We start from the raw sequence: 55216 nt of genomic DNA on the forward strand, positions 1-55216 counted from the left end.
TTATTGTAATTCATTAAAAAAAATAAAAGTGCATTTTGAAAATTTAAACTACATTTTGACAGTGTGCCATTTTTTAAGGGTGGTTTTTTGTTATTATTAGGATGAGGCTATGAATACAATTATATTAGAAGTGATAAATTAAAAGATTGTGTTGCGTTTTTTTATGAGTTATAGTTCGGTTGGCATAAGCATCATTGTTAGAGTAGGAGGACATAAATTCAAACCCGTTGAAGCATGTTTATCCTTGTATTTAAGGGTAGGGAGTGTTATAGGTAGTTCTAAGCTCATTGTATAAAAAATTACTTCTTGTTTTTTTTTCCCGGAAGTTTTTGGAATCAGATAGGCGATCAAATTGATCAAGTCAATGGTTCTCGATTCGTCCTGTTTAAATCAAATAAATTATTAAAAGTTTTATATTTTTCAAAAAATTATAAAATAGCTTGGTTCTATTAGTCTGTACTGGTTTGTAGATTAATTGATTTTTTGCCATGTTTCAAATCTATGTATCAACTAATTTCTGATTAAATCGATCCAACTGGCAGATTCAATTTTGAAAACAGATTATGTTTGGTTTGTGTTTATTTTGAATTTAGATCATCTTGAATTAAGATATTTTTGAACTAACTTCGAATTTAAACTCAGAATAAGCTTGGATATAGGCAAAAAGCTATTATAGAATTCATTTATTCACATTTGATAAAAATAAATAAATATATTTATGTTAAATACGTACTTAAATCTATCAACCCGAGATAAATAATTACAAAAATTTTAAGGATGATTGAAAATGAGGATAAATATTAAAATTGTACATATCTTTAATTCAATGTATGATTTTATACACGAAATTTTAATTTGATTCAATTTTCAGAAATCACTAATAACATTATCAAATTAGCACCATTTTTATGTAGATATATTGTATACACAAACTATTATATTAATCCAATATGCAAATAAATATATGTATTCATTTATTTAACTGTGTATAATCAAATCAAAATCAAACTACAATTCAAATTCTATATATATAATTGCATCCAATCAAAATTCATATATCAAATTGCACATTAAACCAAAATTTATGGATAAATATATCCCCATGAAAATGGCAAATGGAAATTTCTAAGTTCATTTTGCAAATTCTAAAATATTTAAAGGCTATGTATGTAATTCACTAAACTTTCAAGAAAAAAAAATTATCCCTCAAAAAGTAAAATAAAGATTTTAATTAGATATTATATAATGAGATCTCACCAACAAGAATGCCAATTCAACATTATTTACCATAAAACTTCCTATCTTCACAGTTGATTTTAAGAGTTAATACATGAAATTACCGTTTGTTAAAACAGTTCCATGGCACAACAGATGATGGGAACATCGAAAATATCGGGCTTACCATACATCTGCGTCGCTGAATCTCCTTCTCCGTGTTCATCAGCTTTAACCTCTTCTAGAATCCGTTTGTGGTTTCACCAATTTCCACTATCTGTGTCACGAGATTGGTAGAAATCATTCGGTTTTACTATGTTGACATCCTCGAACTCGTTGTCATCTGCATGCAGGAAAAAACCGAAGCTTATAAAAATGCTGATTGAACTAAGGTGAGATGCATGAACTATATGGTAAGACCGGATGTTGCAATAGACGATATACTTCTTATTCCTCAATTCTCATTGCATGATGTACGATGCCAGAAAGATGCAACTTCATACTTTCTGGCTAAACAATAAGTAAGGCATGAGTTAACAACTACCAATACGCTCATTTCAAGACTACAATAATAGAATCCATCTCCAAACTGAGAGATCAAGTTTGCCAAGACTTGACAGTTGATAATATGAAATGCATTGCAATATAGAGCTAGTTAGACTGATGAAGAGAGAAACATATATTCAACTGCAGCAGCAATGATCGTCGGAGTTGGCATTTTTCCACTTCGAATATAGGCTTAGGTATATAAGATATCGTAATGGACAACCTAAATCTTAGTTTCGGCACAGACATGAAGATGCAGCCTAAAAGATATAAAAACACATTAAGACGGAGAAGTTGAAGAGATAGAGAAAGAGAACAAAATGCAAGAAAGTTGCCCGAGCCATTTCATGCATGCAGAAGCAAGCATGCCAAAACAATGCATCTAAAGGAATAAAAGGCGGTACTCAACCGACTTTTTAAAAACTTAACACAACTTTTCAGGAAGGCTAGATACGACTTCTGGAAGATTCCAGAAAAATTAAGTTCCACTTCGTTCATGATTTTGACAATTTAAATGGAGAAGAGACATCCCAACTTAACCATTGTTATGTACTAAGAGAGGCAATAGTTTAAAGGGGACCTCGAGAGAGTTAAAGGGGAAAGTCACGTCATCACCACTGAATGGCTTTTCCATAAAGCGCCAAAGAGGAACTTGAGAGAGTCAAAGGAGGTGTTGTCAATGCCATGCCAGTCACAGTTGAGCCACTTCCAAAGAGGAATCATACACAAGGTTCAAAGATCTTGTGCAGTGGAGCAGACAGGTAAACAAAGTAGGGAAGCGAGTTCAATATCTTGAAGGGAGGCGTGTTGAAAGCCGGCTGTGATTAACAAAAAAACTTGACATGAAAAGTATTCAACATTGGAGGCACATGAAGAACCTGGGCTGTTTAAGATGAACAAAGGGAGGGCATGGGCGTGCTGCTTGTGAAGGGAACACGGCACCAAACAAAAGAAAGTGAGGAAGGGAGGGAGAAAGAAAGCCTACCAGGCTCTAGATAGTTCTACTCATGGAGAGCACAGAGAAGACCATCACCAAGGGAGGAGAAAAGGGACAAAGGCAGCGGTGGCCACCATTCACAAATCAATGACTCTATCTCTAGCAGCTGAAGTTTTAGAGAGGGAAAAGAGGAAAAAAAAACCCTAGTCATAGGCGCTAAGCCATTACTTTGTATCCAAATGAGCCCTTCATCTTTAACTTGTACTTAAAGAAACCAACAACCTTTACTTTATACCTAAATAAACTCTTAAATCAATATTTCATTTGAAATAAAGGCTTATTTAGGTACCACTCAAAAGAAAAGGGTTTATTTGGGTATAATAAGAGTATAAGGGCTTATTCAAGAGAAGTGAAATAATTTAGAGGCCGTTTTACACATTCATCTAAGACACAAAACGTGCATGGCTTATAGCAAATAAGAGCACTATCCTATGCAATTTATTGAATGTTTGCAAGTATTCCAGTGATAATAAAAGCTTCTTCACTTGTTTTATAACACAGTAAATGAAACAAAGTCATCTCTAACCTACCAAATGAAACACAGAAAATAGTATTTCCTCATAAACGTGAGGCAACCCATCTTCAAAGACTCAAGTTAGAAAGTATATATATTATAGCTTCCCTTGTGGCAGGAAAAAATTCTTCTACTTTTGATCCAAATCACTTAAGCTAACAAATAAGAATAACAGGAAATGGATGATATGCAATAAGAAACATTTCAAGGAAATGAAAGCTGCAAAAGAAGAAAACTAATAAAAAGAAACAACCTTTTCTCAAGGTCAGTGCAACAACAGCATCATTTTCAACCTGAAATTAGAGTGTCATACGGAAAAAAAATCAGTGGTAAGATATCAAAATGCAGCCAGAAAGATTTTTCAGCATAGGACGAGGGAAAAGAGAATGTAACTTATACCTTCTGATCTGCCAAAGTTTTTGAATCCTCTAATATATCCCCAGTATTCATAAGGATCAAACGCTGATCATTAACAGGTTGATCAATGAGGGTATGCAACTTTTGCTTAATGTCTAGGGTAGTTTCAGTTGGATCACACTGGATAAAGTATGTTGTCTTGCTACGCTTCACACGGATGTACATAGCCTATAAAAGTTGTAGCAATCAATCCAAAGTTCAAAGGCTATACTTGAATATAACAGAAAAATGCTTCAAGTTGCTTATTAAATAGAAAAATATGCTCAATAGGAATAACTATTGACAACATATTCAATGTCTTCCACACATAAAACATTGGCCTGAGAAAAAAAACTATACTTGACTATTTTGCTTTTATGACTCATTTGATTGTATTACACTTACTGCTACAGTCCTTGCATAGAAGAACTGTTAGAGTTCCTCAGCGCTGATTCTTTTAACTAGAAATGATGGAATTGGTTATTCAATGCATAAAAGAGCAGTTGTGGAAGTTTTCAAACAAATCTATTTTGATTCAAAGGTTTTCAACAACACAAATAAATCCTTTATCTAATGATCTGATCATTATGTTCACAAGACAGTCCAGCTCACGACACTTTTCAGTAGTCACTACCAACCACAAGAAAGCTGCTGTTGGATATATTCACTGTTTGACAAGATGATAAATGTTAATTGCTATTTGAACAAGCCAAAATCAACCACAAGGATTCAAGCAAACAATCCTGAATTTTAGTAAATCCCACACTCCAACTAGACAGAGAATTTTCAGATAAAAAACCAGCCAGATTGGAACTACATCTTTCTTTGTAAGTAACACCTGAACAAGTGAATAAACATTGGGACTAGCCTGTGTAGTCTAGGAACATTTGGTCTCTGCCTAATGAGGTGTAACAAAACCAGTTTTTAACTATGTTTATCCAACTCTTCATTTTTCTTTTAAGTACCTATGTCCAAAACATCTACAAATATTGATATGAGATATAGAATCCTCCAATTACACGGAAAAACATAAGAAAAAAGTTAACCTACTCGTGTCGAACACATTCCAATATCCAACACTCGCATCTGAATTCGAGTGACATAAGTTTTTAACTTTTTAAAATTTAAGCACAAAGTTATGTTCTCAGTTCCATTCACCACTACGAAGTCCCCCACAGGTCGAGCCTTTCGCCTATTTCACTCTCCTTCAACTAGACCTTGAAGTCATCAATCATCAAATACTGCAACTAAAACTAATTTAGATCTACAAATTGTTTTCATTTTCTCATAGCACTTTCATCCTTTTAATAATAATTTACGGTAACTATAAGCTATCAAGTCCATCACAATTCATCCAATTCCACCAACTGCAGCTATATCTCAAATCCTTTATGCTCAACCAGGCTAAATCACTAAGAAATTAGGAAAAAAATTGCCACTAAATTTACATTAAAATGCACCAGCACATGAACTAAAACGAGAGAAAGAGAGAGAGAGATCATCGGCGTACCATTTTTCTCCCTTCAAATTTTGAAGTTAACTCCCAGCTTCCGGTTATTTAAAAGAAATCTGCAAAAAAAAAGGAGGTTAATTTCAACTGTAAACTAACAAAAAATAAATAGTAACAAAATCCAGAAACTTCATATATTGCCTTTTATAAAAGAAGATGATAAGAAAAAAAAAATGAAAAAAAAACATTTGCAGATCGGAGCAATCGAAATAAAATCCAAGTGATGAATAGCGTTTTAAATAAATTTAAAGAATAAACTTAAGGGGGAACGAATCAAATTAGGGCAAATAATTAAATATAAAAGAGATAAAAAGGAAATCAAACCTTCAAAAATTACAAGCCCCTCTGTTAAAGAAATTTGATGCTCTATTTACATATTTATTCTATTTTCTTTTTCAGTTTTTCTTTTTCGTTTTTTTCTTTTTTTATCGATCTGAATCGAGGGTGTAATGTTACTACACTAGGACTCTACTGTTTATTTTTTTATTTATTTAATATATCTACGAGTGTAAATGAGATATTAGTGTTTGTAAATTATTCAAGTTTAATTTGAAAAAAAATATCAAATTTGATTTGATAATTATTGAGCTCGAGCAATTTAGCTGAATTTGAGCTTAATTATAGCGAGTTAAACTATATATTATTAAATTAACAATATTACTTTTAATATATATTATTAACCGTAAACTTAATTACCAAGGCGAGCTCAAGCTTGATAAATTAGATTAATTGAGCTTGAACTTTAGTAGCTTGATTTTATCTCGAGTCAAGCTCGAGCTTAAAAATAGATACTCAATTGAACTGGAGTCGAATATTAAATTCTAAATTTTGAGATACACTTGAACTTAAAAGTATTCGGACTTAGCTCGATTCAATTACATTCCTATATATATTTAAACACTTATTTGCATTTGCGATGAATTTTTTTAATTTCACATTTAAATTTGATAGGCTAACACATGTTTCGTTTATTTATTTATTTTAAGTATTAATTAGTACTTAGTGGTGTAATGATTAAAACTGCTTAACAAACAACTTATTCACCTCGATAAGATAACTCGATTTGGATTGAGCTTGGACAAGAGTTTTTGTCTTTAAATTAACTCAGATTTTGATTTAAATAATAAAAAACATATGTTTAGATTTAATTTAAATTTAATTACAAAAATATACTTTTTATTAATATTTTGAACAATGAAATAACTTTTTGAGTTAGGCGGCTTGAAAGATTTTTGTAACTAAGCCTTGATTCAATCAACGAACAACTTTATTCTTAATCATGCATTGTCAGTGTAGTAAATAATTATTTATGTCTTAATTACTATTGAATTATTCATTTTTTTATAACAACATGTATTATCATCTGTTTCACGATTTGAGCATAGTATTTTTCAAGTCGAGATAGTATTCTGGTAAAGTCCTCCCAACAACGTCGACTTCAGGATTTGAACTTTATGCACATATTTGGGGAAAAATCCATTTTCACTTTCACTTCTTCCAACGACTTATTGAGAAATTGTCCATGTAAGTTTTTGTTTCGAGACAATAATCACCTAATCAAATTATTGATTTTTTTTAAATTTAAAAACAATATAAATAAATTTTTTATACAATCTTGACTGTTATTTGTAACAACCCTTAAAACCTTAAATTAAAGAATAATATGTGTTTGAACGTGCTTAAATTTATGTCATCTTTAATTATTTTAATAGCAACAAATAAGCGAGCTAAAACTCAATCTACATACTGTAAAAATAATTTTAAATATTTTCATTTATAATCATATACATGTAACGTTTATAAAATAAATTTTCATGAAATGCTTCAAATTTTAAGTAATTTAAATAATTAAATTTGATTTTTTTATGTAAAGATAAATATTATTATTTTATATTTTAACAGCGGAATAAAAATTGTGCAAACAATATTATAATATTATAGTAGTTTCAAATTTATATATTATTTAAAAATTAAGAGAAATTAACATTATTAATAATAAGTAACAATAATTAAAAATTAAACACTTAAATATATAACACATGTAAGAACTAGTTATATTAAGAAATAAAATTAAAGGGTCTTTGCAAAATTTCAATGCAATAAATACATGTAAGACCTATTTATGAATTGTACATCATTAGATGTCTAAGCAAGCAAAATAGGTCTTAAATGTAATTATTGCAAATTTTCAAATACAATAATTACAAAAGTCTTATGTTTCGACTTTGAAGAAAGGCTAGGGGCTACGATTGAAGAGAATTGAAGAGTATGTATAGTTGAGTTAAAGTTAAATTAATCGATTAGATCGAATTAACTCGATTAAAGTTTTTCTTTTCTTTCTCTTTAATAATTCAAAATTTTTATAAAACAATTTCGAATGTCATGAATCAACGAATTAAAATCTAAATAGTTTTTTATCTGATTTCTGATACTGAGTGTTAGATCGACTTAAATATAATGTATGCTATTTTATTTATTGATTGGTATTGAACTACCGTACCAGTTATCTTCATTGTTTGGAACTCACAAATAGGACTTTTTATTTTTAAAAAAAATTAATAGACAAATGACTTAAAATGAAAACTTTTGAATAGTTCAATGACTGTTTTATAACTTTTTAAAGTTGAGTGACTAAAATATAAATTTACTAAAAATTTAATAACTTTGAGTATAATTTATCCAATTTAAAAACAACAAAAGGAAAACTCATAACTCAAAAAAAGTTAAAAATTTCGATTAATTTAAAAACTGATCAAATCAATCCTTAACTCAAGAAGAAGATTGTATATACCAAGATTTCAATGCCAAACTTATTAAATGTCACGTCTTGAAAATAATTACACGATCAAGTTTTTATTTTTTAAAATAGTCCTACCTCAAAGAAATTGGATTAAAATAAATTATAGAAGTTAATCCACAATAAAATTATATAATAGTTAGCAGATCGTGACACTTAATATATCTTAAAATATTTAAGTCAACTTATGAAATTTCGAGTGTCCATGTGAAACTCTCATGCTACATTTGCTAATTCCATAGTACTAAATTATTGGTCGGTCATAAATTTTATTGTTGTGTCTAATTATGAAGTTCATGCTTATATTTTGTAGAAATTGATAAATTAGTCCTTCTACTTTAACTCTTTTAAAATTTGATTCTTGTAATTTATAAAAGAAGAAAAGAGAAGTTAATTAAATTGAGTAACATTGCTAATCGCAGCCACTAAACCATTGCCCTTGAAATCAATAGTGCAATAATTTCTATGCAATAAATTAACAAAAGTCAACAGTTTAATAATTTATACTAATAATTAGTAAAATCAATAGTTTAATAAAGTATGATGATCAAATTTTAACAAATTAAAATAGAATGATTAATTTTTCAGTTTTTGTAAAGTAGAAGGATGAAATTTACAATTAAACCTACTTAAAATTTTCATAAACAAACTTCCTTTGACAATCAATGAGAAGGACAATAAGGCCCAACTGATCAGGAAAACATAAAGGAGCCAAATAGCAGGGGCGAAGATAGTGGGAGCCCCTGCCCCAAATGGTAAATTTATCATTTAACTCTTCTAAAAATAATAGTAAAATTTTAGTTTAGTCCCTTGAAATAATTTTTTCAACTTTGCCCCTAGCACATAGGCATCAAACACAGATTATTGATTATTAATTTAATTAAATAAATTATTAAAAAATTATTTATGATACTAAAATAACTAATCTAATTTCATATTTTAAATCGATAATCTATTTAATTTTCAATCAAACTAATCCGATCTACCTATTCAATATAATTTTGAAAATAATGATCGCAACCTCTAATACAACGACAGGAGATGAATCAAAGCTGGTTCGGAAACATGAATACAAGTGCAAATTAATTAAGCATTGTCATGCAATTGTTTAATGACACCTAGACGTTATTACCGTGTGAGACTGGCAATGTACACATCAAATGAAATGGTCGGCGGCAGAGGCAAGACTTGTGGACCCGCTTTTAGTAACCGTTAAGATATTGCTTTTTGAGGTTTTTTAACTTTTAACGGACATTTTAATCATGAAAGGCTTCCAACAAATGTAATGATTAATTATAATTCACAATTTAATCATGATGTTCCACCCAATAAGACCAATTTCATATAAAAACAAAGAGAATATTTTCGATTCTTCTCGTAAATTTAAATTTTAGTATGTATTTTTATTTTAAAATTAATATTTTATTTTAAAGTTTCACAATTTAGATTCGATTATTTATTTTGTTAAATTTAGATTTACTATATTAACATTTTTAGTTACATAAATCATTATTTTATTTTAAAATGTCATATTAATAAATTTAATAAAAATAGTATTAACAATTAAATTTGAATTTTGAAATTAAAAAAAAAATTAAATTTTTATAAATAAAATTACATGGATTAAATTTTAAATTTATTAAGAGTAAAAGGATTTATGATATATTTTAATCTTAATTTAATTGATTGGATTAGTTGCATAAGTACAATTTCAATTACAATCATAATTAAGTATTATAGAGCGTAATCACACTAATATCTAGAATCAAACTAGAATAGTTCTCGAGAGAACTCATATACGATGGAATATAAATTAGAATAAATTGAAAAACAATTCACACATATTTTACACAAGGTGAAGTCGAACCTAAGCATAAATCCCAAAACCTTAGCTTTTGTAAATAATGTTAACGCATCCTTAGCAAGCACTGTTTACAAAATCAAGCTAGGAGTTGGTTAGTACATCCATCCAAAACAAGATAAAAAATAATTGATTCATGAATTGATACAGACTATTTGAACCAAGTAAAAAAAACTTGAATTTTTTAATAATCTATTTAATTTGAACCAGATGAATTGGTCAAACTAAAAATTGATAGTTCAATCGATTCAACCACCAATCTACTTTCAAAAATATCATTAAAACATTAAATTTGAATTTAACGTGAAATATTTTCAATATAAACGAATCAAACGTGTAAATTGCTTTGAATCTAATGCATTTAAAGTTTTTTTTTACACAAATCTTTTACATATGATTTAGATTTCATTTCTTACAATAAATGTGTGACGATTTCGTTGATTAAATATATTTCTAAATTTAATTAACAAAATCTAACTTTAACACTTTTTTAGTAATCACTTTTAAAACTTAAAATCCTAAATAATATAATATTTAGTGTATGAACTTGGCAAAAATTATAATTTGGTATTTAAATTTTTTATTCACATTAATCTAAAATTTTAGCAAATTTTTAATTTAATATCTGAACTTATTCCATGACAATGTAATGATGTGGCACTTTAAAATATATTTTAAAAAACATACAATAATATAACACAATACGGTTATCAAGATTTAATGGAATCTAAATTTAGGGATCAAATTGACAAAAACACCCAACTTTTGAGACTAATGTGAAGAAAGGTTTAAGGATCAAATTAAAAACAATTAACAAATTTAGTGACTAAATATTGACTTATCCCCATTCATAATCACTATAAATTCACACCATTGTCTAAATCTCTGCTTTTTTGATGTTCCGAAATTTATTCTTACGTTTTATTTTTAAACCTCCACTTTCCCAAGCAGTTTCCAAACACCAATTTTCTTTTCTCTTTCTTTCTCTCTGTTTCTCTCTTCTTTTTAAATGCAATGAAAAGCACAAGCCAAGCTTTCATATCTTATTTCTTGTTCGAGTTTCTTTAATGGAAAAGAAAAAAAAAGCTGAAACTTTGTAGAAAAATTCGGTGTTCGAATCGTGAGCTGTTTGAATTTCGGAATTGATCGCTTTTGTTCGTGTAAATCAAGCCGGCTTCTCCGAGGATCAAACTTGTTTGTATTTTCTGCAAATTAAAAAAGGTACCTTTTGTTCGTTGAAGAACTTTTTAGATTGTGATTTGAATTTTGTTTTTGAATCTTTGGCGGTAAATATGTATTGCCTTTATGGTATCTGATTGCTTAAAATTTTATCGGTAAAGTTCTTTTATCTTTTTTTTTTTGTTCTTAAAATTTTCTCAGTAAAAATTAAAGAATTAAGATCATAAAATTTAAATAGCGAAATGTACTTATTTTTACAAAGATTTTTTAGGAAAAAAGTCTAAATAAAATATATTAAAATTAGTGTTATATTGAAAAAAAGTGGTGAATATTATCTAAAGTTACTTCGAACAGCCTTTGAAAATTTTGGAAAAAATAAATCCATTTTAAGTCTAAATTGATGGGTTTGAATTATTTTATCAAATATTAATTCGAGGTAAAGTTACAAATTTTATTTAAACAAAAATATAAATAATTATGGTAAAAATTTGAGATAGTTTATTAATTTTGAGAAAGAAAACCAAAATATAAATTTACTATATAAGCTAATTTTTACCAACAATTAAATTCACTTTAATATTTATATATTATTTTCATTTTAGTACTTAAACTTAATAATTAAGCAAGGTGAAACCAGGGCAAATTCTGAAATACTTGTAGAGAGAAAGACGAAATTAAATTATATATTTTCATAAGAGTTAAAATGTAAATTTATAATAATATTAATTTATAATTTCATATATTTTAAAGGAACTAAATGATAGAATTATCACTTTTGGGGTCAAGGCTATTGACTCCCCCTTCTACTATCTTGCAACTAGGTCTGGTATCCGTTTTAGACTCCGTAAAAGTGTGATGTAATTTTTGGGTTTAAATATCATGGTTGACCTAGTTATAAGTCCAGGTACCAAAATAACCCCCGCAAAAAGAGTCTAATTATGGTAATGTACTTTTTATTTGGTAGTTAAGTACATGTTTCTTTTATGGAAATAAAATAAATCATTGTTTTGCATTTTACTGTGTTTGATTTTTTTATTTTATTTTGTCACTTTCTTGGGCAAAAGTATTTTCCTTTGCAGTTCAGATGAATATATAAAGAACCATTCATAATTTCCTGTGTGCTTAATATTCGTAAGGAAATAAGGAATTAGAAGCAACATTAATCCTCCATGGATGCAAGCTCTGCTGCAACATTGCCAACACAAGAAACTGATTTCACAATTCTAAAAGACACCCTCCGTTCACAGCAACAGCTTCTTCAAAAGCTATATTCCGAGCTCGACGTGGAACGAGAATCCTCGGCGACTGCCACGAATGAAGCCTTGTCGATGATACTTCGCTTACAAGGTGAAAAGGCAGCAATGAAAATGGAAGCAAGTCAATACAAGAGGTTAGCTGAAGAGAAGATTGGTCACGCTGAAGAATCACTAGCAATACTTGAAGAACTTGTGTATCAAAAAGAAATGGAGATATCTTCACTTGAGTTCCAAATCCAAGCTTATAGGTATAAACTTTTAAGCTTAGGGTATGATGATTTGAATGATCTCGAATCACAGTTTATGATGATTCAATCGACCGAGAAAACCGATGGATTCATTGGTGAAAAGGGTATTAAATCTACTGTTAAGAGACTTAGTTCTTTGCCTGCTAGTTTACAAATAGGTTTTGGTGCTAAAAAGAATAGTAATGATAGTGAAAACAATCTGGGACCGGTACAAGATTTGTGTTCGAGCGCGGATACAGGGAGTTTCGATATGGTAGTTTGTGGTTTAGAGTCAGAATCGAGGAGGAGTTCAGTGAATTCAACGACCGGGGACTTTAAATCTTATTTGGAACAAATCAGACTATTGGACAAAAAGGTGAAAGAGATTTCAGATTGTGAGCTAAAGAAAAATTCAGATGTCTCAAAATCTCATGAAGATCCATTAGAAAGGTCCATTTCGAGTACCGCTTGTTGCACTAGTATTGTTCATGATATCTTTGAAGTTACTGAAACCAGAGCGAAAAAGGAAAAATGTATCGGTAAGTCGGTTTTGGGAAGCGATGATCGGCTAACAAAACCGGATTTGATCATGGAAGATACTTTGGGATTGCTTGTGAAAGACGAGATTGATTGCATAAAGATGAATAACTTTTCAAGTGCAAAGCCTGAGAAAGTATCATGTAAACTAAGAGATGGATATGGAACTGAATGTGTAAAGGTTAATAAGGTCCTAAGCGTAAACCATGACAAAAGTTTATATAATAAACTGATAGATCATACAGATGCTGATTGCAAATCGGGTCTTATTTGCCAAGCTACTACCGATGTTACCGACTATCAGTCCGAGTTGAAACAACTTAGCCAGAGAGTTGAACAGCTTGAGAGTGGGAGAAACAATGCAAGACATGATGAAATTGTAGAAGCAAGGGAAGAGGAATTGAATTTGTTGAAGGATGTAAGAGAACAGTTGAATTTAATACAATCCGAGATGCAAAGTTGGAGACCAAAGAAACTGGAACTGGCCTCTCGTTCGGCCGAGGTGGATTTAGTTCCTCTTACAGAGGTATGATTTGTGGTTGCCCTTTTCCTTTTTTCACTCTCTAGCATCCATAAGTATTTGATAATGTGACCAATTTTTGTGCAAAACAGGCAATGCTGTACTTTTGGCTGTAATTCAAGCATTTGATGTTGGAATCAATATATACAAGCACCACTGTAAATCAAAGCATGGCATAGTGAGCTAAAAATGGTGCACATATACTGTATATCTTTTGATTTGCCCGTGAGTTTGTGATTAAAAATAGATAGTTTTGCCTATAAAAAGAACTTCGATTCAAAAATTGCTTTTTGGTTGAGCTTTTTCATGTATGTATTTTCATACAGGCAAATATTAGTCCCGGTTTCTCGATGAAAGAAAAAACCGAGGAAATTACCAAACTGTATCTTATTTTTGTGTTACCCAGACTCGGATGTGAGGTTGGACATGATTGACGCCCTTTGATTTTTTTTTTTACCTGTTTCGGGTTTCGATATTATCAGATCAAAATAGCCTTTGAACCATTTGAATCACAACTTGTGGATGGCTTGGCTTATGTTGCCTGGCAGATTGTCATATGTGAACTGAAGCAAGCAGCACAGTTAGCTTTGCATGTCAACGCATTTCATGTTGTAAACCTGGAAAATGTTTTCAACTTGGACCAAACCGGAAGTGTTCGGTCCAAATCGGCTCTGCACCCTATGGTGGTCTAAACCCCCTCATAATCACCCCATGGGATATGTTTTTTGTGTTCCCACGTGGTCTAATTCATTTCCACTTCAACATAGATAATAAAACTAATGATGTTTGCCATTGATGCTCCCTTGTTTGACTTACCATTGCAAACTGCGGTATTTTGGATCCATCGAAATTGCAACTTAAACCACAAATTTTCTTGTTGAAGTATCTTGTTCATATTGTTGAATGTTGTTGATATGAGGTTCGAGTTTGGAGATTGGAGAACTGTTCATCTTCGGAGGGTGGAGAATCGTAAAAACGAGTGGTCTTGGGAATATGATGAAAAAAAGAGAGAAGATGGGTCCTTAAGAAAGTATATAAACCAGCTTTTGGTGAGGCCTGTGATACCCTATTCGGGGATCATCGAGAATCCAGGGGATCATCGAGAATCCATCTTTTCTCCTCTTTTTTTTTTTTAACTATACTTCCAAGATCACTCTTCACCTTCCAAAAGTGAACTGTCCACAAACCTCTAAACCCGAACTTTGCATCAACAAATTTATTATATTTTTACCTCAACCACAATTTTTACATTTCATTGATGGTGCCTTGATTCTTGAATCAAAGTCCCAAGTTGCCCGTATTCAGTAAGGGTTTCAGTCTTTTTATTCGAGGCTTTTATAGTTGGCTTAACTAGAATCCCACATCGGGAAGCTAACATAAGAATAGGCAAGAAGCTGACTTTAAATAGAGCGAACCATGATGAGATTGAGCATACCTTTCTCGGCCTTTTGGCTAAGATCAAGTGTAGTATCTGTTCTTATCAGTTTAATATCTGATACGTGGGCCAATGGTCCACACGATATTAAATTTATTTTTTAAGGGGGAGGGTCCATCACGGTAGCTTGCTACTGGGACTCTCGAGCGTCGCCCAAGTGTTGCACTATTGCTCGGGCCTGGCGCACCCCACCCAATTCCAGTTTTAAGTATTTGTTAATTGGGTCTGGATTGACGACGGTAATGTATATTTTGAACCTGATGGACTGGTAATTGTACTTTGGTTCATTCTATTATCTATTTTGAACAAAATTTCGGTGATGACTTTAGTTTATTCGATCATCAATAATTAATAATTTTTATGAATTTGTTATTTATTTAATTATTATTGGTTCAGGTTGAATCGGTTAAATTAAAAACTGGTCGTTTAACTTCTTGTTTAGTTTGATTTTAGAGATTACAACATATCATCTATTTTTTTTTCAAGTAATGAAAATCTCATAATCAAATTTTTAGAATTTTCAAGTATCAAAATGATTCTAATTGTCATGTTCCAAATGAACCAAAAAAAGTATTTGTATCGAAGTGAGCGTGTTTGTCAAGTTCAAGTGTCAAGTTCACTAATAGAATGAACTTAAATAAATAACAATTTTCAACTTCAGATGTTTAAAGTAGATAAAAAATTTAAAAACTAATGTAAGCCTATTTATTAAATTCGAAGGTCAAAATTACATTATCTCAAAAGCTAATCCTGTGTAAATTTCATTTTTTTGGAACTTATCTTATATTTCTAAAGAATAATGGTTTTTCTTATCCAACATCTAAAAACTATGTTTATCTATGTATTTTATAATTTTTTATATTTTATAAGAGGGTTAAATTTATTATGATTAATTATTGTTAGTTGTTTATTTTAAAATTGATATGAATTAAGTTACTTTAAATATTTTGAGAGATAACAATTTATTTAAATTAAAATCGAGAGAGACTAAAGAAACATTTTTTACCAAAAAAAAAAAACAAATGCCAAAAAGAAAACCCTTGAACTTATAAGCGAGAAGGACGGATTTTGACCTCTCAAGACATTGTGATCCATAACCTTTTGTTAGGACTTTCCATCGTGACTTTCGAGTCCATAACCTTTTGTTAGCTCCGTTGCTTCCTAGTAGACCAAAAGTGGCTCATCAGGATGCTCCTTGTGAGGGGCACTTGAAGATCAACATCTATGTCGTGTGGAGTGGTGATGAGAGGAGTGCAGTTTGTGGTGCCATTGTTAGTGCCTCGGAAGGGTTTGTATGTGCGAGCTTTGCGCACTAGTTAGGCAACGTCTTCTATGCCCCTTCCGCTAAAGCTTTAACCATTGATGGTTTTCTTAAGAAAAGCTTGCGAGTTGGACTTTAGCCAAATTATCATTTAGACGGATTACTTATTTATTGTGAACAAAATTAATAGTGTTTGTTTGACATTTTTCTTTGTTTTTGGTCGTATTGTCAAGGAGATTTTTTTGTTTGCGATTGTTTTACTTATTTATCTTTCTATTTTGCCCATCGATCGACCAATGGTGTCGCTCATTGCTTGACACATTAAGTGTTGGAGGAAAATGATAAATTATGCTTCGGTTTAAACTATTCGGATTTCATCCACAGGCTTACGTTGAATATATTATTTTATCCTTTTTTATTCAATAACTTTGTAATATCATATTTTTTGGATTAATTTATATTTTCCTCTCAAAACTATGCAAATATTTTATTCCAATAGATACGTCAATTGTCTTTACCTTTTTATCTTTATAGTAAAAAAAAAGATTTGTGACTCAAAAACAACTCGATTTCAATATCTCACGAGTCTAATTGAGCTTTAATGTTAGTGTGTAGAAAAAAAAAAATAAATTTTAATACTTGATTCGAACAACTAGCGAAATTGATTGAGCTATTCATTTTATTATATTATTTATATTCTAAAGTCATACTTTTACTCTTATAATATATTTTAATATTTAAGATATAGTTTATGTATTTAAATTAAATTTTATAAATAATTTATATTAAATGCCTTAAAATTTTAAATTTTATATTTCATATACTAAAGTACTATTAATGAGCTACAATAAATTATTGTCTAACAATTTTATTGAAGTATCATAATACTAACTAATTTGAAAATAATTTAAATACATGTTTTCTATTTTATAATATTTTATCTAAAATGAATATTTTATATTTTTGAAAGCGTTTTTCGACACTTAATTAATTTTTTTAAAATGTTTTTATGGCATTTTTGAAAGTATTTTGAAAAGCAACGCTGAATTAGCTTTCAATGACTCATTTCCTTTTAGAACAAAATTCCTTTAACATTATTAGTTATATATAGAAGATAAAGCAATGTTTAGTCTTTAAATTTGATAATTTTTATATTGAGTCTTTGAATTTTTTGTTTTTGGTTAACATTAATCTTGAAATTTGACAGTTTTTCTCGATTTGATACTTGAACTTGAATTTTGTGAAAATAAGATGATGTAGCACTATGAGACTATGCAATATAATCACTTTTAAAAAAACATTATAATTTCTTTACAGCTTCTAATTTTTTTTGATTATATATATATTTTAAATTTTCAAATAACAATATGACATAATTTCAGAGTACCATATCATCTCTCTTGAACAGAGATGACAACGAGGCAGAGTGGGATGATTTCTTGCTAACCCCAAACCCGTCCTGAAATTCTACTATCATGACTTGAACCCAACTTAACCTCAATTTAAAAGAAATTTATTCCAATTTAAATGTGGTCCGAAAAAATTAATGTTATACATGACTCGACCTGATCTAACGAAAATCAATATCCCTTGTGTTTCAATTTCAACATAGATATTTGGAAGATAAACTAGGGAGATTATATTAGTTTCTTCTTGGTTTTTTTTTTTAATTATTATTTTGAGAATCAAGTTGGCTTTTAGTTTTGGTTTTAGAGGACAATAATTAGATTAAAAGATAAAGCTACAAATTTTGGCACTGATTTCTTCCTACTTATACAGTAGATGGGAAACCATTTTATTGATTTATGCCATCTCTATTGAATGGAATTTAAATTTAAGGATTAAATTGAAAAAAAAAATTAAATTTTAAAATTAATTTTAACAAAAAAAATTCAAGGATTTAGTTGAGAATAATTTCCAAGCTCAAAACTAATTATTGTTTTATTTATGTAACACCCCCTAACCCCAAACCGTCCCGGAAGAGAGTTATGGAGCATTACCGGAGTTTACAGAATAATTACACACAATTTCATTTACTTTCTTATGTTCATGTCAAAACTGTCTTCTTGAGTAACAGTCACTAAAATATTTATATCTAGAGTTACGAAACTCCAAATTAAGTTCCGTTAATTTTTCTTAAAACTAGACTCATATACCTTTCTACCATAAAATTTTCAGAATTTTTGGTTTAGCCAATTAGTACAGTTTATTCCTCAAAGTTACCTCTGATCTGCTGTTTGACAGTTTCGACCTTTATTTACTAAAATTTAATTATCTCATAGCACAGGACTTGGATGATGTTCCCGTTTATTTCTCTTGAAAATAGACTCATTAAAGATTCTAAGAATATAAATTATAGCCTGTAATTATTTTTATACAATTTTTAATGATTTTCCCAATTCAGAATAGGGAATTCCAAAATCAATCTGACATTGTCTCACAAAAATTCAAATTCATACCAAATTAGTCAAATCCTATTTTATACCATAGCCAAATCTAAATTTATTTATTTCATCCTTACATTTACAATTTCAAAATGACATACACATAAGACATCCTAGGTACATGCCATTACCAATAATTAACACACTTTACCTTAATAAATTCGAGATCGGACTGGGATGCTGATTCAACGTACTATCTTTACTTAACCTGCCTGCGCACGGAAACAAACCGTACGCTGAGTATGGTATACTCAGTGGTATTTCTATAATCCGAACACTTGGTAATATAGCAATTAAACTTAAAATCACAATGATAAATATAACCATTCATTTATTTATTTTATAGATAAGTTTCATTTACTTACCATAAAAATTCTATACAAGCCATATAACAAACACAACAACATATTTGCTCAATTCTTTTCATTTGCTTACTGTATAAATTCTTTCAATATATTCACAATTCACTTGTATTCACACTTTACTTCTTAACAATATACCATTTTAATTCATTCTAACATCAATCATCATCCATTTGAACTTCACTCATTTCATGAACCTTTTGGTTCATGTTTTCAATCTCATATCTCAATTTCAATTCTCAATTCAATTTCTCATTTCATTCCAATAGTTCAATCAATCAAATTCACTCGATTTATCTTTTCACTTATTTACCCTATTAACAAACCCGGACTTTGACGGATACACGGATTCCAACCCAAACACACCAAGACGGCACATTGTGCCTAAAGCGTACATAGTACCGATCAAGATATCGACACATAAAGTGCCTAAAACGACACACGAGGTGCCTGATACGACACACGAGGTGCCTGAAATACGACACATAAAGTGCCTAATCGGTAAAGCCGGCAAATCCGTACACTTTCGGATCCTATGGCATGCCAATTATATCCGACTTAGCCCGACTAGTTAATAGGGTATTTCATTCACTTTCTCAATTTAATAATTCTTTCATCAATATCTCATTCAGATAATTATATATATTTATCCATTTTCACAATTCATACAATTTCATTCAATTTAACAATATATTTCAATTATTCACATTAATTCATAATTCAGTACAATTTAATTCATTTTCAATATCAAATATTCAAATTTCTACATAAATCATATATATTATATAATTCAATCAATATAAATTCAATTAAAATAATTTCAATCAATATAAATTCAATAAAACAGATATTCATAAATCAATTCAATATAAATTTATCACACACTAAATCAATTCATTTCAATTATAAAGACACAATACATATAATTCCCATCTTAATTATTTATCATAATATTTATCCAAAATTCAATTATCATAATTGCATAATATCTCATTCACACAAACACACACACACACACACACACACACACACACACACACACATATATATATATATATATATTTATATATTTATAATATATAATTCAATTTAATTCGATCAGTATAAATTCATCACATACCAAATTAATCCATTTCCATTATAAACACAATAATTCTCACTTCAACATTTATTAAATGCATTGAATAAAAAAAATATAACAATTAATAACTAGGTTCAGATTATAGAAATACAAACCGTATTTTCTCGAGCTAACTTCCTTTGTCTTTGCCATTTTTTTTCCTTGCTTAGCCGAGGTTTCCCGAGACAACATTAGCTACGGGAATTAAAACAATTCATATTCGTTAATTCACTACTAATTTATATCTAATTAATACAATTTTTATTCAATTTCTACTTTAATTTCAATTTAATCTTAACTAGATTCACTTACTTTTTCTATCTCAATTCATACTTCATTTCTATTCAAATTTTGTCCAAACTCATACTTAACTATTAAATTTCCAGCATATTTTCATAATTTCGAATTTATTTCCATTTAATCCTAAAACTCAAAACTTATAGCTTAGTTTACGATTCAATCCTTTATTCAATTCCAATCAAAATTTCTATCAAATAAACCCCAATTCCATCATTTTATTCAACATGAACCATACTTAGAAATCTAATGACTTTCAAAATTTCTACTTAAAACAAGTAGTATTTATCTCTAGGATTCCAAAACTCAAAAATCATAAGAAAAGGGCTAAATTAACTTACCAAATTAACTTGGAACCTTTAAAACCTTATTTTTCCTTTTCTTTTCTTCCTTTCTCCTTCTCTGTTTCGTCCCCTGCTATTCTGTTTCTTTCCTCCTTTTATTCTTTTGTTTCTTTCTTTTGTTTCTTTTATATATATATATAATGACAATAATAACTATAATAAAATCTATTTAATAACAAATATTTATTTAACACTTGTACCAATCATTTTTATACACTTGTTTTTCTTCTTTTTTTTTATATATATACATATATATTTAATAATTTAATAATATACATAATTTAAGAAAAATCTTGATTTTTCTTCCATTCACCGCCTCATTTCACGGGTATGGCTTAATTGCCATTTTGATCCTTTTATTTTCTATTACTTTAAAACTAAACTTTCACATTATATTCAATTTAATCTTTTATCCAATTATCCCTAATTAAGCTAAATTTACTTAATTAAACTTTAATTAATCACTTACTTAACTTCATAAATATTTTTACTTTTTTTAATAAATATTTTCTAATCCATTTTTGAAACGATGACCGAAAATAAACTTTTCTAAAACCTTAAAGTTCGGTCATTACAATTTATATATATATATATACATAATTTAGTATATATTTTTGATATAATACTTAAACTACTCATAAATTCCTTACTTATAAATTGAATGATAAAACATACTTAAGTGTGCTTGAACCCACATCTTCCTTATTATTACAACAACAACTACGCCAATGCCCTAAAGCTCAATCAATAATTTAATATGTATCTTAAAATTATAATTTGATTTAATAAAGAAAGAAAATCCTATTTCATTCAAATGCTAATAAGGTTTTTGTCCCTATATTTTAATTTAGTTATTTTAGTTTTGTGTAATTTTATACATTAAATGCTAATTTGATTCACTAACACAATTATTGATATAATATCATATCACGTAAAAATATTGCATACACATATAATTATCTTTATTCAAAATAAAAATAATTTAGGAAAATATCTTTAAACTTTACTTACAAAAGAAGAAAAAAAACATAATTCCATTTTTTCCTAAAAACTATCATTTTTTTTTCTTTGAACTGGTTTTTCTTTTTAAAAGAAAACCTAAATTATAAAAAAAAAGTAAAAAAATTACCAAACATCTTTACGATTATAACCATAATAAGATAAATACCATCTAACAAATTTTTTCAACCCGGTTTGCAAATCGGTTGTCGGTTTATACCCGAATTCTCTTCGGGCCAAACTAATATTCGCATGTGTGTACGGAACGTCGCCGTTTCCAGGCATTTCCACAATCTTCCTTTTCGCTTTAACCCTCAAATGTTTCTCCAGTATATTCACCAACGTCGGAACCTTAACCGGCGTCGTATTACCCAAATTAAAATTCCTATACGGTGCGGGTCCCCTTTTTTTACCACCCGACCCGGTACTTCTCCCGGATGTATCCAACGATCCTAAACAACCTTTCACGATATCATCAATATATGTAAAATCTCGTGCTAAATCCGCTTTGTTTTTCCCACGATATATCGTGATTGTTTTCCCTTGTAATATATTTCTTGTGAACGAGAAATACGCCATATCGGGTCTTCCCCATGGACCATAAACGGTAAAGAATCTTAACCCGGTTATTGCTAAACCGTAAATATGGTTATAAGTATGTGTAATTTCTTCACCGGCCTTTTTAGTGGCGGCGTATAAGCTAGCCGGCTGGTCAGTCCGGTCTAATTCGGAGAAAGGAACTTTATCGTTTAAGCCGTAAACGGAGCTGGAAGACGCCCAAACAATAGCCGGCTGGGGATTAGCCGACTTACAAGTTTCAAGAAGGGTAACAAGACCGGCTATATTACTATGAACGTAAGAGCTAGGATTTTCCATGGCGTACCTTACACCGGCTTGAGCCGCTAAATGCATAACGTGAGTAAAAGCCACCAAGTCGAAAAGCTTAGCCATCAGCTTAACGTCGTTTAAGTCACCTTCAACGACTAAAATGGCTTGGCTATGTAACAATGATTGCCTTGCTTTCTTCAACGAAGGGTCATAATAGTTATTAAAATTATCAAGCCCAACGACGCCGTCGCCGCGTTTTTTCAAAGCGAGTGAAACATGGGAACCGATGAAACCGGCGGCGCCGGTCACCAGTACCGACATTCCACCGGGACGATTAGTTTTAGCGGAGTTACGGATTTGTTTCTCCCATTGGATTCCACCCCATGAAGCGGTGAAATACCGGTTACCGGAATCGACGAAGCTTTGGAAACTTAAATACGACGCCGTTAAAGCGATTAAGAAAAGTGCCCATATAAACATGGTGCTGGTTGAAGCGAAACAACGGTGGAATTGACGGTTAATATTATGGCCTCTATCGATTTTAAACTTCCCTGGTGTCGATGGGAACAGTTCATCTTCCAGGGACGGCATTCTTTCTCTTAATTCCTAACTTTCTTTTTTGGAATTACAAGATGAAGAGAGAAAAAAAAAAAAAGGGTTTACTTAAATGATCATGTAAATGAAAATTTGAGGGAAAATAAATAATGGGTGTGAAGGAAAAAAATGAGAGGCGAGGTTTAAATTTTTTTTCATGAACCTATCAATAAAGGGTAGGAGGAAAGGTGAGGAAAGGGGGAGGGTTAATGGTTGGTTACCCTCAAAGTAGTGACATGTATAGACGTACGCCTTTAAGGGGTTGTTTTTGGTTTTTAGCTCCAACTCTCCATTAGGTTAAAATTGGCACAAAATTTGTTTTTGTTTTTTAAATAGAAATAATGTTAAAAATTAAGGGTAAATTGCATCTAAGGTTATAAAAGTATTAGTATGTTTACGTTTTGATCACTCAACTTCAAAAAGTTATAAAATAATTATTGAATTATTCGAATGTTTTCATTATTGAATAATTCGGACTTTTATTTATTTATTTAAGTCATTGGGATGTTTAATTTTCTTTTTAAAAGTTTGACAAGTGAGCTTCAAGCGACAATTCAACAATGGGTTTGGTGACTCAGTACACATCGACGATTAGAAGAACTTATCATAGATACAAGTTGTTTTGATGTTCAGTGTTAGAGATTAGAGAAGAAAGTTGTTTGGATTTTGGTTTGTAGATTGGTGACATTAGAAGCTGTTTCATGAAAAAAGTTAATCTGTAAAAGAGAAGATGAAAGAGAGCTTTTGATTGATGTAGGCGTTGCGAATAAAGAAGTCCATACAACAACAATTTTAATAGTCTAGTGATTAAATAAAAACTTTCAAATAGTTCGACGACCATTTTATAATTTTTTAAAGTTAAATACCCAAAACATAAACTTATTAATAGTTTAATGACCTTGAGTGCGGTTTACATAGAAATCAAATAAAATTTTAAATTTTAATATATAATTAATAATTCAAGCGGTTGAAAATGAATAATTTTTAATTATATTATATTATTTATATTTGTTATGTATTAAAAATAATTAAAAATGATATACATTTAGTTGATTAAATTAATTAAATCGATTATGAATTTTAATAACACACCAACAAAACCATTTTAATTGGAATCAAAACCAATTTAACTGAGAAAAAAACTGATTAATTGAAATCAGTTTAACTGAATGACTACCAACTTATTTTCTCACTTATCAATTGTTGGATTTTAAAGTTTGAGGATGAAAATATAATTTAACCTAAAGTATAAGGGCCATTCTATGAATAAGTTATGAGTTTTTAGGTGAGCTACTAGTTGTACTTTTTGTTGAGGAGCTCTTTTTCCAAAATTTTTGAAGTGTAATCTGTTATAAGTTGATGGATCATTGTCGGTATTTTATTTAATGGAGGTTTTCTCTCTTGATTTTGCAAAGGGTCAGAGTGTTTAAAGTTGCCTGAAAAGGAGGCATGTTCAACAAAACATGAGCGCCTCATCGGATTGGATCGTGGGTTGCGCACAACCACCTACCAAGGAAATGTAAACATTAACGCTTGGTAGAGTTTGAACCCATGTTCTTATATGACATTGTTAGGCTTCTACGCTACCTGGTTCTACTTGACGAGGCACTCTCGCTCTATTGAACCTGTCGCCTCTTCAAGTAGCCTCAAGCACTTGGGTTCTCAACAAAGTTGAGAAACAAAACCCTGATTGAGGATACTATTGATCCATTGAGGGATCTTCCATTAACTCTCGATAAATGACACTTTGAATATTTTTTAAAAAGAATCCACTTCCATTTAACACTTTTATTAATTTTACATTTATTATAAATAAATTAAATTTTTATATAGTGCAATTTTCATTCTTCACATATTATCAACACCAATGAATTACATTCCTATATTCCTATTTTAGTTGTGTTATTTAATCTTAAACCTCATTTTAGAAGTGGTCCTCAAGTAGACAATAAAACTCTCAACCACAAACTTGATGCTATCTTTATACAATTGATGCACCATATAATTAAATTGGATAAATTATTCCATGCTCCTCAACCATATATTATAATTTGATGTCATGTTTCTGCTACTTACTAAGTTGGCCCTAGCAATGTTCATCTCCAATGTTACTTAGAATCAACATCTCCTCTTCAAAATCTTAATGATTATCGTATTAAAAAGGAGTAAGTTCGTTTTGTTTAAGTTGCGTGAAATCAAATTTGGGTCGAGTTTAGAAAAGTATTAAGAGTATTGAAATTCATTAATACTACGTTTGATTCTATTTGAAATGAAGGTAAGTAAAATTCAATTCGACTTGCAAAATCGAAAAACTTGAATATTGAATTATTCAATTTTTCAAATAAAATCAAATAAGTGAAATGAATTTTTACTACTCGAATGAACTAAAAAACAATATACACCACTCAGTCCTTTCTAATTTTCAAAATGAAGAAATTAGTCTAAATTAGTCTCTCTTGAAAAATTACAAAATTCAAAATAATCTTCAAAAATTTTAAAATTCTATAAATAATGTTAAATTAAAATTTTTATCATAATGATAAATTTTAATTTGACATATTTATTTTTAATTTAACTCGAACAAATTTATTCAACTTGCTCAAATATCATTCGACTTAACTCAATTTGTATTTTTTTTAAATTGAGTTAAAATGGTAAAATAAAACTCAACTCAATTAACTTAAAATTTTTCCACTCAATTCCAACGCACATCTCTAACTTGAAATGTGGGTACAATTTCATATTTAAATCCACACAGATTTACATAAAAAGATTTATAAATATATATAATGTAAGTAAACTTGTTCAAGGGTTAAGTTATCTGTTCAAACCCAAATGCTTGCTTAAGAGTACTTTTTGGGAAAAAATGTTATATATAAGTTATAAATAATATCATACTTAGGTTCGGTTTACACCCTAGTCCGACCCATAAACACTTTTAAACGTAAATATAATTTATAATTTATAAGTTATAGATATTAGACAAAGCATTAAATACCATTTAACCTGAAATGATACATCGAAATACACCAAAACGATAGGAATAGTACTAAAACAAAAACATGACTACTCTCCTCTAAGACGTCTAGGGTCTAGCAATTAAAACTAGTTATTTAACCAAGTGAAACCCTAAGGATTAAATAGCAAAAAACAAAAGAAAAAGGGCTACAGCCAAAAATACCAAAGAATTGAACCTTTTCATGCATCTCTGTCTCACTGCTCTACCATCATGTACAGTGGATCTCCCACATGGTAGCCAAGAACAGAGCCATATGACAAGCTATGAGAAACACCGCCATGGAAACCAAGAACACGCCAAGTTTGGACCATTTGCTTTTCAATGCCTTGAAGTAACCTTGTTTACAGCTTTGGCAATCGTAACACAATACGTCCCTGTCGTTGTTCCATGCATTACAGTCGGCGTTTACCGACGGATCGGTTTCCGGTGTATCGTCTTTTTCCCAGAAAGTGGCGTTTACGTACCGCATGTGGCACTCTTCTGGTGGTGTGCAACATCCGGACTTTAAAAAAAAGGGCACATAACTACATAATTAGTAATTTGCCACCAAAAAAAAAAAAATAGTGTTACAGTGAAATTATGATTCTTATCTCTCTATTATACTCAAAATTGGGAGTTATTCCCTTCATCATATACAGATGAGGTGGTGGTGTTTTAGAACGGTTCAATCTATTGGGCAAAGAGTCGTTGAATGGCCAGAGGTAGGTATTGGAGGAAAAGTTAGGTATTTTGGGTTACTTTAGCTCTCTCATTGAGGTTTCAATTTATATATACGAGTATTTCTATGGTGTCACATGTCATTTTACGGTTGGAGCATTGGCAAACAAGTGGACTATAATAATTAGTTTAGGTAGGGTGGTGCTATTAGCGAGTGGGATCAACTTGACGTGGACGGATTGTTGGGATCTGTTGAGTGAGGTGTTCGCTCGAACGAGGAGTCACCACTAAAGAGTTCTAATGAAAAGACTTTAGGCGAGATATCCATGAGGTATTTGGTGGAAAGGGGTAACATCTTGTACTTCAATTCGGCATAATTTAATATGTTTTATGAAAAAATTCCTTTTTCAGTTAAAAGTTGTTTTATGAAAAAAAAAACTATTATTTAACTAGAATAGTTAGTGGTATTAGCTATTGAACTAAATTGAGTGATTGTGTAATTCAAGTATAAAGACTAAATTTTAAATTTAAACATGCAAGAATGACCAAAACCATAATTAAGGATGAGTTAGAAGGGTGTTTTTAAGAAAAAAATACATGCTCTTATTTTAAACATGCATAATTAGCGGTGGTAACTATTTGGATTGACTAATAATATTATAAAGTAGAGGGATCAAGTTATGTTAAATTAAAGTGTAATGACTAAATTTTAAATTTGAAAATAGCAGCAGATCAAAATCATAATTTGACCTAAAGATGAGTAGAATAATGTTTTTAAGAAAATGTCCTTGTTACTAATTTAACTAAAATAATTAGTGATATTGCTAATTAACTATTTGGACTAACCAATGACGTTATAAAATAGAGGGATCAAATTATGTCAAATTATGTGGAACGGATTAGGGATGTAATCAAGTGGAGCCAGATTCAAATACTTGTTTAGCAATTTTACATACTAAAGCTTGATTAAGCTCGTATGTATTTAATCTCAAGCTCGACCCCATAATTAAGTTTAGAATTGGTAATATATATTGAGGTTAATAATGTAATCTAGCAATATAAAATATATATTGAAAATGAAATTTTCAATAAGACTTCTAAACTATTCGAGCCTAAATTACTAATCTTGAATTTGGTTCGATCGATAGCTTCAGCTACATGAGCACGAGCACGAACTCGAACTCCACTCGATAGTTATCAAATTAAGTTTAAATTTTTTCAAATTCTATCTCAACCAAGATGCAAATAGCGGTGTGATGATATATTAATGTACCTCAACGTATGATAATTTCTTCTTATTGAAATCACTCGGTTTCAATGGCATCGACGAAGCAGCCAAATCTTGACACACATGAACATCATAAATACACCCTTTAAGATTATTCCAAAGCCCATCATCATCAACCTTCATCTTAAACCACAACGGCGTCGCCGGTACCCTCCTCGATTCCAAACTATTAGAACCAAGCAATGCCAGTCCAACAGTAAACATCAACGTCAACGGCACCGTCACAACAATAATCGCCACCATCGGCCACCGTGCCCGTAGAAACAACAACGCCCCATTACAAACCAAGAACACTAAAATCAACCCAACACTGATCCCAATCTGTAACCTCGGCAACTTAAACAACCACTCACAGTCATAACTTTTCATATACAGCAACCAAGTGACAGAAGCAAGGATCGGAAGTGAAAACACAAAGGATACCAATGATAATATCCCTGTAACATGTTTCACTTTGAGGTCTTTGAACATGTTCTTCTTTGAACCTTTTTCTTGTTTGGTTTGGGTGTTGTTTTCGGGGTCGGGTGTTGGTTCAGTTTCTGGTGGTGGTGGTGGTGTGTTGTTAGGTTCTTCCGCCATTGAAGTGAGAAAGTAGAGCTTGAGTTAGTGCTATAGACTGTGTGTGTTCAGTGAAGGGGAAAGTATCTAGGGATGGATTTTATGCAGTACTTTTGGGGATAAGGGGGCTTGTGTGTCATGGTTTTTACCAGGTCTTGTTCTTTGAACGTGCTTAGCGTACGGGTTATCGTTGGAGAGATTGAGTGATTGTAGGGAAAGGTTATGAATCTGTTTCCTTTGAAATTCATACAAATTTGTATATAATTTACATAATTTTGTAAGGGTTATGCAATTAATATTTGGTTAAAATGTGATCTGAGTCCTTGTAATCTTCATTTTTTGCTATTTAATCCTTTTATTCAAGGAATTTAGTCTCTCTACGTTTCAAATTTAAAAATACAAGTTCAATTGTTAATACCGTTAAAATTTTGTAGTGTTTATGAGATTAAAATTTGGTTAAAATGTGTTCCAAGCCCTTGTACTCTTCACTTTTTTTACAATTTAGTCCTTTTACTTTTATTTCAAAAATTTAGTCTTTTTATTTTTCAAATTTAAAAATACAAACTCAATTGTTAACCTTGTTAAAGATTTTCTATTGAAATTTAATTTCATAGCGATATCATTTTTCTGTTATATGGCTTTGAAGTGAGTCTGTTTTTATTATTATTTCAAATTCAAAAAAAGTTCTAATGGAAATAACAATTAAACCTAAATTTTGAGATTTGGAAAATCGATGGACTAAATTTTAAAAATAAAAATAAAGAAACTAAGTTCCAAATGTAGAAAAGTACAAGGACTAAAAGAAGAAAGTATATTTTAACCTTAATATTTTTCATATGATTATCGTATTTTATGTTTTATTTGCTTATATAAGCTACATTGCATATTGAGTTTTAAGTAAATTAAATGTGTATAACAATTTTTCAGTATGATAAAAAAATAGGTTTTATTGTGAAATCCTCCTCTAGTTTATAAAAATTGAAAAATTAATATTTCTATTTTAATTTTTAGAATTTGGTTCTTGTACTTTTATGAAACTAACAAGGTAAGTTTAATCAGGTGACATTGATAAACTTTATCGTGGAATCATTGATTTATACCTAAGGAATTAGTAAAAATCAATAGTTCGATAATTTATATGCAATAAATTAACAAAAATTATTAATTCAGTTTCACGTTTTGGTTAATAACTTGACTAACTTCTTACTTGTTAGTTTTAGTAATGTATGAAGTCGGATTTTAATAAATTAAACTATGAAGATTAATTTTCAAATTTTCTAAATTAGAAGGATGAAATTTAGAATTATACCAATAAAAAGATTGAAACTTGTTAAAATATTAATGATATATATTTGAAAATATATAAAATTAATTTAATTTTACATTAATATTCCTCCTTAATAATTATACTAATCATATGAAATGGAAGACATATTATTTGTGGAATGTTCTCCTTTTCATTAGTGTGGAATGTTCTCCTTTTCATTAGTGTGATTTTTAGTATTTTAAAAGTGATTACTTTATGAAAATATACACAAATACAAAAATAAGTTAAAATATAAAATATATAAAATATTATTTAATATTTAAATAATTTTAGTTAAACAAAGTTTTGTTGACATCGCAATTACAAATAATATAATATTTGAATAATTAAAACAAAACTAATCAATACAATCGAACTCATAACCAGAATAAATTCGGATAGAGCTTAAACATTGTAGAACTTAAATTGAAATATATTCTTATAGAACCAATACAAGTTTTACATAGGATAAAAACTTAAACACGAGATTTTAAAATTTTCAAAACTTGAACCTTGACAAAGCCAAAACTAGATTAAAATGATTCTTTCTACAAGGAGAGTGAATACGGAGTGCCTAGCAATTAAATTTAAGACCTAATATCAATGTGGGTGAACAGGTTGGGCGATTTTTTCAGTTATGGATTCAATTTTGTTGATTATTCCGATCGGTTATCAATTTTTTAATTTTCAAACCAACTCGACCAAAAAAACCAACATAGTATTTTTAATTATTTAAAATATATTTAAAATTTATAATATATCAAATAAATATATATATTATTAAAGCCCAATTGGCACACCTAAAGTCCAATTGTTTATGTGGATTTAATAAAAAACAGAACGGTCTTCCGTGGGTTAAACCAACTTATCTCATAAATCTATATAAATTATGGTGAAAATATTAGATTAAATTCGATTTAGCCACGTGGAACAACAAATGCAGTTACAAAAACGTGTACGGCGCGTGACAATAAACATTCCATGAACCTTCAATAAGATCACTGTTTTTTTTTCTCTTCAATCATAACAAGAAAAAAAAAAAAAACCCCGACCTAATAGAGAAAACCAACAAAAAAAATCCAAAAAACGATGTCGTTCCGCCTGAGCAACAACCTACTCGGTATCCTCAACTTCGTAACCTTCCTCCTCTCTATCCCCATCCTCGTCGCTGGCATCTGGCTCAGCCGTAAAGCCATAACTGAATGCGAACGTTTTCTCGACAAACCCATCATCATCGTCGGAGTTTTCCTCATGGTAGTCTCATTGGCTGGATTCGTCGGCGCGTGCTGTCACGTGAAATGGTTGCTCTGGCTTTACCTCGTCGTTATGCTCATCCTCATCGTGCTCGGCATTGCCGGCACGATTTTCGCTTTCGTGGTGACAAATAAAGGGGCGGGAAGGGTCTTGTCAGGGAAAGGGTATAAGGAATACCGGTTGGGGGATTATTCGAATTGGTTGCAAAAGAGGGTTGGTGATGAAAATAATTGGTTTAAGATTAAGAGCTGTTTGGTTGATAGTAAAGTTTGCACTGAGTTTCATAACCAGCATATTAATGAGAGTGTAACAGAGTTTTATAAGGTGCATTTGTCTTCCATACAGGTACGTTTTATTATTTTTTTAAAGTTTAATTGATTTTTGAGTTGAGTTAGTTGTTCAAGCCTTCGATAGAGACTCGAGATGAAATTATAGATAAAAATATTTAATTTTAAAAGGTAAATAATTAAAATATTCAAAATATAACTTCGAATTTGAGTTAGAATATATTTAAGATTTGAACTTATTTTGACTAATTTTAAGTGTTATGATATGTTGTTTTAGTTTTTATATTTTTTAATTAATGTGGTTTGCAAATTAAATATATAATATTATAAGTTGAACATTGAAATTATATTAAGTTAATAGGTTGTTTATGTTTAAAATTTCAATAAAAATGAAAAATTTATAAAATATTAAATAAAAATAACATATATATCTAAGAAAAATAAAGTAATATGGATGAATCTTGTTGATATCAAGTGTAAATTATGATGGTGGACGATGGTTGGAGAATGGTAGTATTGGTGGAGGTTGTATGTAATTAAGAATGGTTGGAGTTAGGAGAAGGAAGGGAGATACATGTAGGTAGAAGAGTAGAGAGAGAGGCCCCAACTCTCTAGGATTTTATAAAAGATATTGTCAGTCTTTTTTAAAGTATCACGTGTCATTTTTTTTATTGGTTTCATATTTCTTGAAGCTTAATCGGCTAATATGAGTTGTCATGTCAAGACAACAGATAAATGTAATGCATGGATGATAAATGTTTTATCATTGATCCACCAATAGGTGACCCTAGCTTATAAGGTTGTAAGTTGCGAAATGATCTCGTAAGGTGTAACAATTTACAAATATTTGATTTAACTCGATCCATGAATACTACCATATTATATTTCGTGACTTAAATTGAGGTTTTTTTTCTTTTTATATTTGGACTTTCCATTTATGTGTTTCATGTTTTATTTTGCAGTCCGGTTGTTGTAAGCCATCAAACGACTGTCAATTCACCTTCCTAGGACCAACAAACTGGACCAAAGGCAATGGTGTCTTCATCAACAACACCGATTGCAATACATGGAGCAATGATTTGGGCACATTATGTTTCAATTGCCAAGCATGTAAAGCTGGTTTTATAGACAACCTAAAGAGTTCTTGGAAGAAAGTAATGGTGGTCAACATTATCTTCCTCGTTTGCCTCATCATTGTCTACTCTGTCGGTTGCTGTGCTTTCAGTAACAGTAGGAAAAGCAAGTCCTGAGGACACTAAGGCTTATTTGTTTGTTTCTTTTTTGTTCATATAGTATTTTGAATTTGGGGTAAGAAATTAGGGTTTTAGTTTGTTGGGTTTTTGCTTTTGTTTTCTACTTGAGTTTTGCAACTTCGGATTTTTTTTCCTTCCTCTCATTGGTAGATTTGCTATTTAATGGAGATTAAATTTTTTTTTATCAAATTACATGTTAGTATAGTGATGAAATTACACTTCGGCCTCAAATAATTTATGATTCATCTCTGGTCAACTAAAAAAAATAAAATCTTACACTTAAAATCGAAATTTGCAGTATACAGAGTAGCGTTGATTCCACAAAGACTAGACTGATCAATTTTATGATTTATATGACTAAGATTTATACAACTCTACAATGTTAAAAACATGGAGTTAAATCTAAATCTAAAATAGATAATAAAATTTAATAAAAATAGAAATTCTATCACATGTATGTGCGTGAGAACCACGAATTTAGAACATATATGTTTTTAAAAATAACATATAATAAATAATGAAACGTATAGTTTGAAACTAATTAATAATTTTTCATGAAATATATACGATATTAAAATAAATACATCATACTAACAATACTAAATGCATTACAAATTTTTATCATGGTGTTGTATCGAGTTGACTTGTGACACTAACTTAATGAACAACATTATTAATATATACAACTGATGGAGATAATAAATTGTGCTTATTAAAACAAAAATGTATAAAAATATCAAAATAAATGTGAGAAGTTAAAGCTTTTACTAATGCGATCGGTTCGGGTTAAAATCCCAACATATGCATATTTTTATTGATTTTTTAAATAAAAAGACTAAAAGTACCCTCGAATAACATAATTTATTTTAATTATGGAAGGGCATTTTCATACATTTTCAAACCAATTGGTGACGTAGTTGAGAGTAGTGATAGCAACTCAGTAAGGAGCTTAGAAAATATTATAGATAAAAATACAATGGAAATTAAGTTTGAGTAAACTAATAAGACGAAAACTCTAGCTTCAGGTGGGATTTTGACTCCGGTTTCAAACTGATTCTAAACAATAGATTTTCTCCTCCAATCAATAAGTCGATTATAGCGGTCAGGGAATAACCTCAAACCACCATCCATTCCATATGTAAATTAACTGCAATAATATCTTGATAGCTAACCTTTACCAAGTGAATAACCCTAAAAGTAGCTTCCACGATTTAATTACTCGATAGCCTTGCGAACTAGAAGGGCATCGCTCAAATCAATGGTCTCAATTGCACAAGTCGTTTAAACTTGATCGTTAACTCCCTTGAAAAATTCAATCACTCACTCAATTGGTCACATAAATTTATTCTTCGATGGATCGAATATGACAATTACGGATCATATCGATCACTAACAGTATGTCATCCAACATTAAATTGAAAATCCCTTTTCAATTGGACATTAAAATAATGTTGTGAGATGATTAAATCTACCTTCTAAACTAAAAAATTAACAAATATCAAAGTGGAGAGTATAAATGCAATTTCAAAATCTCATGGTTCATGCATTGAATTAATTACGGACGTTGGCTAAATCTAATGACTCATAATAAAAATAAAGCAAGAATCAATGTTTGGTAGCTCAGGCCTTCCTGTTCATTACCTAATGTCTACCTATATATATTATAATAAATAATCATAATAAAACCTAAATCCTACAGACTCTTTGGCACCTCCGAGGAGTGAAATTAGGGGGTGGCAGGGCTGGAATTTTATAATGGAAATTTTTATTTAAACATTTATAAATGGTAAAATTTTAAATTAAAAATAATATTGTATGAAAATTTTTAAAATTATAAAAATATAGATTATTAAAATAATAAAATTACTATTTTACTATCATAAAAAATATAAAATTTAATTTCGATCCTCCCAATAAAATTGTTTGACTTTACCCTTAACACCTCCTTTGCTAAAAAAACCTCAAAATATACGCAAGGATAAAATAAATAAAGCTAAAGAAAAAACATTTTACTTGTTATTAAAGATGAATCTAATCTAATCTTAATTAATTTCTTAAAAATACATCTTCCCAAATAAAAATAATAAAAATTAGAATTCTAAATTTCTTGGATGCTAACTGGGGTTTTCGTGTCAAATTTTCCTTGTAGTTCACAATTCCATTTGTTTTTCAACACGTTGTATAACATCGTACCCACATATAAAATGACTAATTAAATGTCAAAATTAGTAGAACACATGAATAAAGTTAATTAAAATAAACAATAAAAATATGTCAATTAAGCTCGTTACTTTACTTACCACTAAAGAAACCTCCAAAATCAGTCCATTATCATAAATATATTAAGAAATAATAAAATCATAAAATTTAAGATAAACTATACTTAAGCTCATCAAACTATTACTAAGTTTACGTTTCGGTCATAAGGTCACTGAACTAATCTAAAGTTTTTTTTTAAGTCAATGAATTATGAAAAAAAGTCTTTAAGTCGTTGGGTTATTAATTTTTCTTTTAAAAAAAATTAGCCAACGAGCTCCAAGTGACGATTCGATAACCAGTACAGTGTATCAGCAACCACCGATGAGTAGAACAACATAACTTAAATTCAAATCAATCTGATTATTAGTGCCAGAGATCGAAGAATAAAACTATTTGGATTGATGAGCAAATTCGTGGTATTCAAAGTTATTTCATAAAAAAATGAACTTTAGAAAAGAAGGGAATGAGAGCTTTCAATTGGTGTAGATAGTGTGAATAAAGAATGTCATACAACAATAATTTTAAAAACACAATAACTTAAATGAAAATTTTCGAATAATTTAATTATATTTATAATTTTTTTTTTAAATTTAGTGACTCAAACGGTTAATAATTTATTGACTTCGTATGTAGTATACCTAAAATTTACATTAACTATGCAAACTTATGGTGACCATAAGTGTTGAGCTCCCATCTAATATCCCCTTCTTCCCCAACCATACTAGCCATTAATGAAATTTGACACAAACCATACAGCTGTCCTTTGTTGAAACCAATGAAAATAAAAAATTCAATGATGCCATCTTACCCAACTGTTTGGTACAATACCAATACCATATAAATTTTAAATTTTTTAAAATAAAAATCAATCTATAATTGTATATTTATTCAATATCATCCTCTAAACATAATTTACATGAATCAAGTCAATACGTCACCTTAAACCGTCTTTCTTTTAGGGATAAATTAATATTTAGCTCACAAACTTAGTATTTTTCCCAATTTAGTCCTTCAACTATTTTTTTTGTCCACAATAGTTCCATAGTTTGTCAACTTTTCCCAATTTTGGTTCATATTTATAATTTTTATAAAAAAATATTAGGAAATAACGTGACACAATCTCAAGGTGTTATGTCATCATAGGGATCAAAATTGAAATTTTTTTTTACCAAGTTTCAAGACTACGCGTTAGTCTTGAAACTTGTCAACTTGTCCTAGTTTTGGCCCATATTGTACCACGTCATTACTAAAGAAATTATAGTTTTTATTGAAAAAAATTAAGTGACAGCATGGTACAATATTAGAGTGTCATGTCATCATTGGGATCAAAATTGGAAAAAAATACCAAGTTTCGGGACTACATATCCGTCTTGAAATTGGTCAACTTTTCTTAGTTTTGGTCCATGTTGTACCACGTCATTACTCAAAAAATTATAATTTTTATAATAAAAAAAATTAAGTGATGGCTTAGAGTGTCACATCATTACAGGGGTAAAATTTGAGAAAAATTGTCAAGTTCCAGGACTAATGCCAACAAAAAAGGTTGTCAATTCAGGGGCTAAATGTTGAATTATCCCATTCTTTTATCTGTCACCACCATTTTCGTTTCTCCTTGCAGCTATAAAAACCCTCAGAAGATTTCAAAATAAAACATAGTGAGCTAAACGAAGCAAAAACAAGTTAAAAATGGCTAAAAAACCTCTTTCAGCTTGGCCATGGGAAAACTTGGGGAGTTTCAAGGTACGGAAAAGGAAAACTAAAATGTGTTTAATTTTTTTGTCATACAATTTGTTCAATACTGATATCAATTTTTTTTTCTTGGAAACTCTTTGATAATGGCGAAGTATGTGATTTATGGTCCATTAGCTGCAAATGTTATGTATTCATGGATCTATGAAGATTCCTATAAGCATCCATGGTGTGTTCATATACTCATTATATGTGCTTTGAGAGGTTTCATGCACCAACTATGGAATTCTTACAACAACATGCTTTTCCTTGGAAATTGTCGGATTAAGCAACAAGGAGTTGAATTCAAGCAGATTGACAATGAATGGGACTGGTAAAAAAAAAAAAACCATGAAATTTCTGTCTTGTAATAATTCAAAGGATTTTGATAATTATTATTATTATTATTATTGTTTGAAGGGACAATTTTATACTTCTTCAAGGTCTGTTAGCTACCATGGCTTGCCTGATGTTTCCGTCCATGGATGATGAGTTTCCAATATGGAACACAAAAGGGTTTATTACATTGATGTTATTGCATGTAATGGTGTCAGAGCCATTGTATTATTGGATGCATAGGTTCTTCCATGGAAGATACCTTTTCACCCATTATCATTCACTTCACCATTCATCTTCGGTGCCCCATCCCTTTACAGGTCGGTAGAAAAACCCGATTTCCTCTTTGTTTTGATTTCCATTTAAGTTTTTTAATATGAGATAATTGTAATTTTAGTTTCTCCTAAAATAAATATTCAATTTAAATCTTTTAATCCTTTGATTAATTAAAAAAATTAGGTTAAATATGCAACAAATCCTTATACTATTTGTACATTAGAATTTAATCCATTTACTTTTTAAATTTTAAAATTTAAGTTCAACTGTTAACACTATTAAATTCATATTCATTACAACTTCATTTTTTTTAGTTACATTACTACCAAGTAGACCTAATCATGGGTCGGGCCACTCACCCAGGCCCAAAATCCGCTCAAAAAAATGGGAGAGTTTGGGAAAAATGTGGACTCGAAAAATGAGATTGGATAAAAAAATAAAATATGTTTTCTAAACAGGCTGGGCCTGGCCCGAATCAACGTAAACTTTCTTTTTTGGTACTGTTTTGCGACCATTTCACTATTATATTGTTGCGATTTCGTTGTTATTATTTGGATATTGTATAACTCTTGTTTTATTATTATTATTGTTACTATTTTAGAGGTATTTGCTTGCTAAGTTGTAACTTCTTAGTATCATTTACTTTTTACTGTATTTTTAATTTGTTGGGAAATATTTATTTTAATGTTTTTAGTTTATTTGATGTATTATATTTTTAAAAAAATTATTTTTATATAAAAATAATCTAAAAAAATAATCTGGGTCGGGCTTAGGTAGAATTTTAAGCCCATTTTTAGGTTGGGCTTAGAAAAAAGACTTAAAATTTTGCATAGGCCCTAGAGCCGACCTAATCCATGATTAAGTCTACTACCAAATGAATATTTTTTTATTTTAAAATATCACACCAACAAATTAAAAAAAAAAGAAATGAAATGTCGAGGGATCAAAAGACCTATAATATATTTTTACTAAAAAAAAAAAAAAAGAGAAAACGATCTCCCTCGTAAACTACTTCATGCATTCATTCACTTTCAATTTTTGTTTTTGCAGCTGGACATGCAACATTTTTAGAGCACCTTATATTATCTATGGTGATTGGAATTCCAATAATGGGGTCAATTCTAATGGGAAGTGGATCAACAAGCATGATTTATGGGTATGTTTTGGGGTTTGATTTTATGAGATGTATGGGACATTCCAATGTTGAAGTTATTCATGGTGCAATCTTCAACAAGTTACCTTTCCTTAGATATCTCATCTATACCCCCACGTAAGTAAATTTTACCCTTTTTTCAGTTTAGGGTTTATTACTAAAATACATTTAGAGCCAATTTCAATTTGAATTAATTTAATATAAAAGTATAATAAACTGAATTTGAACTTAAATTAAACTAAATCTAGATGGTAAACTATCATAGAGGTTATTGTATTAAAAATCAGATTGTACTAAAAAATTAACGAATTAGTCCTTATATGTTAGATTAAAGAGCAAATTGGTCCTTGTGTTAAAGAATCCATCTATTTCTACTATTAAAAATTGGTCTCTGTATTTTGGAATGAGCTACATGTGGTCTAGTTAATCCATCAGCTATATTAGTTTTTAGCAAAAATGATCAATTTGCTCATTTTTTTTAGTAAAAGGGATAACATGCAATCTGACTCTTAGTACAGGAACTTTTATGGTACTTTTATCAATTTAGACAAGATCCAGACGTGATGAGACGTGAGTGATTTTTATTCTTCTATACCTAATTTTATTTTAGGAAATGATAATTGTGTAGGATTATATTCAATACATTATTTTATTTAATTAAAAAATTAAAGCATTAATTGTACTTTTTCTTTTACACAACAATTGCAAATAATGAACAATAATTTTCTTTAATTAAATACAAATAATGCAATAAAAAGAATTAAATTATCTTTTACTAGTTTATTTATGCACTTATTTAGAAAATCCTTAAACAAAATGTAACTAAAATACATTTAAATATATATTGAATGGTTCCAAATTAAAATGACTAATTTATAGAAAAAAAGGACTAAATTGACTAAAAATACATAACAAAAACCTTTTGTAGAAGTTGAATTTTAATAAATATTTTTAAAAATAAAACATTTATTTCATTTTAATTAAGTGACAATTGCCATATGGATTTGTTTATGTGTTAATATATGAGATATAAATCTATTAAATAGTGCTTAATTTGTGTCTATAAACAGCCCATTGTTTTCAATTTTGGTTAAATTATGTTATTAATCCTTGCACTATATATAAGTTGTTAATTTGGTTATTTTAATTCTTATACTTTTTACATTTTAAAGTTTCAGTCCTATCTAAATAGTAGCTGCTAAATTCATTAAGTTATGATTTTCTCAAAAGTTGATACAATAAAAATATTATCACATATGCAATGCTATGTTATTTTCTTATTTCCGCATATTACTCATTAAGAAGTTAGTGAATGGATTTAGTGATTGTCGTTTGCGTCAAGACTAAAATTTTGAAATTCAAAAAGTATAAAGATTAAGAATGGTCTAATTACAGAAAGCATATTAAATCTACAACTTTATATATGTTGAGCAAACACTGAAATTTCAACAATAAAAAAGTATAAAAATTAAAACTGATCAAATTAAAAATACATAGACTAATTTTACAATTATACAAAGTACAAGGACTAATATAAAATTTTGACTTATTAATTTTAGACTTGGAATTAGGTAGGAATTAATTTAGATCCCTTTTCTTTTTAAATTTTTAGACTTGGAAATTAGGTGTGAATTAATATGGGAAGTAAAGTTCATTTATAGCTTTAAAATGGGAAGTCAGTTTTGTTATAGCTAAATATTTATTAGTTATTGCTACTTATTTATACTGATTTTAATTGCATTTAGTCAAAATCCTTAACCCTTAAATTTAGGTTCTTTTAAAAGAAAAGAAGGTATGTATAGTTATTAAATGATTCAACTTGAAATTGATGTCAATCTATGAAAGATTTTGCTTTTGTACAAAAGATTTGTTAGGGGGCAGCCACAGGTTTATTTTTCTATGGGTTGGGTGGGGTCGGATTTTAGTTGGGTCATGTTGTAATTAAATATTAGTCTATTTGATAGGTTTACGCTTGATTTAAAAAACGAGCTTAAATTTTTGTTTAAGTCCAACTCAAACTATAAACGCTAAACCTAAATTGGCTCAGATTAAATTTTATTTTATTTTTTAAAATTTTAATACATCAAAATATTAAAATATTAAAATAAATATTTCTTAACAAATTAAAATAAATTAAAAAATATTTATACTTAAATAACATTAAAATAGATGCAACTTAACAAGAAAATACTTCTAAAATAGTAATGAAATTAACAATAAAACAAGAGTTATACAATATCTAAACAATAACAACAAAATAGTAGTAACATAATAGTTAAATGACAGCAAAACAGTGAGAAAACAACGACAAAATAACAATTTCTTTTTTGCAAATTAGGGCTGGGCTTAGGTAAAAATCTTACTCGAGGCTTGACTCATTTAGAGGTGCCCATGGGTCGGGCCGAACCAAAATTTTAGTCTTGTTTGCTAGGCCCAGTCTGAAAAATGGGCCTAATATTTTTCCCAAGCCTAGCCGAATAAAATGTTAAAACCGAGACAAGCCACCTTTTGCTCAGTATTAATTTTTTATATTATTTTTAAAAATTTATAATACATAAAAATATTAAAAATACTAAAATAAATGTTTCCCAACAAATTGAAAATATATATATTTATATATATACTTAAATAACACTAAGATAAGTGCAATTTAACAAGTAAATGCGTCTAAAATAGTAACAAAATTAACAATAAAACAATAACAACAAAATAGTATCAACATAATAGTGAAATGGTAGCAAAAATAAACAAAAAAAAAAGAAAAGAAAAGGAAAAGCAGCAGATTTTTTTTTTGACATATTTGGGCTGGGCCAAAAAAACCTTACCCAAGACCTGATCTGTTTTCTAAATGGGTCTTATTTTTTTTGCCCACACCCTCCAACTTTTCTGACGGGCTTAGCCCGACCCGTAGACATATCTAGTCACAGATATTTATTCAATAATTCATGGATCATAAAACGAATACGTAGGATACTTTAGTAAAAAAAAAAACATCAAATGAATTTCATACATGTATCATACTAAAATTAAAAAGTTATATTCAAATTTGAGATTCAGTCTTCATACTTTAATTTCCGTTAAAATGCTAATTTTGATTTCTTTTAAAAGAATTCCTTTAAAAAATCGTATCAACATAATACGTTGGAAGGAGTTTTTTTTTTTTTAATTCACATCAATATTTTAATTGGATAGTCTACAATGTTAACTATTTAGAGAAATCAATGACATTGTGTCAAACTTTAGGAACAAAATCATAAATTTGAGTATAATAGAACGATCAAAACTATCATTTGATCAAAATAAAATATATCCAATTAGGCAGGACAGAGCTAAAAATTTATTTTAGAGGGGTTAAAAATTGAATTATAAAATTTTAAGGGGTTAAATTATAAGTCTATTATTGTATTAACTTATTTTAAAAAGAAAAAAGAAGTTTATTAATGTTTGATGTTTATGCAAATTGTCAGGTACCATAGCTTGCACCACTCAGATATGGGGACTAATTTTTGCCTCTTCATGCCCCTGTTTGATGCAATGTGGAATACACTTAACAGCAACTCATGGCAGCTTCACAATAAAATTACTTCGAATTCAGGTAAATTTGGTTGATTTCTCGCTTAAGTTTTAAAAAAGTTTAAGTAAAAATATTAAGTCTCAGAAATAAATTGAAGTAAGATATTAGATCTATCTAAAATACGGACCGAATTTAATATGTTATTCGGGTTTGTCAATGTTTTAAATATTATTGGTTTTTCGTATTTATATTCGACATCCGAATACGAATATGATATATGATTTTTAATGCAGGCGAAAATGGGAGGGTTCCGGATTTTGTGTTCCTAGCCCACATATTGGATGTAATGTCGGCGATGCACATTCCGTTCGTAAACCGATCCTTCGCATCAATACCCTTCTCCACAAGGATATTTCTACTACCATTTTGGCCTGCAACTTTGATGATATTGCTAATGATGTGGGCATGGTCCAAGACCTTCCTCCTCACTTTCTACAACCTTCGAGGCCGTTTGTACCAGACATGGGTCGTTCCCAGATTTGGTTTTCAGGTATACGTGTAATTTTAAATTATGATTATTGATTTTACTGACGTTTTGTAACGATTCGAAGTTATCGTAGATATGAATTTGATAACGTGATTGGTATAAAATTATTAAGAGATGATGTAAATGTACCCAGAAAAATTTATTGGTAAAGAGCATTACTTGTTTTGGCAGTATTTCTTACCATTTGCAGCTGATGGCATCAACAAGAAAATAGAGGAGGCCATTCTAAAGGCTGATAGGATGGGGGTCAAGGTCATTAGCCTTGCAGCATTAAATAAGGTTAGTATTTTTCATTTATATATATATATATATATATATATCAGTTAGGATTAAAATTAAATTATAAATTTTGGAGGTAAAATGTAATTTTATTATCATTTTAATTTATAATTTTTAATTTTTAAGAGACTCAAAACAAAATTTCCTGATTCATTTTTTCCTTTTACTTCTATAAAATTTTTAAATTGAGTATGATTCAGGCAACATATTAATGAATTTTGTTATTATCTAAATTCAGTTCAAAATATGGTTTATTCTTATGTTCAAATCTATTTTCAAGTTTATTTTTTTGTTTAAAAATTCTCAAATTTTAAATAAATCCTTAAATTTGACGGATAACCCGATCCTTAATCTACAGAATGAAGCTCTAAATGGAGGAGGAACATTGTTTGTTAACAAGCACCCACAACTTAAAGTTAGAGTTTGCCATGGCAACACATTGAGTGCTGCAGTTATTGTAAAAGAAATTCCCAAAGATGTCAAAGAAGTGTTCTTAACAGGCTCCACTTCAAAGCTCGGTCGAGCGATCGCACTCTACCTTTCTCGAAGGCATGTTCGTGTTCTCGTAAGTCTTTTTCAATTTTCTTGATCATTTCTTCTGACACATTTAATACACGTATCGTATTTGTATTGAAAATTTATATATATATATATATATTATAGATGTTAACTTCATCGACCGAGAGATTTCAAAAAATACAAAAAGAAGCTCCAACGGATACCCAAAACTACCTTGTCCATGTTACCAAATACCAAGCAGCTCAAAATTGTAAGGTAAGATATGTTGTCTTAAATTATTGAATTGTTTTGATCAATGGCGGCACTAAGGGGGGTAGCAGGGGCAGAGCCCCCTAAATTGAGAAAATATCACTTTGGCCATAGATGTTAGTAAATGGTAAATTTATATTTTGCCTCTCAAAAATAATAAAATTTTAATTTAATTTTTTAAAATTATAAAGATATAAATTAATACAATGATGAAATTGTGTCTTAACACTAATAAAATTAGATAACTAAAATTTGACCTCAAAAAATAATTTTTGATTTCACCCCTAATTTTGATATTTCAATAATTATATGATCATGTTGTAGACATGGATTGCGGGCAAGTGGATAACACCATGGGAGCAAAGTTGGGCTCCAAGTGGAACACATTTTCATCAATTTGTGGTGCCTCCCATTTTAGCCTCCAGGAGGGACTGCACTTACGGTGATCTTGCAGCCATGAGGTTGCCTGAGGATGTTGAAGGACTTGGGAGTTGTGAGGTTAGCAATCTTCTCATTAAGCATATCCTAATTTTTAGTAAAAATTATAGGGTCAATTATACCAAAAATCTTGAAACTATCGTCTAAGATTCTAAATGGGTTCAAAAAGTTTAAAATATTTTAATTGAGTCATCAAAGTATTAGTATTTTATAAATAAGGTCCTACCATTAACATAGCTATCAAATTAGTGTTAGTTTAGATTTGATTTGAATCATTTTTTAAACACCTGAATCAAATTGTAAATATGAGTGTACTTATCATATAGATAATTTGAATTTAATATGTTCAATAATCAAATGTCATTAAAATTTAGGAGGACTATTGATTTATTTAACACGTCAGGTCCAAGTAATACATGCAATAGGGATAGGGGAATCTAGGGGGCAGCAAGGGCTTAACCCCCTAATGAAAAAATTGCCTTTTAGTCCCCTCATAAATGATGAAATTAGATGTTTATATGCGATAAATTGCATTTTAATCTCTTAAAAATGAAAAGATTTATGTTTAATCCTTACAAAAATGATGAAACCATAGGTTTATAAATGATAAAATTATACTTTGACCTCTTAAAAATTTATAATTCAATTTCCCTCTATGAAAAATTCGATGACGTCGTCCTTAACAATACAGTAGGTACACACAAATTTACAATTTAACTCACACGTTTAAAATGCACTCTATGTCGGGATCAATTCCATTTTCATGTTATTTTATTTCGACCAAAGGGTAAGGGGAAGGGTAAGTAGGTACTTAAGCACTGCTAGTCTTTTGCCACTAAATTAATGATTGATTGACAGTTTAATTAACCTTTAATGTTCAAACTAAAGGTAAAACGATACGATACTGAATATTTTGTGCGACCTTTTTCCATTCATATGATTTTTATTTACTAAGTTTTGGTGGATGTTGGGGCAGTACAAGTTGGAGAGGGGAGTGGTGCATGCATGCCATGCAGGAGGAGCAGTTCATCAACTAGAAGGCTGGACTCACCACGAAATTGGGCCAATTGATGTTGATAGAATCGATCTCGTATGGGAAGCTGCACTCAAGCATGGTTTCCGGCCTGTGTTTCAACCTTAAACCGTAATATATAATCGATATTAATGTATTTTGATAAACATATTTGGACAAAAACAATAATTAAGTATTATGTGTGATTTTTATTTGTAAATTCCTTTAAAAATAGGGTTAGTATATACGGAAATATTTAAATTTGATAATTTAGATTTATTTGGCATTAAATTTTTTTAATTGATGTCTAAACTTAAAAATTGTAAGTCAATTTAGTACCTTTTTTGGTACTTGACTAACACTATTAAAATGCATTGACACAACATTGACGTGACACGGACGACCAATAGCATGGTAGCACATAGTAGTCTCACATTTTAACAAGTGGCAGAAATAATTTGTTTATCAATTTTAAATATTTTTCCTTTTTGACATGTGTCAAAATATGAGGTTACCATGTATCACAGTGCTATTGGTGATCAGTGCTACATCAATGTATTCTAACGGTATTAGTTAGGTACCTAAAAAAGGCATCAAGTTGACTTATGGTTTCCAAGTTTAGCTGCTAATTAGGTTTAAAACATGGTTTAGGTACTAAGGGTAAAAGTGTTTTTGAGAAGATTTAATAGGGGATAAAAAGGTAATTCTTTGAAAAATACTTCTCCAAAAGTCAAAAGCTAAAAATTTCCCCCGGATCCCTCCCATGTGGCGACATGGGGGCTAAAAAAGAAAGAGAGAGATGGGGTTTCTCTCACTTTTGGCATAGTGGGCCCCCAGTGGGAGGCCCGCACGACGGGCTATTATTAGCTCAGTGGTAGAGCGCGCCCCTGATATTTGCGTCATTGTGCCTGGGCTGTAAGGGCCCTCAGCCACATGGACTTTTTAGTTTGGGTTAAAATCAAGGTTTTGTTTGAAAAGTGCTCATTTACCAAATTTTTTGGTTTGAAATCAAGGTTTGGGTTGAAAAATGCATTTCCATCTCAATGGTAAAAAAACCTAAATAGGTACAAATTGCCAAATTTAGGTATCTCTATATATATTAATCCAAAAAAATATGCTAATTTATTTTATTACCTTCAAAAAATTATTTATTATATATAAATAATATCAATTCCAAGCTAATATTAACATAATGTATTTTTTATGAGAGATTAGGGATGGGTAAAAGTGTTTATTAGCTGAATTGAGTGGATGCATGTATATATAGCATTAATATTATACATAATTTCCAAGTTCGATTCAACTCAAAATATAAGCTTTAAATTTTGCTACAGCCTTTTCATATTGTAAATGGTTAACTCAAATCCGTTTAGGTATATATATTTTATTTTAGAATATATTATATTTCTTTAACAATTAATATGATTCTTTTACTACCGTTATATTTTTTTATTAAATTCCTAAATATAAACTGAATATTGGAGCCTAAGCTCGACTTGTAATTTAAACAGGCCTGAACTTTTTGTTTTGTGCAAATTCGTTTTTCAAGTTTTATATTCTATCTAAACCCTCTCAAATATCAAGCAAACTTTCAGATTTAGACAGATAACTCGACCCTTAAATATATCTAGGGAAAGAGTGTCCAAATTTAAACTCGAAATGTTATATCAACAAAGGCTTAAACAACACAAATAATACTCTATTTGTATGGGCATAAATTAGTTTGAAAATAAGATGTTTATTACAATGCCATGTGCTAAAAGATTGGACAATCACCAAGACTCAAACTTTGTTGTATAATAAAATTATGGGCAAGGCAAAATATTCAGACAAGGCATTTGGATAAGTCATATTATTGTGTAAAACTTAAATGATAAAACCCAAAAAATAAATAAATTGCATGAAAAAGGTAAGTGAGGGGGGCAAGCATGCATGCAAGCAAGCATGCGCCCTGTGCTACTCTTTAATAACCCTCCCTTGATTTTCTCCTGAACATCCATTGTTTAAAGTAACCATTTATTCAACATGGCCCTACACCTCAGAAACCTTGTCTATGAATATAAATATTGGTTTAATTTTGTCTTTGATCCTTGTACTTTTTTGAAATTTAAAATTATCATTTTATTTTTATTTCTAGAAATTCAATCGTTCTACCAGTTTAAGAATTGAAAGTTAAAGCTCAATTGATATTACAAATACAAATTTAACTAATGTTAGTTAATAATGTTATCAATTGGATTTTAATTTTAAATCGATAAATAGAGGACTAAAATTTTAAAATTAAAAGCTAAGGGATGAAATTTCAATAATCCAAAAGTAAAAACCAAATAAACTAAAGGCTAATTTTTTTAACAATCAAGTATACTTTATTTTCGTTTTTGTGACTTTTCTCTCAACAATGTCATATTTAAAATTTAAACTCGAATACTTTTTCTAGAAATACAATATTTATTATCATTACACTTAATTCTTATTAAAAGTAGGGACAGAACTAAACCATAAATATTTGGGGAAAAATAAAATTAAGGGACAATAATAAATTAAAAGAATTACTTAGTTAAGATCCTTAATAAACCTAAGATGACTAATTTAAAGTTTATATTTATAGTAATGTTTTAATTAAAGTATATTTTTTCTGAATATATTTAAAACTATTTATAGCTCCTCCTTAACTCATAAATAGGAGTATAATGCGCTTCAATGCACTCGAACTCACATCCTCTTACATTGGCAATAATATTTATACTAATCAAACTAAGACTCAATCGACACTCACATCCTCTTGCATTGACAATAATATTCATACTAATCAAACTAAAACTCATTCGACACAAAAGTAAAAACTAAATACCCAAAAATCTTGAGATTTTATTCGGAAAAAAAAAAAAGAAAAGATAGGAAAGAGTTACATTTATTATACATACTAAGATCTAAATAAGGGGGATATCATGTATATATGTATAGATGTAATGATTGAAGGAAAGAACCCCATGTGGAGACCATGTGGGGAGGAGAGGAGAACGGGGGAGAGCCTTTTAAGTGCTTAACTCCTTTTTTTCATTGCCTAGTCTTTTTAAAACTTTTGGATTTTAATTTTATACATGATATATAGATAAATAATTATTTTGTATATTGACATTAAAATTAAAATATTATAGAAATGAGATTACGAACAATGGTAGATCTTGATATTAAATTTTAAGATTTAATTAAAATTTTAAGAAATTTAATAATAATTTTAAAAGATTTTGAGGGTTTAATCAAAATTTCAAAAACTTCAAAGTGTTAATGATGATTTTTCAATTTTTTTCTAATAAAGATCCATCTTTGGTTAAGAATTTATTAAGTGTTTTTAGTTTAATTGAGGTAATTATTATTATAAAAGTCAGAAAAATATAAATTCAAGGCACTTAAACATATGAATTTTTTTTAATTTAAAAGTATCGACGTTAGGGGGTGTAGTAGGACTGATTGTACCATAAAAATATAAATTAATATACTTATATATGTGTACATAAAATAAGGTTAGGTAGGTGGAAGAGAGGTGTTTTTCATGATAACTACTCCAATTTAGGATTTTTGTTTATATTCGTAACCCAAAGTTACAAATGTTGGCTTTGCTTTAAACATAACATAAAATCAATATTTTTGAGGATGTTTTTTATCTCTCTCACTACACATAAATAATGGTGAATGTACCTTGGAGATCACTTTATTATAGGGATGTGATCAAATTAGCGATTACTGTTTATAATTTTTTTTTATGGTTTCTATAAATAAAATCTTTTATTTAGAATTGAACTACAATTGAAAAAAATAATTTTCAATACATTTTATACAGTAAATGTTAACTCTGTTATAATTGGACTTATTTGATTTTTTTAATAATATATGGACTAAATTGATCCATTTAATAATAAAAGGACTAATTTGATTCAATCCTTATAATAGAGGGACTTTCAAGATACTTTAACCCATAAAAAACCCAATAATAATAATAATAATTGAAAAAAAAGAAAAAAAAAAGGTTTTAAAATATATCCCTAGGTTTATGGGGTGGGCCATGAATTGTCATGTGCTTGCATGTGCATTGTCTTTCCCTCATAGGCCCACCACTTGTTTTCCCATTGAGCAAATAAATGAAGTTTTATGGTACATTCCCTTCCCCTCCCCTCTCTATTTTCTTGGATTCTGATTCACTTTCTTGGATCTGTTTCACTCTCTCAGTCTCAGTTTTCTGATACTTCTCTCATCTCAACAATAATTTCATTAAAAAAAAAAAAACCATATATATATATTATTTCCATAGAAGAAGCTTAATCAAGGTATGTACATGGTAACATGCATGATAACAATCTTAGTCCCTTGCTAAATTGCTACTAATGCCATATTATTGTCTTCTCTGAAACCCTAAGTTCCATTTTTGTTTTACTTTCAATAAATTACAATATTGGTCCTTGAACTTTTGTTTGTTTGTTTTTTTTTTGTAGGATGCATCTTCCTCATAGTACACTCAAGCAAGAGTTTGTCAAGAAATGGATAATGGGTCTTCAAAGATGCAAGTTTTCAAACAAGAACATGAGTATCTTTGAGAGAAAAAAGGCCATAAAGTTATCAGCTGATACAGCCATGGCATCTGCAAGAAAGGGTCTAACCTGTTGGAGCCGAGCACTCATTTCGACCCCCGACCGGTCGGCGGTGCCGACAACGACGAGACGAGCTTCGTTGGCGTGTAAGAAGATTGTGAAAAGGAGCCGTAGGATCCGAAGGACAGCAAAATGTGGTGCTGCCCGAAAGAGACAAATAACAAGGTCTATTGCTCAATGTCTGGTAAGGAAAAGAACGCAGATTTTGAAAAGTTTAATACCAGGTGGAGAGTTTATGAATGAAGTGTGTTTGATTGAAGAAACTTTAGATTATATTACATCTCTTAGAGTTCAAGTTGATGTAATGAGAAGCCTTGCTAGTGCTTCAGTTAGAGCTAGTGAACCCCATAATTAAGAGCATCAATGGTGTTTTTTTTATTATTATTTGGTAAGGGTATGGGTCGGTTGATATTAACTGAATATTTTAATATAAATCCTTTGCAACTCCGTTAATGGTAGGGTGTTTTCTTTTTACTTTTGGAGCCATTGTTAAAATGGAAGTTGGAAACCATTGAACCAACCATTTACATATCAACTCTATCTATCTATCTATGTTTCTTTTCCTCTTTATATAAACTTAGAATTTATTCTCTACTTTTATTTTCAGGAATCGAATCCTCTAATTTTTAGATTTTAAAATTCACATCCAAAATAACTAAAAAATAAATTTAATAAAATAATTTTAACAGTATTAATAATTAAATTTACATTTTAAAATATAAAAATAAAAGTACTAAATTTCTAAAATATATATAGAGATTAAATTTTAAATTTACAAAAAATATAAAACATACCGTAAGTCAATCAAGGGTTTAATTTCAATCTTTCTATACTTAATTTTCGCTCCCAAGCACATGTTTCTTATTCATTATATTTATATAGATTTCAACTTTTCTTCTCTAAAATTTATTCGTTTCATATTTCTAAAATAGACTTTTGACACTTACGGTCTAAGGTTTTGAAATTTTGAATCCTTAGAAACAACTTTCATATTATGGATTTATTCTAGCTTATATCTTTTCTATAAATATTTTAATTTAGCTTTGAATATATTTCGAAAATTAATCTTACATACTTTATAATATATACTTAATTTTGATTATAATTGAAATATATTTAAAATTAAACTAAAATCAATCTAGATAATTTTAAGTCACAATAAAATTTAAAATACGCGTAAAACTTTTATATAATGAGACTCAATTTATAATCTTAAAATTTGAAAAACATTAAATTATTTAATGTATTGATTAGACATAAATTTATGTAATATTGTTAAAAAATAATTACAAATTTAAATAGAAAATAGACATAATAAAATGTAATATATGTAGGAATGTGGGTTTTCTAGAAAGGGTTAAAAATTATGATTTGATATGTCAAATTGTCCTCAGAATCTGTGTACCAAGAAATACCAGCAATGCCATGATTTGATTGATGTCTTTCATTAACTTTTTACTTATGTTTCCAACTCAATCCAATTGCTCAGACACCACTCTGTTTTCACTAATCACCTTCCAAACCCAAAGTGCTTCAAATATATATAAAACATAAACTCTTGTGTTTGACTTATATTCAGTGTATTTATCATTTTAAATGTAGTCTTGATTTAAATTACGTGTATTTAACGTTTGAGATATAATTTAAGTTTGAGTCGCATTAATTATATTATTATTATTGAGATTTTATTTTTTATAATTTATTAATATATATTATATAAAATAATAAAGAATTTATCATGTTTAACTCTTATGAATGTATTGTTTCCACTACTTTTAAATTTAATTTAATGTCATGTGTGGAATAATTATATTTATTTTCCATTCAATTTTATAAAGTTATAATTTTGTTTAATATTTAAATTATATGAATTTAAATTTTGTCAATTTTTTAACTTTATAACAATAGAAAATTTAAATATTAAAATCTATTTGATTTGCTTGAAAATAATATAATAATTCATTTTATGAATTTTATATAAATTGGGTTAATAAATAATTAGGTCACGTAATTTTTTTTACTTAATGTGAATGATGTTAATATATATTTTAAAAATAATAAAATGTATGCTAAAAGTGGGAAAATATAAAAAAATGTTGAGGGTAAGATTATATATTAACAATAATTTAATATATTTATATATATAACAATTTTCAACAAAGTAATAACACTTATCTTTCACCAAGCATTTTAAAATTCAAGTGTCATTTAACATAACATTTCTCTTTTCCATCGACTTATCAAACGTGGCATAATCATATATATACACTGTAAAGTAATACACACAAATATTTAAAAATAATAATTAATTTCTTATTTATAATAAATATAGAATAATTTAATATATTTTAATTATTAAATAGAATAAAATGTAATTAATTTTAAAAAAAATCCATGACAGCAATAAATACTAGTTTAAACCATAAATGGAAAATTTTCAAATTTTACTTTTAAGCAATGTAGAATCTAGATTTTAGATAGAAAATTAATGAATGGTCAAACTCATCTAATCCGGATTCATTTTTATTTTAATTTAAGGATGAAAACAAAAGGGTTAATTATTCTAGATGTCCTTAAACTATGGTCTAAATTTTAAATTAATTTTAAACATTAAAATATTCTAATTGAGTCCTCAAAATATTACTATCGTATAAATCATATTTTTCCACCAACCTCAAGGCTGCTTATATATATATATATATACATATATTGTATTTATTGAAATTTTATATATTAGTAACTTAACTTTTTAATGTTTACATTATAGTATTAAATATATTTACTATAGATTTAATTTTTATATGATATAAATTGCATAATATATAAAGATAATATGTTAATGTTATATTACAAACTTCAAAAAACGGTTGGGTAGGGCTCGAACCTTGAATGTTTGAGCCCGAGCTTGGCCCATATTTTAAATAAGCCTTCTTCTTTTTTCACTCAAATCCACTTTTTAAGCTTAATATTTTTGTCTAAATCCTCCCAAATTTCAGGCAAACCTTCGGGCTTGGGTGGATAGCTCAACCATTGAACCGGTCTACTACTTTTTTTTTTCTTAAACATGTTAGAACAAAGTGTCCATGCAATAAATAGACATGTCTGAAATGTAGTCCATATATTTTAAATATGCTCCATTAAACAAGTTAAATTTAAAGCCCAAACTAACAACTAATTAAGCTGATTGAATGATCTAATTGAAACAATATTGATACTATGAGAACTCAGTTAAAATATTTTAAAATTCAAAGATTAATTTAGAATATGGATTGTAGTTTGAGGACATAACATGAAATTAACTCAGAACATAAATGTTTGGTCCTTGCACAAAAGCATGGGACACAAAGTAAAAAAAAAAAAAATGAACATATTAAATAAGTCATTTCTAATATCATCATATCTTGAAAACATTGATCTCATATCAATATTATAGTTGAAAATCAAAGTAGTAGTTTATTAGGATTTTATGTTCTTTTTGTTTGTCTATTTGATTTGGACCCCTCTTTTAGCAAATTGACAATAATTTTGCTTCCTTGTGACTTGGTCGGGAGACCACAAACCAAAGCCCTTTTTTTTGATGAATCTAAGTGCTTTCTTAATCTCATATTATGCTGGCCAGCTAATTTTCTTCCATTATATACATTCCAAATCATTGATTTTGACTCATCTCCCTCTTGCATTTTCTTATTAATTGTCAATTGGATATATAGGTAAAAGGGCTTAATGCTTGATTTACTCCTTAAACTATATCAATTTTTCACTTTAGTCCTTGTTATTTTTTCCCAAATCAAGAACTAAACATGTAGAGCAAAATTTATAGCTTAAATTCTATTTTAGCCATGTACTTTACAAAAGTTGTGGATTTAATCTCTGTAGTTTTTCGAATTGGTCAATTTTAGTCTCTGTACCTTTTGAAATTCGAAATGTGAAAATTTAGTCTTGACTCAAACAATAACAACTAAATTTGTTTGGTTAAATTTAATTACTAGTCTTGTACTATGCATAGGGTTGTAGACATTCGTTAGTTTATTAATTGGATTTTTAGTACGTAATATATGAAAATAATAAGCTGATGTGACATTACGCATATGATAATATATTTGACGGATCAGATTTTGAAAATAGCAGAACTTAACTTAATGAATTTAACAGTTAATGTTTAGTTTGGATTGAAATTTTAAAATTTAAAAAGTACAAGAACTAAAAATGACCAGATTAAAGTGTATAGATTAAATCCACAACTTTAGCAAAGTGTAAGGACTAATAGCAGAAATTAACCAAAGTTATATTTACCCTAATTTTTAATGGAACTGTCTATAGAGTTCAAGATCATTAAAGGGTAATTAAGACATTGTAGAGCATACAACCAAACAATATACATATACATACATACATACATACATACGGAGGATTTTCAAAGATAATTGATAATATGCCTTGACGTTCCCTTTGTAAAAAAAATACATAAATAACATTGCTTAGCTTAATTTAATTTTCAGAAATATAATCTACTTGGTCATCTCTATATGTTGCTGAAAATGTAGATAATAATACACAAAGGAACAACTGCAGTCATACACCATAAGAGTTAGCCATCCTTTTGAGAACACAAACAAGTGACTTCAATCCGATAATGTGCTCGACAGACCTCCGAAACAGCGTCTCCAAATCGGCACCGTCACAACCCGGGACTATCTTCCGCAATGTACGGAGATTCCTTCGCACAGAAATTTTCGCAAACTTCACCTTTTTTCTCATCACTAGGCGGTTCATCCTTGTCCTTTGATTTCCTTGGTTCATGGACATAAAGCAAGGTTTCCCCATGGTAAAAGGCAAGGAAAAATTAAATACTTGCTTGGGGTTTTATAGATTTTAGAAATTTCCTTTTCACTTGCTTGGGGCATTTTAATAGTTCAAACTTTTTAAAAGCTCAAGATGGGGTAGATATGGAGCAAATTTGTGATTGAAGACTTATTCAATACTTGTCAGTTGTCACCTAGTGAAACATCACTATATATATATACATATAGGGTATTAATACAAACTTGTAATTTCCAGCTCAATCTTATGGTTAAAGAGGTGTAAATCACAAGGAACAAAAGAAGATGGAATCCTGGAAACTGGTCTCAGGATTTTGTTTTTGGAAGTGAATTTGATCGACAATGAAGCATGGTGCATGAACTTGGAACTGTTTAAATGTTCTGTTTAAAAGAAAAACTCATTTTCATTTCAGTCCCTCTACTATGTTTAAAATTGAGATTTAGCTCCTACATTCTAATTTGGTAGTGAACTTTTATACTTCTTTAATTTGTCAAAAATAGTTGACATCATCTAATTCATCATGTTTAATTGGAATCAAGGGTGAAGCTAAAAAATTGGTTTAGGAGGATAAAAAATGT

General features: G+C 29.3%; 8 protein-coding genes, 1 long non-coding RNA gene and 1 other non-coding gene across 13 annotated transcripts; 5 read left to right on the plus strand and 5 right to left on the minus strand.

Moving 5' to 3' along the window:
- Positions 1-1266: 1266 nt before the first annotated feature.
- LOC108467701 (uncharacterized) lies at positions 1267-5639 on the minus strand. 2 transcript variants are annotated; one of them, XM_017768435.2, is made up of 5 exons: positions 5503-5639; positions 5179-5237; positions 3672-3857; positions 3526-3565; positions 1267-1558 (listed from the first exon to the last, which is right to left on the minus strand). In XM_017768435.2, the coding sequence occupies exons 2-5, from the start codon at positions 5179-5181 to the stop codon at positions 1476-1478; spliced, it is 312 nt and encodes a 103-aa protein (XP_017623924.1). In that variant the 5' UTR covers positions 5182-5237; positions 5503-5639; the 3' UTR covers positions 1267-1475. The 2 variants fall into 2 exon arrangements, with proteins under 2 accessions (XP_017623924.1, XP_017623925.1); XM_017768436.2 differs by lacking the exon at positions 5503-5639 and adding an exon at positions 5320-5414.
- A 5090-nt stretch (positions 5640-10729) lies between these two features.
- Positions 10730-14064, plus strand: LOC108469144 (uncharacterized). 2 transcript variants are annotated; one of them, XM_017770035.2, is made up of 3 exons: positions 10730-11057; positions 12080-13561; positions 13648-14064. In XM_017770035.2, exons 2-3 carry the CDS (start codon positions 12185-12187, stop codon positions 13669-13671), a joined length of 1401 nt encoding a protein of 466 aa, XP_017625524.1. In that variant the 5' UTR covers positions 10730-11057; positions 12080-12184; the 3' UTR covers positions 13672-14064. The 2 variants fall into 2 exon arrangements, with proteins under 2 accessions (XP_017625524.1, XP_017625525.1); XM_017770036.2 differs by having other exon boundaries at positions 12152-13561.
- Positions 14065-14986: 922 nt separating this feature from the next.
- Positions 14987-15182, plus strand: LOC128279919 (U2 spliceosomal RNA). The gene has a single exon (XR_008270104.1). It is a non-coding gene; the product is annotated as a U2 spliceosomal RNA (small nuclear RNA).
- Positions 15183-18714: 3532 nt separating this feature from the next.
- Positions 18715-20848, minus strand: LOC128279509 (uncharacterized). Its single transcript, XR_008269710.1, has 3 exons — positions 20816-20848; positions 20294-20372; positions 18715-18907 (listed from the first exon to the last, which is right to left on the minus strand). It is a non-coding gene; the product is annotated as an uncharacterized LOC128279509 (long non-coding RNA).
- Positions 20849-21926: 1078 nt separating this feature from the next.
- Positions 21927-23481, minus strand: LOC108469295 (UDP-glucuronate 4-epimerase 1-like). Its single transcript, XM_017770191.2, has one exon. The coding sequence runs from the start codon at positions 23234-23236 to the stop codon at positions 21944-21946; it is 1293 nt and encodes a 430-aa protein (XP_017625680.1). The 5' UTR covers positions 23237-23481; the 3' UTR covers positions 21927-21943.
- A 2740-nt stretch (positions 23482-26221) lies between these two features.
- Positions 26222-28882, minus strand: LOC108468375 (tetraspanin-15). The gene is made up of 3 exons (XM_053031659.1): positions 28189-28882; positions 27146-27276; positions 26222-26782 (listed from the first exon to the last, which is right to left on the minus strand). Exons 1-3 carry the CDS (start codon positions 28780-28782, stop codon positions 26467-26469), a joined length of 1041 nt encoding a protein of 346 aa, XP_052887619.1. The 5' UTR covers positions 28783-28882; the 3' UTR covers positions 26222-26466.
- Positions 28883-31008: 2126 nt separating this feature from the next.
- Positions 31009-33050, plus strand: LOC108469338 (tetraspanin-8-like). The gene is made up of 2 exons (XM_017770227.2): positions 31009-31666; positions 32571-33050. Exons 1-2 carry the CDS (start codon positions 31157-31159, stop codon positions 32856-32858), a joined length of 798 nt encoding a protein of 265 aa, XP_017625716.1. The 5' UTR covers positions 31009-31156; the 3' UTR covers positions 32859-33050.
- A 3717-nt stretch (positions 33051-36767) lies between these two features.
- Positions 36768-45462, plus strand: LOC108468157 (very-long-chain aldehyde decarbonylase CER3). The gene is made up of 11 exons (XM_017769029.2): positions 36768-36860; positions 36965-37182; positions 37269-37504; positions 38511-38730; positions 42081-42208; positions 42421-42677; positions 42846-42953; positions 43312-43518; positions 43617-43727; positions 44046-44219; positions 45136-45462. The coding sequence occupies exons 1-11, from the start codon at positions 36807-36809 to the stop codon at positions 45298-45300; spliced, it is 1878 nt and encodes a 625-aa protein (XP_017624518.1). The 5' UTR covers positions 36768-36806; the 3' UTR covers positions 45301-45462.
- Positions 45463-49305: 3843 nt separating this feature from the next.
- On the plus strand, positions 49306-50393 carry LOC108469116 (transcription factor IBH1-like 1). Of its 2 annotated transcripts, none has more exons than XM_017770003.2 (2): positions 49306-49496; positions 49662-50393. In XM_017770003.2, the coding sequence occupies exon 2, from the start codon at positions 49663-49665 to the stop codon at positions 50170-50172; it is 510 nt and encodes a 169-aa protein (XP_017625492.1). In that variant the 5' UTR covers positions 49306-49496; position 49662; the 3' UTR covers positions 50173-50393. The 2 variants fall into 2 exon arrangements, with proteins under 2 accessions (XP_017625492.1, XP_052874157.1); XM_053018197.1 differs by having other exon boundaries at positions 49496-49507.
- Positions 50394-54264: 3871 nt separating this feature from the next.
- On the minus strand, positions 54265-54645 carry LOC108469427 (uncharacterized). Its single transcript, XM_017770312.2, has one exon. It carries the CDS (start codon positions 54639-54641, stop codon positions 54390-54392), a length of 252 nt encoding a protein of 83 aa, XP_017625801.1. The 5' UTR covers positions 54642-54645; the 3' UTR covers positions 54265-54389.
- Between the last annotated feature and the right edge of the window lie 571 nt (positions 54646-55216).

The sequence above is a fragment of the Gossypium arboreum genome, chromosome 8 (genome assembly GCF_025698485.1).
Source record: "Gossypium arboreum isolate Shixiya-1 chromosome 8, ASM2569848v2, whole genome shotgun sequence".
In the NCBI taxonomy this organism is placed as follows: Eukaryota; Viridiplantae; Streptophyta; class Magnoliopsida; order Malvales; family Malvaceae; genus Gossypium; species Gossypium arboreum.

Bases quoted from the DNA above. Each gene is read 5' to 3' on its own strand.
- LOC108467701 (XM_017768435.2), bottom strand. The intron at 3,566-3,671 runs GTATAAGTTACA...CTCTAATTTCAG, and splicing joins AAACTTTGGCAGATCAGAAG to GTTGAAAATGATGCTGTTGT. The intron at 1,559-3,525 runs GTTGTTTCTTTT...TCCTGCATGCAG, and splicing joins TGCACTGACCTTGAGAAAAG to ATGACAACGAGTTCGAGGAT.
- LOC108469427 (XM_017770312.2), bottom strand. From the start codon at position 54,641: ATGGGGAAACCTTGCTTTATGTCCATGAACCAAGGAAATCAAAGGACA.
- LOC108469295 (XM_017770191.2), bottom strand. From the start codon at position 23,236: ATGCCGTCCCTGGAAGATGAACTGTTCCCATCGACACCAGGGAAGTTT.
- LOC108468157 (XM_017769029.2), top strand. From the start codon at position 36,807: ATGGCTAAAAAACCTCTTTCAGCTTGGCCATGGGAAAACTTGGGGAGT. The intron at 38,731-42,080 runs GTAAGTAAATTT...GCAAATTGTCAG, and splicing joins TATCTCATCTATACCCCCAC to GTACCATAGCTTGCACCACT. The intron at 42,209-42,420 runs GTAAATTTGGTT...TTTTTAATGCAG, and splicing joins TAAAATTACTTCGAATTCAG to GCGAAAATGGGAGGGTTCCG.
- LOC108469116 (XM_017770003.2), top strand. From the start codon at position 49,663: ATGCATCTTCCTCATAGTACACTCAAGCAAGAGTTTGTCAAGAAATGG.
- LOC108468375 (XM_053031659.1), bottom strand. From the start codon at position 28,782: ATGGCGGAAGAACCTAACAACACACCACCACCACCACCAGAAACTGAA. The intron at 27,277-28,188 runs GTACATTAATAT...GCCGAATTGAAG, and splicing joins AGAAATTATCATACGTTGAG to TACAAGATGTTACCCCTTTC. The intron at 26,783-27,145 runs GTCAAGTTGATC...CTAATTATGTAG, and splicing joins GATCCCAACAATCCGTCCAC to TTATGTGCCCTTTTTTTTAA.
- LOC108469338 (XM_017770227.2), top strand. From the start codon at position 31,157: ATGTCGTTCCGCCTGAGCAACAACCTACTCGGTATCCTCAACTTCGTA. The intron at 31,667-32,570 runs GTACGTTTTATT...TTTATTTTGCAG, and splicing joins TGCATTTGTCTTCCATACAG to TCCGGTTGTTGTAAGCCATC.
- LOC108469144 (XM_017770035.2), top strand. From the start codon at position 12,185: ATGGATGCAAGCTCTGCTGCAACATTGCCAACACAAGAAACTGATTTC. The intron at 13,562-13,647 runs GTATGATTTGTG...TGTGCAAAACAG, and splicing joins ATTTAGTTCCTCTTACAGAG to GCAATGCTGTACTTTTGGCT.